Here is a 71772-nt window from a genome sequence, read left to right as displayed (position 1 = left end):
TGGAGGGGAGCAAGAGCCTACTTCTCCATGCTGCCACTTCTCTGTGGATACAGTTGGTCTTCCAGACTGCAAGCACACACTGCTGGTTCATGTCCATCTTTTTGTCCACCAGAACCTCCAAATCGTTCTCCACATTTCTTCCATGAGGAACAGCTCCATGATCTTCCCAGGCACAGAGGTAAGGCTCACTGGCCTGTAGTTTCCCATGTGATTTCCTTCCTGCCTTTCTAAAAACTGGGAGTGATGTTTCCCTTTTCCAGACCCCAGGGACTTCTCCTGCCTTCTTCTGACAGCCATGACTTTTCAAATACGGTGGAGAATGGCTGGGTGAGCGTATCAACCAGCTCCCTCATGACTCTGGGAAGCACGTCATCCTGCCCCATGGACTTGGACATATCCAGCCTTATGAGGAGGTCTTGGACTTGCTCGTCTCTTACAGTAGGAAGGATTTTGCTCCCCTGGTGTCCACCTAAATGTTCAGAGACATGAGTGTCATTCACTTTCTAGGCTCTTCTTGTGGCTCCTTAAAGTCCAAGAAGTCTCATTTTCAGCTCTCCTTACGCTTTTACCACACAAAGTAACCTGTTCCAGTTGCTTTCTCTTGTGGAAGGACAAAGGAGATTGACAGTGCACCATAAGTCAGAATATAAACTGCTGCTATACAGAAAATATTTCTGATTTCTTCAGTATTTGTCTGGAAGACAAAGCTCATAGAAAAATGTTCTAAAGTGTGAAGAACGAGCCCCTTTCAGGACTGAAAATGACTTCTGCTTTAGATGAATAACATGAATGTCTTACAGGCAAAAAATACTAATCTGGAAAATATGAAATAGGAGTCAGAAAAGTTCCTGATGAGCTGCACATGAAGAGTATGGCAGAGTTTCCTTAGGGTAACCATCTTCTTTATTACCCTACAGGAATGGGTAACAAGGGCAGGAGTATGGTTCATCATTCCCTTCTTAGTTTGATGGCAGCTCCCTCTTTGTGCTGGGAAGGTAAATAATGATGGGAGAGACCCCTGGGTTTTGGTGGGACATGAAATATCTGTGGTCACAGCAGGTATGTGTCAGCTGTCACAAGGCAGACATACACAGGTAATGCAGGGTAAATTAAACGAGAGCCTGTACAATGAATATGATTAAAAACTGTGTAATAACAGCTCAACAAGAAAACCACTTGAAAGAAAGCAGGGGATCTGGCAGTGTGAATATATGCTAATTATAGAATGGATATTTGGCTGACGTTAGTAAGAATGTGCAATGTGTAATTTTTATGTGTCAGATAAGTACAATAGGCTGTTTTCTATGTTTAAGAAACCCTGACACTTGGGTCTCCAGGCTGTCTCCCCAAGTTATTCCCTAGTGTGCTTCACAACACTAAGAATGTGGAACTGGATCATTCTCTTAGCCCTCTTGCGTTGCTAAGTGTGAGATCCTCTGTTCAGAATTGGATTAGCTATCAATGAGTGATGCACAGATGCTATGGCAGACCCACAGTCCTTCCACTTCTGCCCTCCTACTGCTGACCTGTGAGCGCAGATGTACTGTTCTATAAGATGCTTTAGAGAGCTCAGGCTTAGCCAGTTGCTGCACCCACAGAAAGGCAGAGGGAAGGGCTGAAAGTCTGTGGTGACAAAGCTGGGCTGCTGAGGGGCTGATTTTCAGTTCTGTCACAGAAATCCCAGGGCCATTTGCAGTCCTTCAGGCAACTGCCCATTTGTAATAGGCTGACCAACTTGTCTTGTGCGTCACATCTGTTCAGGCTGCAGAATTCTTTGAGCAGGGTTCATTTCCTATGGAGAAAACCTCACTCTGTTTGGGTCTCTCCCTTTCTACAAAGAAAGGAAAATGACAGCAATCAAAATGATAAACACAAACATAGGACATTGCTTAGTTAGGATGTGTTTAACAGTCAACAGCGGTGTAACACTTATTCCTCAGGCAAAGAAAATAAGAAAACGAGCCATCTGGGCTTGTCTCTTCCCAGTTTTGAATGAGGCAACAGCATTAATCTTTTATTCCCTCCATTTTGGGCCTGGTAAACTTGGAGTTCTGAGAGATGTGGTTTTTGGTGAATAGATGTGGCCTTCAGTATTCTCCTTTTACTCCAAAGTCTGAATCTCTGCATTCCCCCATATCACATTAATGCTTTCTTTCCCCTCCCCACTCCCAATAAATAAATAAATAAATAAAAACAAAAATTAATAAAAATAAAAAAGCAAGCTCTCAGCTTATGAAGAAATAGCTGACAACAACCTTCTGGACAAAGCGTTTTTATGGAGTACAGTTCATATTTATAGGGAAAAAAGATCCAGAACTTTGTGCTCTGTAGTCTCCCAGTACCATATCCCACACATGCTAACACACCCTTAGGACAAAGATTACAACTGGAAATAATGATGTGGCAGTTATCCTCCACCCTGATAAAACTTCATCCATTGATGAAAAAGGTGTGTTCCACAACCTAGTGCTCATGCCATGTGGTTCCTATCAGTGGGAGAAAGTAAGGGGGAAAGCTAGAAGGTACTGTTCACATTAAGGAAATACAAGAGAAGATTTTTTTTGTTTTCCTGCACAGAGGTTGCCTTGCTTAAGCTTTATTCTGCTATGGAGGAAATGCATACACTTTTCTTCCTCATTTTCCCTTGCTAACAGAGGGAAAAGTCTGACAAGAAGAGTTATTGTCACCTTCCTCATCCTTACTACTTGCTGACACTGGAGAAGAAAATCCTCTGGGGACTACATGGCTTTGTTTCTTGGCTGTCTACTGTGCAGTTGTCCCTTCTCTTCACTTTCTCATTTCCTTAAGGTAACATCAAGCTGATGTGTGCAGCCCACCAATAAAAGTCTGTGGAAGTAAGCCTTTCTCAGGAGGTGCTGTGCTACTGTCCTCACTCATTTGCAAAGTTCCCTCTCCATTCTTTAGCATAATCTCCATGTGGGAATGGCAGGGGGCAGTTACAGAAGGAACTGCCAGACCCCAAAGCAGAGCTGGTGCAGGAGGGTACCACACAGCCATGACTTCAGGTTGGGAACTCAGAAGACCATCATACTTGAGCAAGGAAGAGTCCCTTTAAATAATGAGATGTGCAGAAACACCAATGAGTAGAGAAATAAAAATTCTGGCCTTTTCAGTTTATCATATTGGCTTATAAGTTGTGAGAAATCTATGCTAGTTCTTTGAGAGGGACAGATTTTGTTTCTCTACTATTCAGCTTACATTTGCACCACTGAGTTACTGATGGAAAAGGAATGTTACCTATAACAAAGATAAGCTTTATCTACTGATTGCTTTAAATAAACCCTCATTCCTTTCAGCTTTCACAGCTTGTAGTCTGTTAATCCCGTCAATCATTGACTTTAAATGTAGGAAATATGTAGTAAATGATTCTCAGCGTGTGTCAGAGAATCCAGCCACGAGCCTAAGAACAAGTAGGGGCCCTAGCCTTAAAAGAAACTGGGGGTGGGGAGTCAAACCACATTTGGGCCACCACCACAATAAATAAAATCCAGGCAAAATATGGGTGAACCATGGGCTGACAGATCAGCCTCAAAGGGTTAAAGTAAAGGGGTCAGCCAGGTTGGATGGCCCTGTTCTAACCTGACCTGCTGGGTAGCAGCGCTCCCATGGCAGGGGTTGGGTGGGCCCTGAGGTCCCTTCCAACCCAACTATTCTGTGGTTCTATGATCCTTGAGAGCCCCTTCCAAATCGGGATATTCCGTGATTCAATCTCGTGTGCTGAGCGCTCCCTCTGCTGGCACACACACATAGCTGGATTTTTCCCTACTCAGGCTGGGAAAAAAACACGCCAGTGGAGCTGATGAAATGAAAGAGGTCATCGAAACAGAGCCCGTGGGGACTTGAAGGCTGAGCTTACCTTTTCTTCTTGGTACAGTTAGCGATCAGCGTCGTTCATTACCTTCAGCACCATGCAGATAGCGCCTGTATTTTACACAGGCCTTAGAGCTGGTTTTCTTTCACTTATTAACTGGAACGGCCAGTAAAAGAATCTGAAGTTTTTCTTCAGTTTCTGATAACAGGGCAACAAGTTTGTTTAGTCACTTCTTTTTTACAAAAGCTGTGACCTGAGGAACGGATTTATAAGCAGAGCATTTCTACACTCATGTAAAAATCCTGTGGAATGCAAATGTCCAGAAGAATTTTAGCACCCACTGTGGGGTTTGTCCTTCCAGTGCAGAGCAGACTGGCACATTGTTCAGCCTTGTCTGTTTAGAGCATAAAGTCCAAGAATGGCACCACATGAAAGTTTGTCATGCAAGGATCAAGTACCCCTCATAGTCAGCACCATCAGCTCCCACAATATCCCACAGCACAGCACTGAGGACCTGAGTGGAAGGTGGTGGGATACCTGTCTATGTTCCCATGATGCTGCCTCTAGGACACATGCTCATCCCTGGATAAGCAGTATAGCAAAAACACAACATCAGAAAACAAAGATTCCATCTTTCTGTTTTTCCTTGTCTATTGCTACAGAATTTCTTGTTCCATTGGGCTCGAATCCATAATGGCTTATATATGGATATGACAGTCCTGTCCTCTTTCCCCTCTAAACATGTGTACAACCACACAAGCAGCCAGACACAGCCCTGACACAGTTGCCATTCACAATCACTATCCCCCAGGGCAGCACAGTAAGCTTTCATCCCACAGGATGAACTACTGCTTTAATGGAGAGGGGAAAACACAGGGGGCAGCCAGAGACAGCTTTGTTCTGCTCTGGATGCATCTCCAGCAAAATCACGTTCAGTTAGGTGGCATACATCTCACAGTAACAGAGGGCAGTTTGCTATCTGCAGAAAAGGTGAAAACCAAAAGAAGTATTATTCACAAAACATAAAGAAATACTGTTATATGTCTTCTCTTTGAGTCACTATACACAGTCATTACAGAAAAAATGTTCTCCTTGCTGGGCACTGCAGCAGGATTTAGTTACGTCTTCTCTTACAGATCCACATCTTATTCATGCTTACACCATGTCAAGTCAAAATGAGGACGGGCATTTTGTAGATGCGTGGTATGAGAGGCCAATATTCTGTTAGTAATGCTTTCCTCCCAAGGTTTGAAGGCAGCACCTTTTCCAGCCTCATTTCAAATACTGCATCACATTTAAATCCCAGCTTTCCTAACACAGATGCAATGTTAGGAAGCCATGTGAGGAAAGACAGGGATGGCTTTAAGTCTCTAAATAAGAAGAAAGAGAATCATCATCAAGGAGGCTGACTGACTGAAAAAGAATGTGCTTTTCCAGGCCATTTCTGAAGGTACAGCTGAGGGCTAACCCATAACAGTTACTTTACTTGTTGAATAACATTTTTATGTATGTGTTTTATGTTTTGCTTTTTGTCACTTTGCCTCATGTTTAATTGCTCTGTTCCAAAGTTTTGCTGAAGGGAACTGAGGAATGATTTGAATGGCAGTAAATGTGGATATCACAGATCCAAAACATGGCCAGAACTCAACATTGTAAAAGCTGCGATTTGACCCTCGCTCAACAAATACTTTGTACATTTAAACAGGCAAAAAAAGAACCAGCTTTCAACTGAGATGAAACCACAGATCAGAGATGAACATTTCATTAAATACTGGACAAAGCAGTAGAAACTCTTGCTCTCTTCTTGTTTGCAGATCATGAGAGTTCAGAAAAGCCCATGGAATTATATCTGATTTATAATCTGATTTATAAGCAGCACTGCATTGAGACAAGATGGGGATGAAAGGACAGAGCACAGCTCTGGTGAAAAGGGCTGGGCATCACCTTGGGGTGATCATTGTGACTCCATGTTGGGAGTGGCCGAAGCCCCCATCACAAACACGTGCCATCACAATGACACCCCATCAGAACCCCCAGGGTGTTCAGAAGGATTTCACTTGCCGAGTGGCACAGCGAAAACCGCTTTGTCGCAGAAATGTCTGCAAGGACAAACTTCAATTGGACTGAGCAAAGACGCTCCCACCCTGCAAGAGGTGGTCAAGGATCGGCTCGTGATGCTGCTCACTCCCATGTCCGTCTTTAGCAATTGAAAATCTCCTGTACCTTGCTGTCTTTCAAGCGCAAGGTGATAACAACTGACTCTTCTCCTTTGCCTTTTGCAGCCTCTCGTCAACTGGAACCCAGACTTCGGAGGAGAGAGCTCTCGGCTCCTCGAGCAGTGCAGGCCGAGATCTGCCCGGAGAAGGAGAGCCGAGACGGGCCCCTGCTGCTGCTCCTGCTGCTGCTGCTGCTCCTGCTCCCGCAGGGGCTGCCTGCAGGCAGCGGGTCCGGCAGCCGGCACCCAGGCGGCTGCAGCCAGGGGACCCCGGCCTCCCAAGCGCCAAAGGAGAAACCGCAGCCGACGCCGAGCTCGAGCCTCTCACAGCCGGCCAATGCGTGCTGCAGCAGCTTGGGGAATGAACCAGCCTCTGGACCCGTCCCTGCTGCCACCAAACAGCGGCTGGAGCCCTGGAGACATTTGTACTTCCTTGTCGTTCACCGCTTCATCTTACATGGGAGACAGCTTGCCACGCAACCCAGCACTGCAGGAACTTCCCTGGCGCCAAGGAGACCAAGAGCAGCGTGCTCCTGAGGCCGGCCTGCTTTTCCACTCCTTATCGCTCACGGTGAACATACAGCATGAAGTCACGGTGATGCCAGAGGAGTGGGAGCCTTGGGAGGACCCGCAGCGCCCACCTTTCACCAGCTCTGTCTGGGTAGAGGAAGGCTGCTGGCTGCGCACCGATGAAGATGACAGTGATGAAGATGACGAGTGAGCGCCCTGCAGTGGGGTCATGTCGGCGCCCGCATAGTGGCCCGAGGTGGTAGTGGATAGACCGATAGTTATAAGGACAGGTTGTTTCAATAATAAATCGTTTCAGTTGTCACTTCAGTTTGGTCATTCAGTCCTTTCCTTGAGGGCGAGATCTCAGATGCGATTTTAATTTTGTCAGTGAAAACGTGCAAGGCTTTGGCTTGGTTGAACGAGGTGTACTCCCGCAGGGAACTCATCCCGATACTTCCATCACCCGCCCCTCATCCCGCCCCGCTCGGCCCTGGCTCCGCCCGGCTCCCCGGGCCGCGGCTGCGCGGAGGGCGGTGTGAGCGGGGAGCGCGTCCCGTGCCGAGCCGACAGCCGCCCCATGGCCGTGCCGCCATGCTGCCCAACACTGGGTAAGGCGACCTGGGCTTTCCTCCTTCCTTCGGCGGGGCCGTGAGCTCCGAGCCACAGGAGCTGCCGGGGCAGAGCTGGGGCCGGGGCCGGGCGGAGGGACAGACGCGTGCTCCGCAGCCCCTTGAGGGCGATGGGACGCGGGGTGGAGGCCGCGGCCGGGCACGGTGGCCCCGGAGCGGCTGGGTCGGACCCGGAGTCCCGCTCGGTGCTGTTTGCTCACGGGCCGAGCTGTGTGCACGTCCGGAGGGCAAAGTGCGGCTGTGGGTGTGCTGTGGAATCTGAATTGAGTGACTGCTGCGGCGTTATTTCTGCGCTGCTAATGAACGGGGACATACGTTGACCTTATTCGTTCCCGTATGTTGCAAGCAGTAGTCATGAGATCCTGTACGAGTGCAGAAAGCGCCCACGGTGCAGCCTGTGGGCTGCCCTGGTTGCGGCCGTGCCTGCTGCAAAAGGAGCCCACCTGCATGATTCTAACTCCCTGAACCTGTCCAGTTAACATTTCTCTTACCCCTTAGGCTGTTCAACCATCCAGACTATTATGTATTTACTTGGATACAAAAGTATTTTGAGAGATGGTAATGAAAGCCTTGCTAATGTGAATGGTGTCAGCTGTTATCACTTTGGCCTCAAATCCTTTCATTCTATCACAGAAGTCAATCAGGTTCACCAGGCTTGATTTTACCTACTGAGATTGATGATGCATTGGAACATGCTGCCCAGGGAAGTGGTGAAGTCACCATCCCTGGTGATGTTCAGGAAGGGTTTAGATGTGGCACTGAAGGACATGGTTTAGTGGCCATAGTGGGGATGGGTTGAAGGTTGGACTATATTGTCTTTTCCAACCTTCCAAGTTCTAAGATTACCTCTCATCTATGGCTAGTTTCTCATGTCCTGGTAAACCATGTTCCTAAGCAAGGCACTACCAGTGTCTGCTCTCACTGAATCACCCATGCCACTCAGCAACGCCTTTCCCTTGTTCATGCTCTTCCTACCCACATTATAGCAGATAAACAAGTTGCCACTGGCTTCCCTTGGAAGTCTCAGCTGCAGGTGAACTTTGGTTCTCCTCACACTGTGCTGAAATGCTCATGCAATATTCCCAGTTCCTTTTTATCTCACTGGTGCTTCCACTCTGTGTGACACCTTTGTACACAGGGGCTCAGTCACAAGTCGTTTGCACAGCTGTGTCAGCCTGCTGGTTGGTTGGACAGACTTGTGGGGATTTATTGGGTTAAATGCAGTTACTTGCAAACTGAGTTTTACTGTGAAAGCCTTAAGGAAAATCATGGTCATTTTTGAAAATCTGATTTTTGGCTCTTGTCTTTGGCACCCTGCATTGGGATTGTGATCCTGGACTTTGCCTTTACAGCGTGTTGAGCTACTGGTCCTCTGTGTTCAGAGGGCCAAAAGAATTAAATTACAGAGAGCTGCACTGAGTATCAAAACGTTAGATTTGGTTGGTTTTGTTGTTTTTAGAAGTCACTCCTTTTCTGCTTTTGGAGAATGCAGTAGTTCTGTTGTGGGCAGCCTTGGATTATTGTACAAAAAGTCTTCAGTGGTGGTGAAAGGCTTATATTTCCAAGAAGGTTCTGCAGGTAAGAGTTAAGAGTTTTTCATAGGATTTCTTAATACTACACCATGTTTTCTATTCCCAATAGAGATAGGAAGGCAAAATCTTTTTTTCTCTATGCTTCCACATTTGATTTGGTAGTGATAAAGCTCATTGCTGTCTTTTTAAATAGAAATTATCTTTGAGGAGTGAAGGAGGCCCCAATTGCGTCTTTGGGCTAGAACATATGTTGCTCATCTTAAACCTGTGGATTATCTTTTAAACTTCAACACTTGGAACATGGTTAAACTCCTCTTGCAGGTCCATGTTCCTTCTCTGCAACACCCCCTTCTCAGAGTATACAAAAAGGATTTACAACGTGCTTTTTTCCTTTTTTTTTTCCCTCCCCAATTCAATACTCATGTAAAAGGGTCAGTTTGTATCTGAAGGGGGTGGTAGGAGCTGGGAGAGTTTCTGTACTCTAGGAAGATGATGCTTTGACCCCAGAAAGTTGATTTTTCCGTGACTTACATCCTTCAAAAGTAAAATTCTATGTGTAGACTAAATATGTATCCTACTAAATATGGGATTTTTGTGTGCTTTTTGTAGCCTACACAATTTGTAAATATGGCATGTCCATGTGTGTCTTGGGAATGGCAGAAGAATTTAAAGGAGAAGTTGCTGTCAATGCTTTATGGCCTAAAACAGGTGATTATTTTGAATTGTTGTGTTTTGTCCTATACAGGTGGTCTTCTTTAGGACTGATTCAGAACACCGAGCACTTCTGTGTATTTTTTTGTGATCAAAGATGTTGTGTGGGTATTGGCTTTCTTTCCTAGTTCTCACTGTTGCCTTCCTATTTTCACTTAAACTTGCCTTCAGCCTGAGCACATTCTGCTTTTTCTCCTGTCTTGTCACTGCTCCTTTCAACATGACTCAAACTTTGGTTTGCACACCATCCCTGAGTAGTATTGGACATTTATGTCAATATTTAGAATCCCCAGCTAGTTAGATTGCCAGGAAATAGATGAAGCTGACAAGATATGTACCTCTGTAGATGTAAAAAAAAAAAAGTTTTGGCTGAGTGGGAAATCAATTGCTTTTTCACACAACCATCCAACACTTCTTGCAAGTCACAGCACACTGAAGGGCCGCATAGCAGAAAAATAACTTGGTGTGCCCATCTTATACTAGCTCCAGTTTATTGTCCATGGGTCAGTGAGGACCAGGGCTGCTGTTGAAGGTTTGGTAGCTGCTGAACAAAGAGACCAGTGTCTTGAAAGCATTAGAAGCAGCAAGTGAGCTTTCAAAATTTGTATGTATCAGTGTTTCCTTGATGAAAACTGTTCATGTTCTGAAGTATAAAAGTTTGTAATGTTCAGTCTAGGAAGAAAAATGTTGTTTTGAAAGGTTTATCTGCCAAAACAAAAGTTAACTACTTTAGAGAGTGAGAGAGGTGACTTCTGTAGTATCTACATTACAATTACAAAGTTTTTAATTTAAAGAACATCATATATATGTGATCAGCTTCAATGCTGGAGATTAACACTGTGCTAGGATGGTTCTATTGGTTCATCCAGCTCCTTGAAACAAGAGAATATGCTGATAGTGAGATGTTATGAGCTCTCGATTTAACTAAAAGTGAAAGAGGTAGCCTGCCAAAAGGATGTAAGAGTGTGAATGAGTAGTAGAGGTACTGCAGGGTCAAAGTGGAAGATGCTGTATGTATGAATTAATGGAAAACCAGCAGCACTTTGTATGAAATAGATGGAAGGATGTGCAGATTGCAGGACAGTAGATGGTTTTTCATATCAGTCTTTGCCCATAGTTTTGCTATATTTAGAACAATAATAATTGGCTGTAATGTGAAAGTAGAGGAGCATAAGCCAGGAAAAGTTTGAGTTTGTGCTATTGGGTTTCTCATCTTTAACTTAGAGTCACTTTGTTATCTCACAAGTTATTGTGGGGCTAAAATTGAGATTTTCAGTATGGTAATGGCTGCAGAAAATGTTAATTGCTGATGCACATTCACTTTGAGAAAGATAGTTGTCCTGTTAGTTTTTCATGTCCTGAATAAAGCCAGAGGAAGTCTTTGTGTGGAAAGTATTGATAGAAGCATTGCATAATATGAATATTACAAGGAGTTCTTCCCTTTATTCCTCTTTTGGTTCCTTTAATACTTTTCAAGTAAGGGAATCTTTACACTTTGAGGATTGTTTGCTGGTTGACCATTCTTCGCTGGTTGATGGTATTTCACAGTTTAGTCTTCTCATGATTTACTTTCATGTGAGAGGAGAATAAAGTTTATGCATTTGCCAAAGAGATGAGTATGTGATGTCATTAGTGTTAAACTTGTAATTTCCTGTCCTCTGAATTTTCCAGCCATACATACAGCTGCTATGGATATGCTGGGAGGATCCGGAATAGAGAAGCAGTGCAGAAAAACTGACATAATTGCAGATGCTGCATATTGCATTTTAACAAAGCCGAAAACTTTCACTGGAAACTTCATTATTGATGAAGTTCTACTGAGAGAAGAAGGCGTTAAGGATTTTGATGTCTATGCAATTGCACCAGGCAAAAGAGATCTTTAAAATGAGAAGTTTGCGAAGGAAGGAAGGCCATATGGGGAATATGGATATATTCCTTTGACTCAGTCAAAAGATGCTTTGCCTCACGTTTGAGAATGTGGATTCTGGGAAAGCACATAATAGTCCACTGAGGCTCTAATAATCAATGCCTATATAAATATATATATATATATATATATTTTAAACCCATTAGCAAAAAGAAAATAGACCTGCACCACAAGCGCATGTATTACTATTTACCAAATAGTGAGATAGTGTTTCTTCATCTTCAGATGTTTCTGACTGAATTTGTAAGAGGCTTCTGGGTCTGATTTTAAATGTACCAGAACCTAAACATGTCACCTTGTCTTTTTTCAACCTGTAGTTCATTTACTGGTAAATTGAGGTGCTGTTGCCTTCAGAATGGATTCCTGTTTGTGCTGTTCACCCTTACTTGGGCTTACTGTTATTGTTCAACTCCCCTTTAGGTCACCCCCTGATGCCTGACTTCTTCTTGGATGCTGAAACTGACATGACAGCCACATAATCAGAAGGCCGTGGAAGGGCAACCTCTGCATGTACATGTCGATTATTTGTGATGATAATGAATGCCTCCTCTATTTCAAGTTACTTTTGGACTACATTCAAGCTATGTGGCAAAATCTCTTGTATTTGGGCTGTTTGATTTATGGAAGTGACTTTAGTGTCTGCAACTTTCACAGTTCATAATCAGCACCTTGTTTTGAACAACCTTTTTGCTTTTTACCACCAGAGTTAAGTGGTATGAAGATTATGAGTAAATATTGCTGTAAAAAAATCACAAGCAATCAGCATATTTTGCAGGAGTGTTACATCTTTCTTGCAGTGTGAGAACTTGAGAAGCTTCTATTCCTACATGAAGTTCTCACAGTCGTACATGATGTGAATGTCTACAAGATGAAATAGAGAAGTTGTTTTTTTACAAAAGCATCAGGTTCACTTTTCAGAATAGTGATGTTTCTATTGGAGGGCAAATAGGAATACTGAATATGTTTTATAGGAGTGCCAAAACAAATATAGGAAAGAAAGAGGCTAAGTTTGAAAAGAGCCCAGTTCCCTTGAAAATACTATTTGTGAGTGCGCACTTAGACTTTTCTGCCAGGAACTGATACTGCCAACTGCCCAGATCTCCAACACAGTAGCAATTCACTGAGTAGAATAATTATTTCCTGATACACTGACCTTCTGCATGGCTTTTAGGGGCTGCTAAGCATTACATGCCTTATAAATTGCAAATGCTCTTTCTTAATGTTAAATGAGCACATTCACTGCAGTGTAGAAAGTTGCTGATTAAAGTAGTGAATTGATTCACACCTTAGAAGCTTTTGCAGAAGAACTGCTGAAAACATATATATTCTTAGAAAGATAAGTGAGATAGTGCGTTCCAGCATTTTACAGAGAATCCATCTGTTTCTTTTAGGTGCTTCACAGGCATCAGGTGGAGCCAAGCTTAATAAAGAATCAGCTTCAGCGGGGCCTGTTGCAGAAACATTCAGAGTTATTCAGGGAGAACTCAATAAAGAAATAGTGAAATCCACGCAGGGCGTCTTTCAGTTTGAATTGTCAGGTAAGACCATCACTTGTAAAATTCTCAAATGCTCACTTTTCTAGCAAGAGTCAGTCTGTATTTTCACATGTAAATACTTGTCTTTTATAACTGGTCTAGGAACAGGGACATCTTTGGGTGTGCTCTATAAGATGCTGCCTTTCAGAGCCAACTTCAGCACATGTGGGATTTACCCTGCTGCTGTTGTCACAGGGAGATGCTTTCTGCATCAGCAGCATGTGCCGCTCTTTTGGGGACTGTGGTGTGTTTTCATGGTGTTTCATTTCTGCTGTGTCACCCTGCTGGCCGTGCTGCACAGGGTCAGCATGGTAGTTCTGTTCCAAACCCCTGCTGCCTCCAGCTCCACCAGCAGCCACTGCCTTGTCCCCTGACACTGTGGCACTGTGGGGCATCTGCTGGGGCTGACCTTGTCTGCACAGAGAGCGCGGGGCAGCTTCTGGCACAGCACCTCCAGCACGTCTAGCACGAAGATGGGAGAGAAAAGCAGGCGGGGGTAGCAAAGGGCAGGGCACATCAGTCCTTGTGGTGCTGCCACAGGTTCTCCCTGTTCCACTCAGGTGATGAAGGAGGCACTTGGTACCTTGACCTGAAAACCAGCAGTGGGAGTGCTGGGTTTGGGAAGCCTCCTGCAGCAGCTGATGTTGTGATGAGCATGTCGAGTGGCGACTTTGTGAAGATGTTCACTGGTGAGTAACAAACGGGTTTGGCAGAACTGAGGCAGCTACTGGTGGCAGGAAACATCTTGCTGATGGATGAGCTGACAGGCTCACCTCTCTTTGTGGTCTTGGAATTGGATGAGCTGTAGCTGGAAGTGCATGGCCTTTAAATTCCCTTCCAACGTAAGTCACTCTGTGAGTCCATGATTTTATAATAAAAATATCTACTGCTTTGTTCAGTAGCTATTGAACTTCTCAGAGCGTAGCTTCAGAAAGCATCCAGTCAATCTGTTGAACCTCTTTTCTGATGCTTTTACAGTAGAACTTGGTAGCAAAGTAACTACTATATGATATCGCAATCTCCAGTTCCTTTCCTTTTCCTGATGATTCTGTGTCTTCTTTTTAGGTAAACTAAAGCCAACCATGGCCTTCATGTCAGGAAAATTAAGGATTAAAGGTAACATGGCACTAGCATTGAAGCTAGAGAAGATGCTGACACAGTTTAATGCTAAACTGTGAGGGAGAAGCTGTACCAGCAGAACATCCAGCCTTTCTTTTATAATAGCAATGCTACATTTTAAAACGATAATCTACTTTTTTCTCTTTTTTTGTGTGTATAACAACTGTGGATAAAATGCTGATCTGTTAGAGAAGATCTAATTTAGTTTTATTAAGACTGAAAGGTGTTTGTGATTAAACAATTCCTTCTTGAGAATACTTCTATTATGTAACTGGTGTTTTCCTTTCTTACACTCCTTTGGAGCAATGCAACACACCTGAAGTGGGTTTTCTTTTACATATTTGCTTGCATGCGTGCATGTCCCATAAGAAGTCTGGGAGGAGCAAATATCACCTTGCAGATCTTCACACAAACACACCCCCAGCCCAGACTGCCACAAACAAGGTAATCCCTCCCACGGCACCTGCGTGCAGCACCAGAAGGTTTAAACTACAACATGTTTACAGGCACATCACCTTCCCTCTTTAGCATGGAAAGAATGGAAACTCATGAGAAAAAGCACAAATGCTCTCTAAGGGGACAAGAGCACAGATCCTCCTCCTGGTTCAAGAGCACGTGCAAAGCCAGAGGTAGCAACCTCACAGTGTTGCCAACAGAACTGCTCAAAACGTAGGGCATTTTACTCCTAAGTATGTAGAGAATATTTCAAGACTTAGAATTTATTTTCTAACTCGTGCAATGGTCAAATAGTTTATAGTCTTCAAAGCCTGTGCTCAAACAAAATTATTTGTGCTGTAAAGGTTCCATCCCTGTTGAATTCTGGTAATAATACAGAGAATGTTGAATTCACTTATGCACTCTGCAGTCCCAGCGCCATGAAAAACATGAACGAACTTTCCTTTTGAGGTGACAGCTTGCCTGTGGCTGTGTGGTTGTTCCCACACTTGGCTACATTATGCAATACTGTATGTGTAATGCTGGTTGCAGCAGTGCAATCAGGAAGTATGCCTTAGGATTGCCAGGGCTGTTACATCTGGAAGGAGATGTAAGCAGATGTGGCTTGTTCTCATCTAGATAACATGAAGAGTATTGAGGGGATAGTGCAAGAAAAAGAATCTTTCAAAAGCAGTCAAACAAGTGCTTTGCTGCATGACCTGAAAGGGTGATGGTACCAGATTGTCTTGGTGTGAGCACATGGTAAGATTTTTGTGTTAATAACTAAAGACCGTTAGATACGCTGCTGTTCTCTGAGCTGAATAAACATCAGCTGGCGGTACCTCATGTATGAGCAGAGGATGGGTGAGAAGGTGGTGTGTTTGGAAACTGGGGGTGGCTGGGATCTAGAAGATGCAGAGTGAGCTGACAAAAGGTAAAGGTTGAAAACAAAATGGGAAAAGAGTTTTGCCAGTTCCTCAGCCGGTGACCCTCCTGAGAACTGAGAGTGGGGAAAAATTAATCAGATGAAATTCCAGCTCCCTCCCTTGAAGACTGACAACGATTTTAGAGGCACATGTTCATGTTGGACTACACCTCTTTTCCCCTATGAATAAAAAACCTTGCTGCCTCAAAAAACATGGCACCTTACCCTTCTTTGATCCAGTCTTGCTCAGATCTGGAGGAGCTGGAGAGAGCTGCAGCATAAGTATTCACATATAGTAGTACTTTTAAGCACAACCTGTAGGTGACAGCAGGGCAGCAGCACCTCCAGTGCTGTGGGCTGCTCATGGGTGTGTTGCTCAATTCTATGCAGCTGGGAGCTGCTTGCAAAATGCTGAATGTGCTGTGACCAGCACAGTGCAGAGCTTTTACTCTATCTCACTTTCTGCCTTCCCTCGGAATAATGCACCTACTCTATCACAACTGCATTTGTGTAAAAATGAATATTTGAAACCCTGTTCTTTTGGTTACTCAGCTGATCTCCATTCCCTTGTTAGTAGTCCTGTGTTTTTTTATGGCTTGCACCATCATTAGTCATCTGCCTGTGCTATAAGATTCTCCTTTATCTCTCGTTTGCCTACGCCATATTCAAGCATTTCCAGGAAAAGCTCAGGGTATTGAAATATCCTTGAGTGGTCTAAGTATTCTTTCAGAATATAGGAGGAAGGAATGTGCTTTAAGCACCCGCATCTAAGTAGCTTCTGCTACACTCATAAATTAGATCTAATCCAAGACCTGTGAATAACAGCTCCCCTCTGCTTTATAGTTTAGCTGTTCTTTTGGAAACCTTAATTGTGAGTATTGTGTGAGAAACAATTGATGCAATTACATTTGCTGGAAAGAATAACGACTGTCACTTCCTTTGGAACAAGAGGAAGTACACCATTTTGTGCTTTTTCTGTCTAATACAACAGCACATGTGAGATAACTAGTGACTAGATCTAAGGGAAGACATGTAATATGTTCTCTCCACAAGTAATTCAGCTTCAGCAGATCCACTGCAGTTACATTTTCTAAGGTACCTCAAACGAGATCAAGGCTTGGCTTTTCAAAAGATGCGTTTGCATGTGGGAGGGAACCTCTGAATGTTGTGCAATGAGCTGCAGCCTCTCTTCAGCCCCTAAATTAATGAAGATCCATGTAAGTATGTTCAGCACACAATCAAAGTGCTGCCAAAACAGTCCCATTTAATGCAATTATCAGCTACTTTGCACTGTCCGTGCTTTCCCTTTGTTGGCACCTACAACACAATGCTGTCACAGGGGAGCACGCAGGCACACAGCCCTTGGCAGCCCTTCTACATGATGCTGGGCAGAGGTGAAAATACAAAGAGGCTCAGTGAGGCAGGCACAGAGTGCCAGTGTCAGGTGCTCAGGTGGGGCTATGGGCATTCTGGGGACCTTCCCTGCCCAGAAAGTGTCTTTTTTGGCTCAGTGAGAGTGTTTTGAAGGCCCTCCAGGAAAGCATGATTTGGGAGTGGAAGATTGGTATGTCATGCTGGTCACACATCCATCCTAGTGCAGAACAGAGAGCATTCATTCACACTCCTACTACTGCTCCTTTAAGCTCTCCTACAGTCTGCAGTTCTGATTTACCAGCAGTCAGCAAAGAAATCATAGCTTCTTCCTACTCATTTGTCTCTAGCAGTCAAATAAAACCATTTGTGTCAAACCTTTCTCTCTGTAGCACCTGCTTTGGCCTGGAGGCGTCTCCCTCAGACTCACAGATAAGCATGCTGGCCCTGAAGGATTCCAAACCATGGCTCTCACCACAGCTCCCCTCTCCCCAAGTTGAAACATACCTTTTTACAGTTATAAACTGCATGTAAAGATCATCATACTCGAATAGAATGCACATGTTTTGACTTAGCCAAATGGAACTGTGTGGTAATAGTTACTTGCAAAGAGTTTGCTCTGCTCTCCAAGCCATTTTGAAAGCTGTGTGCCTTGAAGGCCAACTGCTCTGATTTTAATGCCTCTTTTATCCATATTTCTGTGCCTAATTCAGTCATACTGCAAAAGTGAAGGTAGTTACATGGATTTACAGCACCTTTGGGTCTCAGCAGCAGCCTGGAGACGCGAAGCACATGTGCTTGGAGACTCATACTGCCCAAGTGCTCTTTTCTTCACCAAAGGTCCTCTTCCTCAGTTAGAAGGTGCCATGGTGGAGCTGCAGGATCCTTCTTCGGGGAGATTTGATCACCAGAGTGAGGAGATGATTATACAGAATTTGTCCACATGGGTGTGTGTGCATGATGACACTAAGCTGAGTGGTGCAGTTGAAGGAATGCCATTCAGAGGGACCTTGACAGGCTTGAAAGGTGGGCCTGAGTGAACCTAATGAGGTTCAACACGGCAAAGTGCAAGGTTTTGCACTTAGGTTGGAAGAACCCCAGGCACCTGTACAGGCTGGGAGGAGTGGTCCTTGAGAGCAGCTCGGCAGAGAAGGACCTGGGGGTCCTGATGGATGAGAAACTTAACATGAGCCAGCAGTGCGCTCTGGCAGCCCGGAAAGCAAATGGGATCCTGGGCTCCATCAGGAGAGGGGTGGTCAGCAGGGATAGGGAGGTGATCGTCCCTCTCTACTCTGCTCTTGTGAGGCCCCATCTGTTGTACCGTGTCCAGGTGTGGAGCCCTCAGTACAAAAAAGACATGGAGCTGTTGGAAGGGGCCCAGAGGAGGGTCACGAAGATGATCAGGGGGCTGGAGCACCTCCCCTATGAGGACAGGCTGAGGGAGTTGGGTTTGTTCAGCCTGGAGAAGAGAAGGTTGCGGGGTGACCTCATTGCAGCCTTTCAGTACCTGAAGGGAACTTACTGCCAGGAGGGGAGTAAACTCTTGGAAAGGGCTGATAATAGCAGGACTAGGGGAAACTGATTTATGTTGAAAGAGGGAAGATTTAGGTTGGATGTTAGGGGGAAAGTTGTTTACTAGGAGAGTGGTTAGGCCCTGGAACGGGCTGCCCAGGGAGGTTGTGGATGCCCCGTCCTTGGGGGTGTTCAGGGCCAGGTTGGACAGGGCCCTGGGCAACCTGATCTAGTAAAGGCGTATGTTTGGTGGCCCTGCCAGGCAGAGGGGGGTTTGTTCTTCATGATCCATGAGGTCCCTTCCAACCTGGGTCATTCTGTGATTCTGCGATTCTGTGATTCTGTGATCTAATCCCCATCAGCCACACAGCAGCTCCAGCCCCATAGATCTGACCCATATCAGCACCACAGCAGCTCCAGCCCCATAGATCCGACCCATATCTACCCCAGAGCAGCTCCTGTCCCACAGATCTGCCCCACAGCAGCTCCAGCCCCATAGATCTGACCCATATCAGCACCACAGCTGTTCCTGCCCCATAGATCTGACCCACATCTGACACACAGCAGCTCCAGCCAAATTGATCTGACCCTCATCAGCCACACAACAGCTCCTGCCCCATAGATCTGACCAACGACTGCCCCACAGCAGCAACTGCCCCATAGATCTGACCCATATCTGCCCCACAGCAGCTCCTGTCTCATAGATCTTAAACACATCAGCACCACAGCAGCTCCAGCCCAATAGATCTGACCCTCATCAGCCACACAACAGCTCCTGCCCCATAGATCTGGCCCACATCAGCCCCACAGCATCTCCTGCCACATAGATCTGACCCACATCTGCCCCAGAACAGCTCCCGCCCCATAGATCTGACCCACATCGGACCCACAACAGCTCCTGCCCCATAGATCAGACCCACATCTACCCCACAGCAGCTCCTGCCCCATATATTTTACCAACATCAGCGCCATAGCATCACCTGCCCCATAGATCTGACCCACATCAGCAACACAGCAGCTCCTGCCCCATAGATCTAGCCCCCATCAGACACACAGCAGCTCCATTCCCATAGATCTGACCCACATCTACCCCACAGCAGCTCCTGCCCCATAGATCTAACCAACATCAGCTCCACAGCAGCTCCTTCCCTATAGATCTGACCCACATAAGACCCACAGCAGCACCTGTTCCGTAGTTCTGACACACATCATCCCCACAACTGCTCCTGCCCCAAAGATCTGATATACATGTGCCCCACAGGAGCTCCTGCCCCATAGATCTGACCCACATCTGACCCACAGCAGCTCCTGCCCCATAGATCTGACCAACATGTTCCCCAGAGCAGGTCCTGCCCCATAGACCTTACCCACATCAGCCGCACAGCAGCTCCTGGTCTATAGATCTGACCCACATGTGCACCACAGCACCTCCTGTCCCATAGATCTGCCCCACAGCAGCTCCTGCCCCATAGATCTGACGCACATCTGCACTACAGCAGCTCCTGCCCCATAGATCTCACTCACATGTGCCCCAGAGCAGATACTGCCCGATAGATCTGACCCACAACTACCCCACAGCAGCTCCTGCCCCATAGTTCTGACCCACATCTGCACTACAGCAGCTCCTGCCCCATACATCTGACTCACATATGCCCCACAGCTACTCCTACGCCATAGATCTGACCAACATCTGCCCCACAGCAGCTCCTGCCCCATAGATCTCATTCACATGTGCCCCAGAGCAGATCCTGCCCCATAGATCTGACCCACAACTACCCCACAGCAGTTCCTGCCCCATAGATCTGACCCAAATCAGCCCCACACCAGCTCCTGCCCCATAGATCTGACCCACATCAGCCCCACACCAGCACCTGCCCCATTGATCTGACCCACACCAGCCCCACAGCAGCTCCTGCCCCATAGATATGACACACACCTGCCCCACAGCTGCTCCTTCCCTATAGATCCGACCCACATAAGCCCCACAGCAGCACCTGTTCCGTAGATCTGACCCACATAAGCCCCACAGCAGCACCTGTTCCGTAGATCTGACCCACATCAGCCCCACAGCAGCTCCTGCCCCATAGATATGACCCACCTCAGCCCCTGCCTCAGAGATCAGACCCACATGTGCCCCTTAGCAGCTCCTGCCCCATAGATCTGACCCACAGCAGCTCCTAACTCATAGATCTGACCCACATATGACCCACAGCAGATCCTGCCCCATAGATCTGACCCACAGCAGCTCCTGCCCCATAGATCTGACCAACATCAGCTCCACAGCAGCACCTACCCCAAAAATCTGACCCACATCTGCCCCACAGCAGCTCCTGCCACATAGATCTACCGACATGTGCCCCACAACAGCTCCTGCCCCAAAGATCTGATACCCATGTGCCCCACAACAGCTCCTGCCCAACAGATCTGACCCACATCTGCCCCACAGCATCTCATGTCTCATAGATCTTAACCACATCAGCACCACAGCAGCTCCTGCCCCATAGATCTGACCCTCATCAGAACCACAGTAGCTCCTTTCCATAGATCTGACCCACATCTGCCCCACATGAGCTCCTGCCCTATAGATCTGACCCACTGAAGCCCCACAGCAGCTCCTGTTAAAAATCTCTCACCCACATCTGTCACATAGCAGTTCCTGACCCATAGTTCTGAACCAAATCATCTCCACAGCAGCTCCTGCCCCATAGATCTGAACCACATCTGCCCCACACCAGCACCTGCCCCATTGATCTGACCCACACCAGCCCCACAGCAGCTCCTGCCCCATAGATATGACACACACCTGCCCCACAGCTGCTCCTTCCCTATAGATCCGACCCACATAAGCCCCACAGCAGCACCTGTTCCGTAGATCTGACCCACATCAGCCCCACAGCAGCTCCTGCCCCATAGATATGACCCACCTCAGCCCCTGCCTCAGAGATCTGACCCACATGTGCCCCTTAGCAGCTCCTGCCCCATAGATCTGACCCACAGCAGCTCCTAACTCATAGATCTGACCCACATATGACCCACAGCAGATCCTGCCCCATAGATCTGACCCACAGCTGCTCCTGCCCCATAGATCTGACCAACATCAGCTCCACAGCAGCACCTACCCCAAAAATCTGACCCACATCAGCCCCACAGCAGCTCCTGCCCAGTATATCTGACCCACAGCAGCTCCTGCCCCATAGATCTGACCAACATGTTCCCCAGAGCAGGTCCTGCCCCATAGACCTTACCCACATCAGCCGCACAGCAGCTCCTGGTCTATAGATCTGACCCACATGTGCACCACAGCACCTCCTGTCCCATAGATCTGCCCCACAGCAGCTCCTGCCCCATAGATCTGACGCACATCTGCACTACAGCAGCTCCTGCCCCATAGATCTCACTCACATGTGCCCCAGAGCAGATACTGCCCGATAGATCTGACCCACAACTACCCCACAGCAGCTCCTGCCCCATAGTTCTGACCCACATCTGCACTACAGCAGCTCCTGCCCCATACATCTGACTCACATATGCCCCACAGCTACTCCTACGCCATAGATCTGACCAACATCTGCCCCACAGCAGCTCCTGCCCCATAGATCTCATTCACATGTGCCCCAGAGCAGATCCTGCCCCATAGATCTGACCCACAACTACCCCACAGCAGTTCCTGCCCCATAGATCTGACCCAAATCAGCCCCACACCAGCTCCTGCCCCATAGATCTGACCCACATCAGCCCCACACCAGCACCTGCCCCATTGATCTGACCCACACCAGCCCCACAGCAGCTCCTGCCCCATAGATATGACACACACCTGCCCCACAGCTGCTCCTTCCCTATAGATCCGACCCACATAAGCCCCACAGCAGCACCTGTTCCGTAGATCTGACCCACATAAGCCCCACAGCAGCACCTGTTCCGTAGATCTGACCCACATCAGCCCCACAGCAGCTCCTGCCCCATAGATATGACCCACCTCAGCCCCTGCCTCAGAGATCTGACCCACATGTGCCCCTTAGCAGCTCCTGCCCCATAGATCTGACCCACAGCAGCTCCTAACTCATAGATCTGACCCACATATGACCCACAGCAGATCCTGCCCCATAGATCTGACCCACAGCAGCTCCTGCCCCATAGATCTGACCAACATCAGCTCCACAGCAGCACCTACCCCAAAAATCTGACCCACATCTGCCCCACAGCAGCTCCTGCCACATAGATCTACCGACATGTGCCCCACAACAGCTCCTGCCCCAAAGATCTGATACCCATGTGCCCCACAACAGCTCCTGCCCAACAGATCTGACCCACATCTGCCCCACAGCATCTCATGTCTCATAGATCTTAACCACATCAGCACCACAGCAGCTCCTGCCCCATAGATCTGACCCTCATCAGAACCACAGTAGCTCCTTTCCATAGATCTGACCCACATCTGCCCCACATGAGCTCCTGCCCTATAGATCTGACCCACTGAAGCCCCACAGCAGCTCCTGTTAAAAATCTCTCACCCACATCTGTCACATAGCAGTTCCTGACCCATAGTTCTGAACCAAATCATCTCCACAGCAGCTCCTGCCCCATAGATCTGAACCACATCTGCCCCACAGCAGCTCCTGGCCCATAGATCTGACCCACATCTGCCCCACAGCAGCTCCTGACCCATAGATCTGACACACATCAGCGCCACAGCAGCTCCTGCTTCATAGATCTGACCCACATCAGCCACACAGCAGCTCCTGCCCCATAGATCAGACCCACATCTACCCCACAGTAGCTCCTGCCCCATAGATCTGACCCACATCAGCCACACAGCAGCTCCTGCCCCATTGATCTGACTCACTTGTGCCCCACAGCAGCTCCAGTCCCATTGATCTGCCCCACAGCAGCTCCTGCCCCATAGATCTGATGCACATCAGCTCCACAGCAGCTCCTGTCCTATAGATCTGACGCACAGCCGCTCCTGCCCCATAGATCTGACCCACATCTGCCCCACAGCAGCTCCTTCCCCATAGATCTGACCCATATCAGCCCCACATCAGCTCCTGTCCCATAGATCTGTCCCACAGCAGCTCCTGCCCCATAGATCAGATTCACATCTCCCCATAGCAGCTCCTGCCCCATGCATCTGACTCAAATATACCCGACAGCAGCTTCTGCCCCATAGATCTGCCCCACAGCATCTCCTGCTCCATTGATATGAGCCATATCTACCCCACAGCAATTCCTGGCCCATAGATGTGACCCTCATCAGCCTCACAGCAGCTCCTGCCCCATAGATCTGACCCACATAAGCCCCTCTGTAGCTCCTGCCCCAGAGATCTCACCCAAATCATCTCTACAGCAGCTCCTGCCCCATAGATCTGACATACATGTGCCCCACAGCAGCTGCTGCTTCATAGATCTGTCCCACATCTGCCCCACAGAAGCTCCTGCCCTATAGATCTGACCCAAATCATCCCCACAGCAGCTCCTGCCCCATATATCTGACCAACCTGTGATCCAGAGCTCATGTTCTCACCAGCTACTGAAAGAGGCAGCACCAGGTTTAGAAAGTTCGCTTCAATTTTATTGCGTACAAGAACATTTGGCTTCTATTTATTACCCCGCCCACACCCCAAAATGAAGCCCCAGTGCCCAGGATTGCCGCTTAGCAATCAGTCACTCAGCCTCCAGTCAGACCCAAGGAGAAGCCAAACCCCAGGGCTACGTCACCTCCTCCCTCTCCAGTCCCAGCCAGCCCTATTTCAACCTAACCCTACACCAGGCCTGGACCTCAAGAGACACACCCTGAAGGAACGCAGCGTCTCCAGCTCTTGCCGTGCACCAAGTCCTGCACAGGTGAAGCCCTCTTTGCTTCTAACGCAGCACAAGTCCTTCCTGTCCAGTTCACTTCCATCATCTCCACCGTCCATGACAGGGAAAGCACGGCTGTGCCGGTAAACTGGACCGTTGAGTCAGCAGCTTTTGGTGCCACCTCCGAGGAAGCGCTGCAGGTGGTTCTGCTGTCCTTTGTAGCTTCTTGCTCAGGCCATCATCGTTGCTTTCTGCTTTCCTTCTCGGCTTTCTTCCTCAGCTGAGCAGCGCTTGCCTTGCCTCAGCTTTCTTCACTCTCTCCCAAGTCTCAGTCCCCAAACTCTCCGTGTCATACAAGAATCAATTCGGAAACGCTCAGGGAACCTTCTCAGCTAACAACTGGTTGGCGGCTCGCTTTGGGAGCTCAAGTCACCCTGCTGGGCACGTTGGGCTGCCAGAACTGGGAACCGCCTTCCTGACAGTCGGGCACACAAGAAACTCCACCCCTGTCTCGTTCCCCAAATCCCACACAAACCAGAGCCTAAAGCCCTTTCCTGCAAGGCGGTCCCTGCACGGGCGGGAGGACCCTGTGCCTGGCAGCTCATAGGGAGCAGCAGTAGCCACAGGATAAGACTGAGCTGGCACCTCCAGGCTGCTGGCAACAGTTACAGATGGTTCCCTCCCACCCAGTTGCCCGTGCCTTTCTCCTATCCCATGAGAGCACCACTTACTGCCTTTGGGAACTTGGAAACTGGCAGCATGATGGCCAGCACAGAGAAGCTGCAAAACGGCTCCGTAGAAGAGTCTGTGGCGCAGCATGTTCTTCATTAGCATGGGCTCAGGGATCTCAGGTGGCCAGAAATGCAGTTCAGCAGCCATAGCACAGACAGCCTGCTGCTCTACTGCTCTCACGGAGGCTGCCTGCTGTGAGGGGGGAAAAAGAGGCATCTTTTTGTGTGCCCCCGTGGCGCAGGTGGTAGGAATGCTGCATTGCAACACCGGGGCCCGGGTGTTCGAATCCCCCTGTGGTGCAAGTGGTAGAAGTGCCACCCTGTAGCACAGAGGCTGGAATCCCGGGGGTTGGACTCGATGATCTCTAAGGTCCCTTCCAACCCGCACGAGACTATTACTATTACTATTACTATTATTACTCTCAGGCACTGTGATGGAGTTACTTCCTGCTAGAAACATTTCCAGGCTGACTTAGAGAAGTGCTCTGAAGCTTGGTCACCTTGGGCTACCGACCCAAGAACAAAGAGGGACAACAAACTTGCATTTCAATTGCCCTTTAGCGCCTGCCTCGGAGAAGAGCCCTCAGCCTTCAGTATTGCTGCACTTACAGGTGAGGGGAAGAGAAGCAAGAGGACGGGTGGGTGTCAAAGAAGGGAAAATTTACCAGGCAAGAATAAACCTATCCCTGAGCTCCATCACACACATGTGAATACTGCCTTACTAATATGAACAATAACATCATTCACACAGCTAAATTTACTCACATTCACGTACCTGGCTGTGGACATGTTCGAGGCCTCGCTGCTGCTGTGCTGTTCAACGCCGGCCACAGCAATAAAGCGCGCAGAAAGCCCATCTGTTGCAGACAGAGGAGTGAGCCGTGCTTAACCAACACTGCTTCAGCGCACGCTTACAGTAAGGCACACCTACCTTGCGCTGGCCATGCAGGAAGCTCGTGACGCAGCTCCAGACTGCTCTCCTGAGGCCCAGCTTCATTTCACGGCCTCTCACGCTCTGCTGCTGGACATTCTGCAACGGAAAAGCCACCGGATGCAAATCCCATCCCTCGCAGATGGCATCAGACCTCCGCTCTCATGGCAGTCGCACTCACGGCTCCGGGGGAGAAAGCAGACGTGTGCTTACCGAGCGAGCGCTGTTTGCTGCCAGCTGCTGGTAGGAACCCACGCCTAACCCTACAGTACCAACAGTAACCTATGCCTAACTCTACTATGGGAACAACAATCTACTCCTAACACTAAAGAATGAACAATAAGCAATGCCTAACTCGAAAACACAAACAATAACCTATGCCTAACTCAAAAACACTAACAACAACCTACACCTAACTCTAAAACTAAACTAAACCCAAAAACCAACTATAGAAACAGGGACTGGAACAAACAGGGTAAAGATGGGACTGGGGGCCCACAGAATGTGGCTGCAGAATAGGCCCAGAGGAGGAACAGATGTTACAAAAATGCCACCCAGCTAATGCAGGGGGCGGGGGCCGTGCAGCGGGTAAGGAGCTCAGCGCCTGGACCAGCCACAGGTGGAGCTGTGACCATGCCAGCGCGGGGCCTGGCACGGTGGTGTGGTGCCAGGCCAGCTATGCCGCGGGCGGATCCACCTCCATGGGCTCCTCTGCAGGTGGATCCACCTCCATGGGCTCCTCTGCAGGTGGATCCACCTCCATTCGCTCATCTGGAGGTGGATCCACCTCCATAGGCTCCACATGGGTGGTGGTCACGGGGCTGGTCCAGGCATGATGGAATATGGCTCTCTTACCCATCCTCTGCCTGGTGGTCATGGCGGGCCCCCTCCTCCTTCTCACTCCTAGGGCCCCCAGCTCCATCCTCCCGCCTGAAACAGGGAAAACTTCTACCCTAGCCCTCTTAGCTGCCGACATGGCTGCTAACTGCCACAGCTGTCAGAGGCGAGTGCGTTGCGCGCGGCAGCGGTGACCAAGGTGACGTGGAGAGGGTTCTAAAATGGCGGCCGCACTGCTGGCACTGGTGTTCCACATAGGATGAGGAGGGGGCTGGTAATAGCAGGACAAGGGGAAACTGATTTAAGTTGAAAGAGGGAAGATTTAGGTTGGATGTTAGGGGGAAAGTTGTTTACTAGCAGAGTGGTTAGGCCCTGGAACGGGCTGCCCAGGGAGGTTGTGGATGCCCCGTCCTTGGGGGTGTTCAGGGCCAGGTTGGACAGGGCCCTGGGCAACCTGATCTAGTAAAGGTGTATGTTTGGTGGCCCTGCCAGGCAGGGGGGTTTGTTCTTCATGATCCATGAGGTCCCTTCCAACCTGGGTCATTCTGTGACTCTGTGATACTGGTGTGTGGCTGTTTGTCCCAGCACGCTGACCTTTTGTCTTCAGGTTCACCAACAAGACTGTAACTTATTTATGGAGGAGGCAAGTGATGGGTGCTACCGTGTGACAATCAACATCACTTTGTGGACATTTGAAAGCACCTTCCTCCAGAGCTGTTCACCTCCAGAAGGGCTCCAGCTTTCCCGGGAGCACAGCTCCATTACTCTCACCTGTGCTCCCGCAGCTGACCCCACACTTGCCTCAGCTGATTAATCAGAGGTTCAGGCTGTGATTACCAATCTCCCATACAGCCCCTATGGGTCCCAGTGTTTCCCTATGGGTCTCTAGCTGTCCCTATAGGTCTCTATGGGGTTACTATGCCTCTAAATGGGTCCCTATGTGTCTCTGTGTCTCTCTATGGGGTCCCTATGTGTCCCAATGTCCCCCTATGGATCTCTATGTATCCATATGGGTCCCAGTGACTCCCTTTGGGTCACTAATGAGTCACTATGTGTCCCAACGTCTCCCCTATGGGTTGCTATGTGCCTCTGTGGGGTCTCTTATGGGTATCTCTGGACCCAAATGTATTCCTATGGGTACCTATGGGTTTCAATGTGGTCCCTAGGTGCCTCTATGGGGTCTTTCATGGGTCTCAGCGGGGTCCCTATGTGTCACTATGGGTCTCACTGTCCCCCACTGTAATCCATGGGATCCCTATGTGTCCCAATGTCCCCCTATGGGTCACTATGTGTCCCTATGTGTCCCAATATCCCCCCTATGGGTAACTATGTGCCTCTATGGGGTCTCTTATTTGTATCTATGGGCTTAAATGTCCTCCTATGGGTATCTATGGGTTTCAGTGTGGTCCCTATGTGCCTCTATGGGGTCTCTTATGGGTCTCAGCAGAGTCTCTATGTGTCTCTACGGGTATCACTGTCCCCCACTGTAATCCATGGTGTCCCTATGTGTCCCAATGTCACCCTATGGGTCCCAGTGTCTCCCTATGGGTCACTATGTGTCCCAGTGTCCCCCCTATGGGTTGCTATGTGCCTCTATGGGGTGCCTATGGAGCTCTATGGGGTTCTATGGAGCGTTCTGAGGTTTCTATGGGGTGTCTATGGAACGCTATGGTGTGTCTATGTGGCAAAATGAGTTTCTATGGGTGGCTATGGGAGCTCTATGGGGCACAATGGGTTGCCTACGGGGCTCTATGGGATGTCTATGGGGCTCTATGGCGCGGCTATAGGTCCTTATGTGGTGTCTATGTGGCACTATGTTGTGCTATGGGGTGCTGTGAGGCACTATGGGGTGCTATGGGGCTCTATGGAGCAGTATAGGGTGTCTATGGGTCCCTATGGGGTGCAATGGGGCGCTGTGGGGCACAAGGGAGTGTCTATGAGGCTCCAAGGGCTGCTATGGGGCACTGTGGAGTAGCTATGGGATGATTTGGGGTCTCTTTGTGCCCCTATGGGGCGCTATGGGTCACTATGTGGTGTCTATGGGGCAGCTATGCAGTGCTGTAGGGTGGCTATGGGGTGCTTTGGGGTATCCTTGGGTTCCTATGGGGCGCTATGGGTGACTATGGGGTGCTATGGTTTGCTATGGGGCACTATGCGGAAGAATGGGGTCTCTATGGGGCACTATGAGGTCCCTATGGGGCTCTATGGGGAGTCGATGGGGTGTCTTTGGGGATCTATGGGTTGTCTGTGGGGCTCTATGGGGTCTGCATGGGGTCTGTATGGGGTTCAGTGGGTCTCTATGGGGCTCTATGGGGTGTCTACAGGCACTATGGGGCGATATGGGGTGTCTATGTGGTTCAATTGGGCTCTATGGTGTGGCTGTAGGGCCTTATGTGGTGTCTATGGGGCACTATGGGGTGCTATGGGGTACTGTGGGGAACTATGGGGTGTCTATGGGGCTCTATGGAGCAGTATGCTGTGTCTATGGGTCCCTATGGGGTGCAATGGGGTGCCGTGGGGCACAATGGAGTGTCTATGAGGCTCCATGGGCTGCTATGGGGCACTATGGAGTAGCTGTGGGGTGCTATGGGGTCTCTTTGGGCCCCTATGGGTCACTATGGGGCGTCTATGGGGCTCTATGGGGTATCTTTGTGTTCCTATGGGGCGCTATGGGTGACTATGGGGTCGCTATGGGTTTCTTTGAGGCACTATGGGTCTCAATGGGGTCTCTACGTGTCTCAATTTATCCTTATGGCTCCCAATGACTGTCTATGGGTCTCTATTTTTCCCTATGGGTCCCAGTGGGTCTCTATGTGTTCCTATGTGTCTATATGGAGTCTCTATCTGGTTTCTATGGGTCTTGGTGTCCCTCTATGTGTCACCTTGTGCCTCTATGGGGTCTTCATGGGTTTCTATGGGGTCTCTATGTCTCTCTATGGGTCCCTATTGGTCCCAATGGGTCCCTATGAGTCTCTATGATGTCTCCCTTTGTCCCCATATGGGTCCCAGTGTCTTTCTATGGGTCTCTATGGTACTCAGTGTGTCACTATGAGGTTTCAGTGGGTCTCTATGGAATTTCTATGGGTCCCAGTGTTCCCCTATGGGGTCTCTATTGGTCTCTATGGGGTCCATATGTCTGTCTATGGGTCTCTTTGGGTCCCAGTGTCCCCCTAAGTGTCCCAATGTCTCCCTATAGGTGTCTATGTCTAAGGGGTCTCTATGGGGTGTCTATGAGGTGCTATGTGTCTTTATGGGTCCCTATGGGTTTCTATGGGATGCTGTGGGTGTCTATGGTGCTCTATGGGGTAGTATGGTGTGCTGTGGACTGGCTATGGGGCACTGTAGGGTGCCTATGGGGCTCTATGGAGTAGTATGGGGTGTCTATGGGGCTCTATGAGGTCTGTATGGGGTTCAGTTGGGCACTGTGTGTCGATGTGGGGCACTATGGGGGTCTATGTGATGTCTGTGGGGCACTATGGGGTGGCTATTAGGTGCCTATTGGGCTCTGTGGTGTTCTGTCGGTAGCTATTGGGGTCTATGGGGTGCCTATTGAGTTCTATGGGGTTCTATGGGGCATTCTGAGGTTTCTATGGGGTGTCTATGGGGCACTATGGTGTGTCTATGGGGCTCTAAGGGGCACTATGCATGGCTATTGTGTGTCTATTGGGCAAAATGAGTTTCTATGGGTGGCTATGGGATCTCTATGGGGCACTGTAGGGTTGCCTATGGGGCTTTATGGGATGTCTATGGGGTTCTATGGGGTGTCTATGGGGCTCTATGGCGTTCTATGGGGTCTCTATGGGGCGGCTATAGGTCCTTATGTGGTGTCTATGTGGCACTATGGTGTGCTATGGGGTGCTGTGAGGCACTATGGGGTGCTATGGGGCTCTATGGAGCAGTATAGGGTGTCTGTGGGACCCTATGGGGTGCAATGGGGTGCTGTGGGGCACAAGGGTGTGTCTATGAGGCTCCTTGGGCTGCTATGGGGCACTGTGGAGTAGCTATGGGATGATTTGGGGTCTCTTTGTGCCCCTATGGGGAGCTATGGGTCACTATGTGGTGTCTATGGGGCTCTATGGGGTGGCTATGGGGTGCTGTAGGGTGGCTATGCGGTGCTTTGAGGTATCCTTGGGTTCCTATGCTGCGCTTTGGGACTCTATGCGGAAGAATGGGGTCTCTATGAAGCACTATGGTGTGTCTATGGCGTGCTAGAGGGTGTCTATTGTGTGTTATGTGGTGCCTATTGGGCTCTATGGTGTTCTGTGGGTGGCTATGGGTTCTCTATGGGGATCTATGGGGTGCGTATGGAGCGCTATTGGGTCTCTATGAGGCTCTATTCGGCACTATGGGGTGTCTATTGGGATCTATGGGTTGTCTGTCGGGCTCTATGAGTTCTGCATAGGGTCTGTATGGGGTTCAGTGGGTCTCTATGGGGCTCTATGGGGTGTCTACAGGCACTATGGAGCGATATGGGGTGTCTACGTGGATCAATTGGGCTCTATGGTGTGGCTGTAGGGCCTTATGTGGTGTCTATGGGGCACTATGGGGTGCTATGGGGTACTGTGGGGAACTATGGGGTGTCTATGGGGCTCTATGGAGCAGTATGCTGTGTCTATGGGTCCCTATGGGGTGCAATGGGGTGCCGTGGGGCACAATGGAGTGTCTATGAGGCTCCATGGGCTGCTATGGGGCACTATGGAGTAGCTATGGGGTGCTATGGGGTCTCTTTGGGCCCCTATGGGTCACTATGGGGCGTCTATGGGGTATCTTTGTGTTCCTATGGGGCGCTATGGGTGACTATGGGGTCGCTATGGGTTTCTTTGAGGCGCTATGGGCCTCAATGGGGTCTCTATGGGTCTCAATTTATCCTTATGGCTCCCAATGACTGTCTATGGGTCTCTATTTTTCCCTATGGGTCCCAGTGTCTCTCTACGGGTCCCAATGTCTTCCTCTGGATCTCTATGGGTCCCTATGGGTCCCAGTGTCTCTCTATGTCCCCCTGTCTAGGTGGTAACTATACAGATGGTAACAAAGATGGTAACAAATGTACAGAGGTTCTAAGCGAGAGAGAAACTCACCAGTGGTGATGCCTTCGCTGAGGAAGCTGGGGCGGTCTTCACTGCAGAGCGATGTCCAAGAGATGCTGCCTCACAGAATCACAGAATTCTCAAGGTTGGAAAAGGGCTGCCAGCTTTTGTAGGAGAATAGCATGGGAGACAGTTGTGAAGGCTTTGCTGAAGTCCAAGTAGAGCACATCAACAGCCTTTCTTTCTTTCCTTCATCCATCAGATGGGTCACAGGATCGTAGAAGGAGATCAGATTGGTCAAGCAGGAGCTGCCCTTCACGAACCCATGCTGGCTAGGTCTGATCTCCTGCTCATCCCACACCTGCCGCATCTGTCATCTCCCTCAAGACAATTCGTTCCATTCCCTTCCCAGGTCAGGCTAACAGGCCTGGAGTTGCCCGGATCCTCCTGACAACCTTGCTTGGAAATGGGAGTCACGTTGGCAAGCCTCCAGTCTCCTGGGACCTCACCCGGTAACAGGGAGCTCGGAAAGATAATGGAAAGCGGCTCGAGTGAGGGTCAGCCCTTAAATGAGGTCTCAGAGGAGGTGGAGTCGAGCTCCAGCCCTCCCGGGAGCACAGCTCCATTACTCTCACCTGTGCTCCCGCAGCTGACCCCACACTTGCCTCAGCTGATTAATCAGAGGTTCAGGCTGTGATTACCAATCTCCCACACAGCCCCTATGGGTCCCAATGCTTCCCTATAGGTCTCTATGGGGTTATTATGCCTCTAAATGGGTCCCTATGTGTCTCTATGTCTCTCTATGGGGTCCCTATGTGTCCCAATGTCCCCCTATGGATCTCTATGTATCCATATGGGTCCCAGTGACTCCCTTTGGGTCACTAATGAGTCACTATGTGTCCCAACGTCTCCCCTATGGGTTGCTATGTGCCTCTGTGGGGTCTCTTATGGGTATCTCTGGACCCAAATGTATTCCTATGGGTACCTATGGGTTTCAATGTGGTCCCTAGGTGCCTCTATGGGGTCTCTTATGGGTCTCAGCAGTGTCCCTATGTGTCTCTATGGGTCTCACTGTCCCCCACTGCAATCCATGGGATCCCTATGTGTCCCAATGTCCCCCCTATGGGTTGCTATGTGCCACTATGGGGTCTCTATGGGGTCTCTATGGGGTCTCATGGATATCTCTGGGCCCAAATGTCTTCCTATGGGTATCTATGGGTTTCAATGCAGTCCCTATGTGCCTCTATGGGGTCTCTTATGGGTCTCAGCGAGGTCCCTATGTGTCTCTATGGGTCTCACTGTCCCCCACGGTAATCCATGGGGTCCCTATGTGTCCCAATGTCCCCCTATTGGTCCCAGTGTCAGCCTATGGGTCACAATGTGTCCCTATATGTCCCAGTGTCTCTCCTATGTGTTGCTAAGTGTCTCCATGGGGTCTCTTATGAGGATCTCTGGGCCAAAATATCTACCAATTTTTATCCATAGGTTACATTAGGTCCCTATGTGCCTCCATGGGGTTTCTTAAGGGTTACAGCGGAGTCCCTATGTGTCTCTATGGGTCTCACTGTCCCCCACTATGTTCCATGGGGTCCCTATGTGTCCCAATATACCCCTATGGGTCCCAGTGTCTCCCTATGGGTCACTATGTGTTCCTAAGTGCCGAATGTCCCCGCTATGTGTCCCAATGGCCCCCTTTGGGGTTTCTATGGGGACTCTTATTGGTATCTCTGGGCCCAAATGTCTTCCTATGGGTATCTATGGGTTTCAATGAGGTCCCTATGTGCCTCTATGGGGTCTCTTATGGGTATCAGTGGAGCCCCTATGTGTCTCTACGGGTCTCACTGTTCCCCACTGTAATCCATGGGGTCCCTCTGTGTCCCAATGTCCACACTATGGGTTCCTATGTACCTCTATGGGTTCTCTATGTGGTCTCTTATGGGTATCTCTGGGCTCAAATGTCTTCCTAAGGGTATCTATGGGTTTCAATGTGGTCCCTATGTGCCTCTATGGGTCTCACTGTCCCCCACCTTAATCCATGGGGTCTCTATGTGTCCCAATGTCCCCCTATGGTTACCAGTGTCTCCCTATGGGTCACTATGTGTCCCTATGTGTCCCAATATCCCCCCTATGGGTTGCTATGTGCCTCTATGGGTTCTCTATGGGGCTCTATGGGGTGCCTATGGAGCTCTATGGTGTTCTATGGAGCGTTCTGAGGTTTCTATGGGGTGTCTATGGAACGCTATGGTGTGTCTATGTGGCAAAATGTGTTTCTATGGGTGGCTATGGGAGCTCTATGGGGCACAATGGGTTGCCTACGGGGCTCTATGGGATGTCTATGGGGCTCTATGGCGCGGCTATATGTCCTTATGTGGTGTCTATGTGGCACTATGTTGTGCTATGGGGTGCTGTGAGGCACTATGGGGTGCTATGGGGCTCTATGGAGCAGTATAGGGTGTCTATGGGTCCCTATGGGGTGCAATGGGGCGCTGTGGGGCACAAGGGAGTGTCTATGAGGCTCCATGGGCTGCTATGGGGCACTGTGGAGTAGCTATGGGATGATTTGGGGTCTCTTTGTGCCCCTATGGGGCGCTATGGGTCACTATGTGGTGTCTATGGGGCTCTATGGGGTGGCTATGCGGTGCTGTAGGGTGGCTATGGGGTGCTTTGGGGTATCCTTGGGTTCCTATGGGGCGCTATGGGTGACTATGGGGTGCTATGGTTTGCTATGGGGCTCTATGCGGAAGAATGGGGTCTCTATGGGGCGCTATGAGGTCCCTATGGGGCTCTATGGGGAGTCTATGGGGTGTCTTTGGGGCTCTATGTGGTCTGCTTGGGGTCTGTATGGGGTTCAGTGGGTCTCTATGGGGCTCTATGGGGTGTCTACAGGCACTATGGGGCGATATGGGGTGTCTATGTGGTTCAATTGGGCTCTATGGTGTGGCTGTAGGGCCTTATGTGGTGTCTATGGGGTACTGTGGGCTGCTATGGGGTGCTGTGGGGAACTATGGGGTGTCTATGGGGCTCTATGGAGCAGTATGCTGTGTCTATGGGTCCCTATGGGGTGCAATGGGGTGCTGTGGGGCACAATGGAGTGTCTATGAGGCTCCATGGGCTGCTATGGGGCACTATGGAGTAGCTATGGGGTGCTATGGGGTCTCTTTGGGCCCCTATGGGTCACTATGGGGTGTCTATGGGGCTCTGTGGGGTATCTTTGTGTTCCTATGGGGCGCTATGGGTGACTATGGGGTCGCTATGGGTTTCTTTGAGGCACTATGGGTCTCAATGGGGTCTCTACGTGTCTCAATTTATCCTTTTGCTCCCAATGACTGTCTATTGGTCTCTATGTGTCCCTATGGGTCCCAGTCTCTCTCTATGTGTCCCTATGGGTCCCAGTGTCTCTCTATGGGTCCCAATGTCTTCCTCTGGATCTCTATGGGTCCCTATGGGTCCCAGTGTCTCTCTATGTCCCCCTGTCTAGGTGGTAACTATACAGATGGTAACAAAGATGGTAACAAATGTACAGAGGTTCTAAGCGAGAGAGAAACTCACCAGTGGTGATGCCTTCGCTGAGGAAGCTGGGGCGGTCTTCACTGCAGAGCGATGTCCAAGAGATGCTGCCTCACAGAATCACAGAATTCTCAAGGTTGGAAAAGGGCTGCCAGCTTTTGTAGGAGAATAGCATGGGAGACAGTTGTGAAGGCTTTGCTGAAGTCCAAGTAGAGCACATCAACAGCCTTTCTTTCCTTCATCCATCAGATGGGTCACAGGATCGTAGAAGGAAATCAGATTGGTCAAGCAGGAGCTGCCCTTCACGAACCCATGCTGGCTAGGTCTGATCTCCTGCTCATCCCACACCTGCCGCATCTGTCATCTCCCTCAAGACAATTCGTTCCATTCCCTTCCCTGGCACCGAGGTCAGGCTAACAGGCCTGGAGTTGCCCGGATCCTCCTGACAACCTTGCTTGGAAATGGGAGTCACGTTGGCAAGCCTCCAGTCTTCTGGGACCTCACCCGGTAACAGGGAGCTCGGAAAGATAATGGAAAGCGGCTCGAGTGAGGGTCAGCCCTTAAATGAGGTCTCAGAGGAGGTGGAGTCGAGCTCCAGCCCTCCCGGGAGCACAGCTCCATGACTCTCACCTGTGCTCCCGCAGCTGACCCCACACTTGCCTCAGCTGATTAATCAGAGGTTCAGGCTGTGATTACCAATCTCCCACACAGCCCCTATGGGTCCCAATGCTTCCCTATGGGTCTCTGGGTGTCCCTATAGGACTCAGTGGGGTTTTATATGCCTCCCAGTTGGTCCCTATGTGTCTCTATGTCTCTCTATGGGGTCTCAACGTGTCCCACTGCCCCCCTATGTATCTCTATGTCCCCCTATGGGTCCCAGTGTCTCCCTATTGGCCACTTTGTGTCCCTATGTGTCCCAATGTCCCCCTATGTGTCCCAGTGTCTCCCTATGGGTCACTATGTGTCCATATATGTCCCAATGTCCACCCTGTGGGTTGCTATGTCCTTCTATGTGGTCACTTATGGGTCTCAGTGGGGTCCATCCGTATGTGTCTCTATGGGTCTCACTGTCCCCCACTTTAATCCATGGGGTCCTTAAGTGTCCCAATGTCCCCCTATGGGTCCCAATATCTCCCTATGGGTCACTATGTGTCCCTATGTGTCACGAAGTCTTTCCTACGGGTTGCTATGTGCCTCTGTGGGGTTTCTATGGGGTCTCTTATTGGTATCTATGGGCCCAAATGTCTTCCTATGGGTATCTATGGGTTCCAATGTGGTCCCCATGTGTTTCTATTGGTTCTCTTTTGGGGCTCATCGTGGTCCGTATGTGTCTCCATAAGTCTCACTGTCCCCCACTCTAATCCATGCAGTCCCTATGTGTCCCAATGTCCCCCTTTGGGTCCCAGTATCTCCCTATGGGTCACTATTTTTCCCTATGTGTCCCAATGTCCCACCTATGGGTTGCTAAGTGCCTCTATGGAGTCTCTATGTGGTCTCTTATGGGTATCTCTGGGCCCAAATGTCTTCCTATGGGAATCTATGGGTTACAATGTGGTCCCTATGTGCCACTATGGGGTCTCTTATGGGTCTCAGTGGGGTCCCTATGTGTCTCTATGGGTCTCAATGTCCCTAACTGTAATCGATGTGGACCCTATGTGTCCCAGTGTCCCCTTATTATTCCCTGTGTCTCCCTGATGGGTCACTATGTGTCCTTAAGTGTCCCAATGTCCCCCCTGTGGGTTGCTATGTGCCTCTATGGGGTCTCTATTGGGTCTCTTATGGGTATCTCTGGGCCCAAATTTCTTCCTATGGTTATCTATGGGTTTCAATGTGGTCCCTATGTGCCTCTATGGGGTCTCTTATGCGTCTCAGCAGGGTCCCTATGTGTCTCTATGGGTCTCACTGTCCTTCACTGTAATCCATGGGGTCCCTATGTGTCCCAATGTCCCCCAATGGGTCCCTGTGTCTCCCTATGGGTCTCTATGTGTGGAGAATGATTATGCAGAATGGCTTCATGAGAAAGGACATGAAGAGATTCCACTAGTTAAATTGTAAAAGAATGAACGTGACTGAAGACAACGACGGTCTATCCTAGGGCCGATCACGGGCTAGGCAGCTGAGAAGAAATCAGGATGTGAAAAGACAGGGTATGTAGCTAAAGACGAAATATGTATCTAGAGGCAAGGACGGCCTGAGGGAAAAGCAAGATGTGTAGCAAGGTGTAGACAGAGCTGCAAAGAAAAAGTATCCATAAGACTAACCACAAAGGTCAGATGAAGTAATGTGTAACCCACCAATCCTGAGCTTTACTTTTGCAATATGCATGAACTTATTACTGATTGTATAAATGAGATGCTGTAACACCTAATAAACGAGACTTGTTGACCATGATAGCATGAGACTTGGCTCCCGCGGTTACTTCCAACAAAGCTGTGTTACAGAAAGGCAGAATTTCTATACGTCCTTATCAAACTAGTTTTTTCTTCTTTTAGTTTGACTCCTGACTTTAACTTTGAAATCAGACAAAGACCTTACAGTAGCAGACATATCTGATGAAGAATTCACCATTTGTTTACTGTTACAGCATGAAATGATTTGTAAAATGAGTACAGAGCAGGTAAAGAACATCTACCATGTGAAATCAAGGATCATCCATTCCTGCCCTAAACACACAGTTATTCACCGAAAAAATTCTCCCTCTACATATCCAAAAGCTGATTTTAACAGAAATCAGAGCATAGACAGAAACACACAATCAAAATTAAAATGTTTCTTTGTGAGTCATTATGAAGTTAATAAAACATTTAATAAACACAGTGAGTCCGAGCTTCAGAGATGCTTTGTGTTTTTATTTATTTATCTAGCCGGAAGAATGTACACACACATTTCCTTGGACTGTGGTATTGAGAGATACACTTAAAGCAATCAAGCTGAAGTATAACAGAAGTATATCTAAAGCACCTTTCTTGAAGGACGGCAGGATCACTGAGGATAAGATAATACAGAGCCATAAATGAGAAGGATCAGAAGGACCAACCAACCTGTATAGCATTTCAGAGTGTAGCTGGTTCTTAGAAGAACGAATGACTCTATGGTTCTATGATTCTGTGACTTAAGGTTGGAAAAGACCACTGAAGGTCATCTAGTTCAACCATCAACCCACTCCCAGCATGCCCACTATGTCCCTCAGAGCCACATCTACACGTTTCTTGGACGTCTGCAGGGATGGTGATTCCACCATCACCCTGGGCAAACCTTTCCAATACCTAATGACTATTTTTGAGAAGTTGTTTCTCCGAACATCCAGTAGAACCTCTCCTGGCACAACTCTAAGCCACTCCCTCTTGTCCTGTCACTAGTTACACACAAAAAGAGGTTGAACCTCACCTCACCACAACCCCCCTTCAGGAAGTTGTAGAGAGCAATGAGGTCTCCCCCCAAGCCTCCTCTTCGCCGGACTAAATGCCCCCAGCTTCCTCAGCTGCTCCTCACAAGACTTATGCTCCAGACCCCACATCAGCCTCATTACCATTCTATGAACATGTGCCAGGGTCTTTCTTGTAGTGAGGGGGCCCAAAAATGAACACAGTGCTCAAGTCACAGCTTCACCAGTGCCAAGTACTGAGAGATTATCACCTCCCTGGTCCTGCTGGCAACACTATTTCTGATACAAGCCAGGCCTTCTAGGCTACCAGGCACACTGCTGGCTCACATTCATCTGGCTGTCAACGAACACCACCAGAATCTAGATTCTAGCCACAAGCCTGCAAAATGGAGTGGCATGATATTGTGATCAAAGTGCAGTAGCTGGCACTTGACTTTGTTGAAGCTTATACAATTGCCTTCAGCTCATTGATCCAGCCAATTCAGATCCCTCTGTAAGGCCTTCCTACTCTCAGGCAAATCAACACTTCCTTCCAGCGAGGAGTCATCTGCAAACTCACTGAGGATACACTCAATCCCCCCATCCAGATCATCAATAAAGATATTAAACAGGACCTACCCCTATACTGACGCCTGGGGAAAAAAAAAAAAAAAAAGTCAATTAATGAAGCTGGGAAACAGCACAACATTAGGCACCTCTTTGTATTCTAAGTGAGACAAGAAAGAATATTTTCCACTTTAAATTCACAGTATGTAATTAGCAACAGGATAATAGTTATCTATAAATACCTACAAAATCCTTTTACTGAAGGCTTGTTTTGTTCTGGAGACAAACCATCTGTGCATTCCACTCAGAATCTGTATTTACAAATGCTCTGACTTATGTCATTGATATCAGATCAAAAGAACCACAAGCTAAAAACTGCTAACAAAGATAACAACCAGCTTAAGTCGATCTGCATATACTAAAAGTTTAACTCTCACTGGGTTAGTAGAAAAAAACTACAGTACTGGAATGTAGAGGATTTTACAGACACTTTACACCTGTGTTTTTAACTGTGTATCTGAAGCCCAGGCTGCCCAGCAAAGCCACCAGGTGGCACGAACACATAGTACCAGAGGTGCTTTCTCTCACCATCCCTCAGCAAAGGCACTGCCCCAAAACAAACTGTGCGATCAACCTACCAAATGACAGAAGCACAAAATCATTTATCTGAAATGAATCTGAAAATATCTGGCAAACCAATACCCTTCATAAAAAGAGGAAGAGATGATTAACAAAAAAAATACATCCTATTTCCTAACATTTATTGGGTTCAACTTCAGGCATCTTTTTATTCACTCAACATATCCTTTAAAAATCAGGTCACAGTAGCAGCCCCTGTTTTGTTACACAAGATGAAGAGCAGTCATGCCCTGCCCGGCATTAGAGTTCTCATCACCTGTTAACTCATCTGTGAGCTCATATGCAGCAATAATGTATAGATCAATCAGGAAATTAAAAAACAAATAAAAAACCAGCAGGATGCCATAAATGTTGCACTGATTCAGCAACAGGAGATAGTATTTACCTATTTGTGGCATTCAACTCTCTAAGACAAGATCAAACCATTTCAGAAACAATAAATGTCAAAAACCCTCTCAAATCTGTATCAAAGAGCATCAAGACCTCCAAAACATTGTACCCTAGAGCTTAAACTCTCAGGAAAGAAGATGACACATACATACAAGAAAATACTTTAAGGCTGTCAGAGAGAAGGCACCTACTACATTAAAGCATTGCAACTCGATCCTTGCAACACTGCAGTACTTGCAGTCTGTACAGTTAGCTGAATTCCATTTCTAGACCATCAGAAGAGCAGTAGAACAGGTGCCATTTGTAAACAGTTAGCTCTTCAGGAGTACAAGATGGATATTAACACTACCCAGCAAATGCATGCCTTGGGCAACAAATACATGAGCTCTACTTCACAGCGTCAATTGATGTGTTATCTAAAGTATTCATAAATAATATCCACATATACTATTGGCTCCATTTAAATCTAATCAGAACTTGGTACAGTGTAGATTAACAGTAATTGCAAAAAAGGCTTTCAAGTTAAATTTTTCAATACATGGTCCTTCTACAAGGAATATAATGATTGCACCGAAAAATTCAAAGAGCATATCCATGCAACACTTAGATTGCTCAGAGGGATTAATAATTCTTTTGACAAATGAAATGGATGCGACAAAAGACAGAAAGTACTGATCACACAAGAACATTACGTGCGTGAAAACAGAGGACACTCAAAGTCCATGACGGGTCAGATCTATGGGTCAGGAGGTGCTGTGAAGTTGATGTGGGTAAGATCTATGGGGCAGGAGCTGCTGTTGCTCAGATCTATGGGGCAAGAGATGCAGTGCAGCTCATGTGGATCCGATCTATGGAGCAGGAGCTGCTGTGTGGCTGATGTGGTTCAGGTCTATGGGGCAGGAGCTGATGTGGGGCAGATGTGGGTCTGATCTATGGGGCAGTAGCTGCTGTGGGTCAGATCTATGGGGCAGGAGCTACTGTGGATATGATGTGGGTCATAACTATGTGGTAGGAGATTATGTGAGACAATGTGGGTCAGATCTATGGGCAGGAGCTGCTGTGGGGCACATGTGAGTCAGATCTCTGGGGCAGGAGTTGCTGTGGGGAAGATGTGGGTCTGATCAATGGGGAAGGATCTGCTGTGGGGATGATGTGGGTCAGATCTATGGGGCAGGAGCTGCTGTGGGTCAGATGTGGGTCAGATCTATGGGGCAGGTGCTGCTGTGTGTCAGATCTATGGGGAAGGAGCTGCTGTGGGACAGATCTATGGGACAGGAGAGTCTCTGGGGCTGATGTGGGTCACATCTATGGGGCAGGAGCTGCTGTGGGGTAGATGTGGGTCAGATCTATGAGGCAGGAGCCGCTTTGGAGCTTATGGGGGTTAGATCATTTCGGTAGGAGCTGCTGTGGGTCAGTTATATGGGGCAGGAGATGCAGTGGGGCAGTAGTGGGTCAGATCTATGGGGCAGGAGATGTTTTGGGTCAGATCTATGGGGCAGAAGCTGCTCTGGGGCTGATTTGGGTCAGTTTTTTGGGAAAGGTGCTGCTTTGGGGCTGATGTGGGTCAGATCTATGGGTCAGGTGTGCTGTTGGTCTCATTGGTGTAAGATCTATGGGGCAGGAGCTGCTGTGGGACTGATGTGGGTCAGATCTATTTGTGAGGAGCTTCTCTGTGGCACATGTGGGTCAGATCTATGGGGAGGGAGCAGCTGTGGGACTGATGGTGTTTAGATCAATTGAGCAGGAGCTGCTGCCGGTCAGAACTATGGGGCAGGAGCTGCTGTGAGGCAGAGGTGGGTCAGATCTATGGGGCACGAGCTGCTGTGGGTCAAATCTATGGGGCAGGAGCTGCTGTGGGACACATGTGGTTCAGATTTATGGGTAGGTGTAGCTGTGGGGCTCATGTGGGTCAGATCTATGGGGCAGGAGCTGCTGTGTGGCTGATATGGTTCAGATCAATGGGGCAGGAGCTGGTGTGGGGCTGATGTGGGTCAGATCTATGGGGCAGGAGCTGGTGTGGGGCTGATTTGGGTCAGATCTATGGGGCGGGAGCTGCTGTGGGGCAGATCTATGGGACAGGCTCTGCTCTGGGGCACATCTGGGTAAGATCTATTGGGCAGGAGCTGCTGTGGGGTAGATGTGGGTCAGATCTATGGGGCAGGAGCTGCTGTGGGGCAGATGTAGGTCAGATCTATGGGGCAGGAGCTCTTGTGGGACTGATGAGGGTCAGACCTCTAAGGCTGGAGCTGATCTGGGTCAGATCTATGTGTCAGGAGCTGATGTGGGTCAGATCTATGGGGCAGAAGCTGTTGTGTTGCAGATGAGGGTCAGATCTATGTGGCAGGAGCTGCTGTGGGGCTGATGTGGGTCAGATCTGTAGGGCAGGAGCTGCTGTGGGGTAGACGTGGGTAAGATCTATGGGGCAGGAGCTGCTGTCGGGCTGATGTGGGTCAGATCTATGGGGCAGGAGCTGCTGTGGGGCAGATGTGGGTCTGATCTATGGGGCAGGAGCTGCTGTGTGTCAGATATATGGGGCAGGAGAAGCTGTGGGTCAGATCTATGGGGCAGGAGCTGCTGTGGGGCACATGTGGTTCATATCTATTGGGAAGGAGCTGCTGTGGGGCAGATGTGGGTCATATCAATGGGGTAGCTGTTGCTGTGGGTTAGATCTATGGGGCAGAAGCTCCTTTCGGGCATATGTGAGTCAGATGTATAGCAATACCTGGCCCATAGATGTGACCCTCATCAGCCTCACAGCAGCTCCTGCCCCATAGATCTGACCAACATCAGCCCCACAGCAACTCCTGCCCCATAGATCTGAACCACATCTGACCAACAGCAGCTCCTGCCCCATAGATCTGACTCACATATGCCCGACAGCAGCTTCTGCCCCATAGATCTAACCCACAGCATCTCCTTCCCCATTGATATGACCCTCATCAGACCCACAGCTGCTCCAGCCCAATAGATATGACCCACATATACCCCTCAGCAGGTTATGCCCCATAGATCTGACCCACATGTGCCCCACAGCAACTCCTGCCCCATAGATGTGACCCACAGCAGCTCCTGCCCCATAGATCAGACCCACATCTGCCCCACAGCAACTCCTGCCCCATAGATCTGACCCACAAGAGCCCCAAAGAAGCTCCTGCCCCATAGATCTGACTCACGCCTGCCCCACAGCTGATTTGCCTCTTAGATCTGACCCACATCAGCCCCAGAGAAGCTACTGCCCCATAGATCTGACCCCCCACAGCCTTACAGCTGATCCTGACCCAAAGATCTAACCCACAGCATCTCCTGCCCCATTGATATGACCCTCATCAGACACACAGCATCTCCTGCCCCATATATATGACCAACATCTGCCCCATAGCAGATCCTGCCCCATAGATCTGAACCACATCATCCCCAGAGCACCTTCTGCCCAATAGATCTGACCCCAATCAGCCCTACAGCACCTCCTGCCCCATAGATCTGAACCACATCTGCTTCACAGCAGCTCCTGCCCTACAGATCTGACCCACATGTGCCCCACAGCAGCTCCTGCCTCAATAGATCATACCCCAATTAGCCCCACAGCAGAACCTGTCCCATAGACCTGACCCACATGTGCCCCACAGCTGCTCCTGCTCCATAGATCTGACCCTCAAGAGCCCCACAGCAGCTCCTGCCCAATAGATCAGTCCCACCTCTACCCCACAGCAGATCCTTCCCAATAGATCTGACCTACATCTGCCTCACAGCAGCTCCTGCCCTATAGATCTTACCGCAATCAGCCCCACAGCATTTCCTGCCCCATAGATCTGACCCACATCTACCCCACAGCAACTCTGGCCCCATAGATCTGACCCACATGTGCCCCACAGCAGCTCCTGCCCCATAGATCTGACACACATATACCCCAGATCTGGTCCTGCACAATAGATCTGACCCCAGTCAGCCCTACAGCAGCTCCTACCCCATATATCTTAACCACAGCAGCTCCACAGCAACTCCTGCCCCATAGATCTGATCCACATGTGCCTCACAGCAGCTCATGCCCCATAGATCTGACCCACATCTGCCCCACAGCTGCTCATGCCCCATAGATCAGACCCACATCTGCCCCACAGAAGCTCCTGCCCCATAGATCTGACTCACATGTGCACCAGAGCAGCTCCTGCCCCAAAGATCTGATCCACATGTGCCCCACTGCATCTCCTGCCCCATACATCTGACCCACAACAGATCCTGCCCCATAGATCAGACCGACATCTGCCCCACAGCAGATCCTGCCCAATTGATCTATCCCCCATCAGCCCCACAACAGCTCCAGCACCATAGATCTGACCCACATCTGCCCCACAGCAGCTCCTGCCCCATAGATCTGACCCCCCTCAGCACCACAGCACCTCCTGCCCCATAGATCTGATCCACATCTACCCACCTTTGAAGTACTTTGGTCCTTCTCTGCCAGTCGATCGCTGCAGCATCTGGTTGTCTCCTGCTCAACACTCTGTCCTACATCCCTCCTACACAGGCCAGAAACCAAGGCACAGAAAGTATAAGGGATCCCCAAGGGTCTGAGGCATCTTCCCTGCTGGAACAGCAATGGAGGACACAAGACCACAAGAAGCCAGATTCAGGCAGAGAAGCTTGAGGGTGCAGCCATCTGCATTAAGGTTGCTATGGTTTGGCGTTGCAAATACTACTCTGCCTGACTGGGGCAGGGCAGGCTTACGCAAGTGTTTAAGCAGACGTCTTTCTGGTCCTGTAGGAAGCAGCAGGTCTGAATTAAAAGGAGCAATGAGGCAAGGAGTGCCCTGAGCTTGTTTCCTAAATAGAAGGCAGTGTGGGACAATTTGAGGAACAGGAATTCAACTACTGTAATGCAGAGCACTATTTTTGTCGCCTTCCAGCAGTCACCGATTAATGGAAGATTCTTGTCCTTCCCAGACTCCACTGTTGGTAACTCACATCTACAGCCTCTCTGGGCAGCCTGTGCCATTGCCTCACCACCCTCTGTCTGAAAAAGTTTCCCCCTAGTATCTAACCTAACATGTAGCCTAATTCTCCTCTCTTTATTCACAGGAGATGTCCTCTAGACCTCTAATTATCATTCTGACCTTCCTCTGGAGCTAATCCAGAAGCTCTGCACCTTTCTTGTGCTGTGGGCTCCAGATCTGGACACAGTACTGCAGATGGGGACTCATGAAGGCAGAGTGGAGGGGAGCAAGAGCCTACTTCTCCATGCTGCCACTTCTCTGTGGATACAGTTGGTCTTCCAGACTGCAAGCACACACTGCTGGTTCATGTCCATCTTTTTGTCCACCAGAACCTCCAAATCGTTCTCCACATTTCTTCCATGAGGAACAGCTCCATGATCTTCCCAGGCACAGAGGTAAGGCTCACTGGCCTGTAGTTTCCCATGTGATTTCCTTCCTGCCTTTCTAAAAACTGGGAGTGATGTTTCCCTTTTCCAGACCCCAGGGACTTCTCCTGCCTTCTTCTGACAGCCATGACTTTTCAAATACGGTGGAGAATGGCTGGGTGAGCGTATCAACCATCTCCCTCATGACTCTGGGAAGCACGTCATCCTGCCCCATGGACTTGGACATATCCAGTCTTATGAGGAGGTCTTGGACTTGCTCGTCTCTTACAGTAGGAAGGATTTTGCTCCCCTGGTGTCCACCTAAATGTTCAGAGACATGAGTGTCATTCACTTTCTAGGCTCTTCTTGTGGCTCCTTAAAGTCCAAGAAGTCTCATTTTCAGCTCTCCTTACGCTTTTACCACACAAAGTAACCTGTTCCAGTTGCTTTCTCTTGTGGAAGGACAAAGGAGATTGACAGTGCACCATAAGTCAGAATATAAACTGCTGCTATACAGAAAATATTTCTGATTTCTTCAGTATTTGTCTGGAAGACAAAGCTCATAGAAAAATGTTCTAAAGTGTGAAGAACGAGCCCCTTTCAGGACTGAAAATGACTTCTGCTTTAGATGAATAACATGAATGTCTTACACGAAAAAAATACTAATCTGGAAAATATGAAATAGGAGTCAGAAAAGTTCCTGATGAGCTGCACATGATGAGTATGGCAGAGTTTCCTTAGGGTAACCATCTTCTTTATTACCCTACAGGAATGGGTAACAAGGGCAGGAGTATGGTTCATCATTCCCTTCTTAGTTTGATGGCAGCTCCCTCTTTGTGCTGGGAAGGTAAATAATGATGGGAGAGACCCCTGGGTTTTGGTGGGACATGAAATATCTGTGGTCACAGCAGGTATGTGTCAGCTGTCACAAGGCAGACATACACAGGTAATGCAGGGTAAATTAAACGAGAGCCTGTACAATGAATATGATTAAAAACTGTGTAATAACAGCTCAACAAGAAAACCACTTGAAAGAAAGCAGGGGATCTGGCAGTGTGAATATATGCTAATTATAGAATGGATATTTGGCTGACGTCAGTAAGAATGTGCAATGTGTAATTTTTATGTGTCAGATAAGTACAATAGGCTGTTTTCTATGTTTAAGAAACCCTGACACTTGGGTCTCCAGGCTGTCTCCCCAAGTTATTCCCTAGTGTGCTTCACAACACTAAGAATGTGGAACTGGATCATTCTCTTAGCCCTCTTGCGTTGCTAAGTGTGAGATCCTCTGTTCAGAATTGGATTAGCTATCAATGAGTGATGCACAGATGCTATGGCAGACCCACAGTCCTTCCACTTCTGCCCTCCTACTGCTGACCTGTGAGCGCAGATGTACTGTTCTATAAGATGCTTTAGAGAGCTCAGGCTTAGCCAGTTGCTGCACCCACAGAAAGGCAGAGGGAAGGGCTGAAAGTCTGTGGTGACAAAGCTGGGCTGCTGAGGGGCTGATTTTCAGTTCTGTCACAGAAATCCCAGGGCCATTTGCAGTCCTTCAGGCAACTGCCCATTTGTAATAGGCTGACCAACTTGTCTTGTGCGTCACATCTGTTCAGGCTGCAGAATTCTTGGAGCAGGGTTCATTTCCTATGGAGAAAACCTCACTCTGTTTGGGTCTCTCCCTTTCTACAAAGAAAGGAAAATGACAGCAATCAAAATGATAAACACAAACATAGGACATTGCTTAGTTAGGATGTGTTTAACAGTCAACAGCAGTGTAACACTTATTCCTCAGGCAAAGAAAATAAGAAAACGAGCCATCTGGGCTTGTCTCTTCCCAGTTTTGAATGAGGCAACAGCATTAATCTTTTATTCCCTCCATTTTGGGCCTGGTAAACTTGGAGTTCTGAGAGATGTGGTTTTTGGTGAATAGATGTGGCCTTCAGTATTCTCCTTTTACTCCAAAGTCTGAATCTCTGCATTCCCCCATATCACATTAATGCTTTCTTTCCCCTCCCCACTCCCAATAAATAAATAAATAAATAAATAAAAACAAAAATTAATAATAATAAAAAAGCAAGCTCTCAGCTTATGAAGAAATAGCTGACAACAACCTTCTGGACAAAGCGTTTTTACGGAGTACAGTTCATATTTATAGGGAAAAAAGATCCAGAACTTTGTGCTCTGTAGTCTCCCAGTACCATATCCCACACATGCTAACACACCCTTAGGACAAAGATTACAACTGGAAATAATGATGTGGCAGTTATCCTCCACCCTGATAAAACTTCATCCATTGATGAAAAAGGTGTGTTCCACAACCTAGTGCTCATGCCATGTGGTTCCTATCAGTGGGAGAAAGTAAGGGGGAAAGCTAGAAGGTACTGTTCACATTAAGGAAATACAAGAGAAGATTTTTTTGTTTTTCTGCACAGAGGTTGCCTTGCTTAAGCTTTATTCTGCTATGGAGGAAATGCATACACTTTTCTTCCTCATTTTCCCTTGCTAACAGAGGGAAAAGTCTGACAAGAAGAGTTATTGTCACCTTCCTCATCCTTACTACTTGCTGACACTGGAGAAGAAAATCCTCTGGGGACTACATGGCTTTGTTTCTTGGCTGTCTACTGTGCAGTTGTCCCTTCTCTTCACTTTCTCATTTCCTTAAGGTAACATCAAGCTGATGTGTGCAGCCCACCAATAAAAGTCTGTGGAAGTAAGCCTTTCTCAGGAGGTGCTGTGCTACTGTCCTCACTCATTTGCAAAGTTCCCTCTCCATTCTTTAGCATAATCTCCAGGTGGGAATGGCAGGAGGCAGTTACAGAAGGAACTGCCAGACCCCAAAGCAGAGCTGGTGCAGGAGGGTACCACACAGCCATGACTTCAGGTTGGGAACTCAGAAGACCATCATACTTGAGCAATGAAGAGTCCCTTTAAATAATGAGATGTGCAGAAACACCAATGAGTAGAGAAATAAAAATTCTGGCCTTTTCAGTTTATCATATTGGCTTATAAGTTGTGAGAAATCTATGCTAGTTCTTTGAGAGGGACAGATTTTGTTTCTCTACTTTTCAGCTTACATTTGCACCACTGAGTTACTGATGAAAAAGGAATGTTACCTATAACAAAGATAAGCTTTATCTACTGATTGCTTTAAATAAACCCTCATTCCTTTCAGCTTTCACAGCTTGTAGTCTGTTAATCCCGTCAATCATTGACTTTAAATGTAGGAAATATGTAGTAAATGATTCTCAGCGTGTGTCAGAGAATCCAGCCACGAGCCTAAGAACAAGTAGGGGCCCTAGCCTTAAAAGAAACTGGGGGTGGGGAGTCAAACCACATTTGGGCCACCACCACAATAAATAAAATCCAGGCAAAATATGGGTGAACCATGGGCTGACAGATCAGCCTCAAGGGTTAAAGTAAAGGGGTCAGCCAGGTTGGATGGCCCTGTTCTAACCTGACCTGCTGGGTAGCAGCGCTCCCATGGCAGGGGTTGGGTGGGCCCTGAGGTCCCTTCCAACCCAACTATTCTGTGGTTCTATGATCCTTGAGAGCCCCTTCCAAATCGGGATATTCCGTGATTCAATCTTGTGTGCTGAGCGCTCCCTCTGCTGGCACACACACATAGCTGGATTTTTCCCTACTCAGGCTGGGAAAAAAACGTGCCAGTGGAGCTGATGAAATGAAAGAGGTCATCGAAACAGAGCCCGTGGGGACTTGAAGGCTGAGCTTACCTTTTCTTCTTGGTACAGTTAGCGATCAGCGTCGTTCATTACCTTCAGCACCATGCAGATAGCGCCTGTATTTTACACAGGCCTTAGAGCTGGTTTTCTTATTAACTGGAACGGCCAGTAAAAGAATCTGAAGTTTTTCTTCAGTTTCTGATAACAGGGCAACAAGTTTGTTTAGTCACTTCTTTTTTACAAAAGCTGTGACCTGAGGAACGGATTTATAAGCAGAGCATTTCTACACTCATGTAAAAATCCTGTGGAATGCAAATGTCCAGAAGAATTTTAGCACCCACTGTGGGGTTTGTCCTTCCAGTGCAGAGCAGACTGGCACACTGTTCAGCCTTGTCTGTTTAGAGCATAAAGTCCAAGAATGGCACCACATGAAAGTTTGTAATGCAAGGATCAAGTACCCCTCATAGTCAGCACCATCAGCTCCCACAATATCCCACAGCACAGCACTGAGGACCTGAGTGGAAGGTGGTGGGATACCTGTCTATGTTCCCATGATGCTGCCTCTAGGACACATGCTCATCCCTGGATAAGCAGTATAGCATAAACACATCATCAGAAAACAAAGATTCCATCTTTCTGTTTTTCCTTGTCTATTGCTACAGAATTTCTTGTTCCATTGGGCTCGAATCCATAATGGCTTATATATGGATATGACAGTCCTGTCCTCTTTCCCCTCTAAACATGTGTACAACCACACAAGCAGCCAGACACAGCCCTGACACAGTTGCCATTCACAATCACTATCCCCCAGGGCAGCACAGTAAGCTTTCATCCCACAGGATGAACTACTGCTTTAATGGAGAGGGGAAAACACAGGGGGCAGCCAGAGACAGCTTTGTTCTGCTCTGGATGCATCTCCAGCAAAATCACGTTCAGTTAGGTGGCATACATCTCACAGTAACAGAGGGCAGTTTGCTATCTGCAGAAAAGGTGAAAACCAAAAGAAGTATTATTCACAAAACATAAAGAAATACTGTTATATGTCTTCTCTTTGAGTCATTATACACAGTCATTACAGAAAAAATGTTCTCCTTGCTGGGCACTGCAGCAGGATTTAGTTACGTCTTCTCTTAGAGATCCACATCTTATTCATGCTTACACCATGTCAAGTCAAAATGAGGACGGGCATTTTGTAGATGCGTGGTATGAGAGGCCAATATTCTGTTAGTAATGCTTTCCTCCCAAGGTTTGAAGGCAGCACCTTTTCCAGCCTCATTTCAAATACTGCATCACATTTAAATCCCAGCTTTCCTAACACAGATGCAATGTTAGGAAGCCATGTGAGGAAAGACAGGGATGGCTTTAAGTCTCTAAATAAGAAGAAAGAGAATCATCATCAAGGAGGCTGACTGACTGAAAAAGAATGTGCTTTTCCAGGCCATTTCTGAAGGTACAGCTGAGGGCTAACCCATAACAGTTACTTTACTTGTTGAAAAACATTTTTATGTATGTGTTTTATGTTTTGCTTTTTGTCACTTTGCCTCATGTTTAATTGCTCTGTTCCAAAGTTTTGCTGAAGGGAACTGAGGAATGATTTGAATGGCAGTAAATGTGGATATCACAGATCCAAAACATGGCCAGAACTCAACATTGTAAAAGCTGCGATTTGACCCTCGCTCAACAAATGCTTTGTACATTTAAACAGGCAAAAAAAGAACCAGCTTTCAACTGAGATGAAACCACAGATCAGAGATGAACATTTCATTAAATACTGGACAAAGCAGTAGAAACTCTTGCTCTCTTCTTGTTTGCAGATCATGAGAGTTCAGAAAAGCCCATGGAATTATATCTGATTTATAATCTGATTTATAAGCAGCACTGCATTGAGACAAGATGGGGATGAAAGGACAGAGCACAGCTCTGGTGAAAAGGGCTGGGCATCACCTTGGGGTGATCATTGTGACTCCATGTTGGGAGTGGCCGAAGCCCCCATCACAAACACGTGCCATCACAATGACACCCCATCAGAACCCCCAGGGTGTTCAGAAGGATTTCACTTGCCGAGTGGCACAGCGAAAACCGCTTTGTTGCAGAAATGTCTGCAAGGACAAACTTCAATTGGACTGAGCAAAGACGCTCCCACCCTGCAAGAGGTGGTCAAGGATCGGCTCGTGATGCTGCTCACTCCCATGTCCGTCTTTAGCAATTGAAAATCTCCTGTACCTTGCTGTCTTTCAAGCGCAAGGTGATAACAACTGACTCTTCTCCTTTGCCTTTTGCAGCCTCTCGTCAACTGGAACCCAGACTTCGGAGGAGAGAGCTCTCGGCTCCTCGAGCAGCGCAGGCCGAGATCTGCCCGGAGAAGGAGAGCCGAGACGGGCCCCTGCTGCTGCTCCTGTTGCTGCTGCTGCTCCTGCTCCCGCAGGGGCTGCCTGCAGGCAGCGGGTCCGGCAGCCGGCACCCAGGCGGCTGCAGCCAGGGGACCCCGGCCTCCCAAGCACCGAAGGAGAAACCGCAGCCGACGCCGAGCTCGAGCCTCTCACAGCCGGCCAATGCGTGCTGCAGCAGCTTGGGGAATGAACCAGCCTCTGGACCCGTCCCTGCTGCCACCAAACAGCGGCTGGAGCCCTGGAGACATTTGTACTTCCTTGTCGTTCACCGCTTCATCTTACATGGGAGACAGCTTGCCACGCAACCCAGCGCTGCAGGAACTTCCCTGGCGCCCAAGAGAGCAAGAGCAGCGTGCTCCTGAGGCCGGCCTGCTTTTCCACTCCTTATCGCTCACGGTGAACATACAGCATGAAGTCACGGTGATGCCAGAGGAGTGGGAGCCTTGGGAGGACCCGCAGCGCCCACCTTTCACCAGCTCTGTCTGGGTAGAGGAAGGCTGCTGGCTGCGCACCGATGAAGATGACAGTGATGAAGATGACGAGTGAGCGCCCTGCAGTGGGGTCATGTCGGCGCCCGCATAGTGGCCCGAGGTGGTAGTGGATAGACCGATAGTTATAAGGACAGGTTGTTTCAATAATAAATCGTTTCAGTTGTCACTTCAGTTTGGTCATTCAGTCCTTTCCTTGAGGGCGAGATCTCAGATGCGATTTTAATTTTGTCAGTGAAAACGTGCAAGGCTTTGGCTTGGTTGAACGAGGTGTACTCCCGCAGGGAACTCATCCCGATACTTCCATCACCCGCCCCTCATCCCGCCCCGCTCGGCCCTGGCTCCGCCCGGCTCCCCGGGCCGCGGCTGCGCGGAGGGCGGTGTGAGCGGGGAGCGCGTCCCGTGCCGAGCCGACAGCCGCCCAATGGCCGTGCCGCCATGCTGCCCAACACTGGGTAAGGTGACTTGGGCTTTCCTCCTTCCTTCGGCGGGGCCGCGAGCTCCGAGCCACAGGAGCTGCCGGGGCCGAGCCGGGGCCGGGGCCGGGGCCGGGGCCGGGGCCGGGGCCGGGCGGAGGGACAGACGCGTGCTCCGCAGCCCCTTGAGGGCGATGGGACGCGGGGTGGAGGCCGCGGCCGGGCACGGTGGCCCCGGAGCGGCTGGGTCGGACCCGGAGTCCCGCTCGGTGCTGTTTGCTCACGGGCCGAGCTGTGTGCACGTCCGGAGGGCAAAGTGCGGCTGTGGGTGTGCTGTGGAATCTGAATTGAGTGACTGCTGCGGTGTTATTTCTGCGCTGCTAATGAACGGGGACATACGTTGACCTTATTCGTTCCCGTGTGTTGCAAGCAGTAGTCATGAGATCCTGTACGAGTGCAGAAAGCGCCCACGGTGCAGCCTGTGGGCTGCCCTGGTTGCGGCCGTGCCTGCTGCAAAAGGAGCCCACCTGCATGATTCTAACTCCCTGAACCTGTCCAGTTAACATTTCTCTTACCCCTTAGGCTGTTCAACCATCCAGACTATTATGTATTTACTTGGATACAAAAGTATTTTGAGAGATGGTAATGAAAGCCTTGCTAATGTGAATGGTGTCAGCTGTTATCACTTTGGCCTCAAATCCTTTCATTCTATCACAGAAGTCAATCAGGTTCACCAGGCTTGATTTTACCTACTGAGATTGATGATGCATTGGAACATGCTGCCCAGGGAAGTGGTGAAGTCACCATCCCTGGTGATGTTCAGGAAGGGTTTAGATGTGGCACTGAAGGACATGGTTTAGTGGCCATAGTGGGGATGGGTTGAAGGTTGGACTATATTGTCTTTTCCAACCTTCCAAGTTCTAAGATTACCTCTCATCTATGGCTAGTTTCTCATGTCCTGGTAAACCATGTTCCTAAGCAAGGCACTACCAGTGTCTGCTCTCACTGAATCACCCATGCCACTCAGCAACGCCTTTCCCTTGTTCATGCTCTTCCTACCCACATTATAGCAGATAAACAAGTTGCCACTGGCTTCCCTTGCAAGTCTCAGCTGCAGGTGAACTTTGGTTCTCCTCACACTGTGCTGAAATGCTCATGCAATATTCCCAGTTCCTTTTTATCTCACTGGTGCTTCCACTCTGTGTGACACCTTTGTACACAGGGGCTCAGTCACAAGTCGTTTGCACAGCTGTGTCAGCCTGCTGGTTGGTTGGACAGACTTGTGGGGATTTATTGGGTTAAATGCAGTTACTTGCAAACTGAGTTTTACTGTGAAAGCCTTAAGGAAAATCATGGTCATTTTTGAAAATCTGATTTTTGTCTCTTGTCTTTGGCACCCTGCATTGGGATTGTGATCCTGGACTTTGCCTTTACAGCGTGTTGAGCTACTGGTCCTCTGTGTTCAGAGGGCCAAAAGAATTAAATTACAGAGAGCTGCACTGAGTATCAAAACGTTAGAATTGGTTGGTTTTGTTGTTTTTAGAAGTCACTCCTTTTCTGCTTTTGGAGAATGCAGCAGTTCTGTTGTGGGCAGCCTTGGATTATTGTACAAAAAGTCTTCAGTGGTGGTGAAAGGCTTATATTTCCAAGAAGGTTCTGCAGGTAAGAGTTAAGAGTTTTTCATAGGATTTCTTAATACTACACCATGTTTTCTATTCCCAATAGAGATAGGAAGGCAAAATCTTTTTTTCTCTATGCTTCCACATTTGATTTGATAGCGATAAAGCTCATTGCTGTCTTTTTAAATAGAAATTATCTTTGAGGAGTGAAGGAGGCCCCAATTGCGTCTTTGGGCTAGAACATATGTTGCTCATCTTAAACCTGTGGATTATCTTTTAAACTTCAACACTTGGAACATGGTTAAACTCCTCTTGCAGGTCCATGTTCCTTCTCTGCAACATCCCCTTCTCAGAGTATACAAAAAGGATTTACAACGTGCTTTTTTCCTTTTTTTTTTCCCTCCCCAATTCAATACTCATGTAAAAGGGTCAGTTTGTATCTGAAGGGGGTGGTAGGAGCTGGGAGAGTTTCTGTACTCTAGGAAGATGATGCTTTGACCCCAGAAAGTTGATTTTTCCGCGACTTACATCCTTCAAAAGTAAAATTCTATGTGTAGACTAAATATGTATCCTACTAAATATGGGATTTTTGTGTGCTTTTTGTAGCCTACACAATTTGTAAATATGGCATGTCCATGTGTGTCTTGGGAATGGCAGAAGAATTTAAAGGAGAAGTTGCTGTCAATGCTTTATGGCCTAAAACAGGTGATTATTTTGAATTGTTGTGTTTTGTCCTATACAGGTGGTCTTATTTAGGACTGATTCAGAACACTGAGCACTTCTGTGTATTTTTTTGTGATCAAAGATGTTGTGTGGGTATTGGCTTTCTTTCCTAGTTCTCACTGTTGCCTTCCTGTTTTCACTTAAACTTGCCTTCAGCCTGAGCACATTCTGCTTTTTATCCTGTCTTGTCACTGCTCCTTTCAACATGACTCAAACTTTGGTTTGCACACCATCCCTGAGTAGTATTGGACATTTATGTCAATATTTAGAATCCCCAGCTAGTTAGATTGCCAGGAAATAGATGAAGCTGACAAGATATGTACCTCTGTAGATGTAAAAAAAAAAAAGTTTTGGCTGAGTGGGAAATCAATTGCTTTTTCACACAACCATCCAACACTTCTTGCAAGTCACAGCACACTGAAGGGCCGCATAGCAGAAAAATAACTTGGTGTGCCCATCTTATACTAGCTCCAGTTTATTGTCCATGGGTCAGTGAGGACCAGGGCTGCTGTTGAAGGTTTGGTAGCTGCTGAACAAAGAGACCAGTGTCTTGAAAGCATTAGAAGCAGCAAGTGAGCTTTCAAAATTTGTATGTATCAGTGTTTCCTTGATGAAAACTGTTCATGTTCTGAAGTATAAAAGTTTGTAATGTTCAGTCTAGGAAGAAAAATGTTGTTTTGCAAGGTTTATCTGCCAAAACAAAAGTTAACTACTTTAGAGAGTGAGAGAGGTGACTTCTGTAGTATCTACATTACAATTACAAAGTTTTTAATTTAAAGAACATCATATATATGTGATCAGCTTCAATGCTGGAGATTAACACTGTGCTAGGATGGTTCTATTGGTTCATCCAGCTCCTTGAAACAAGAGAATATGCTGATAGTGAGATGTTATGAGCTCTCGATTTAACTAAAAGTGAAAGAGGTAGCCTGCCAAAAGGATGTAAGAGTGTGAATGAGTAGTAGAGGTACTGCAGGGTCAAAGTGGAAGATGCTGAATGTATGAATTAATGGAAAACCAGCAGCACTTTGTATGAAATAGATGGAAGGATGTGCAGATTGCAGGACAGTAGATTGTTTTTCATATCAGTCTTTGCCCATAGTTTTGCTATATTTAGAACAATAATAATTGGCTGTAATGTGAAAGTAGAGGAGCATAAGCCAGGAAAAGTTTGAGTTTGTGCTATTGGGTTTCTCATCTTTAACTTAGAGTCACTTTGTTATCTCACAAGTTATTGTGGGGCTAAAATTGAGATTTTCAGTATGGTAATGGCTGCAGAAAATGTTAATTGCTGATGCACATTCACTTTGAGAAAGATAGTTGTCCTGTTAGTTTTTCATGTCCTAAATAAAGCCAGAGGAAGTCTTTGTGTGGAAAGTATTGATAGAAGCATTGAATAATATGAATATTACAAGGAGTTCTTCCCTTTATTCCTCTTTTGGTTCCTTTAATACTTTTCAAGTAAGGGAATCTTTACACTTTGAGGATTGTTTGCTGGTTGACCATTCTTCGCTGGTTGATGGTATTTCACAGTTTAGTCTTCTCATGATTTACTTTCATGTGAGAGGAGAATAAAGTTTATGCATTTGCCAAAGAGATGAGTATGTGATGTCATTAGTGTTAAACTTGTAATTTCCTGTCCTCTGAATTTTCCAGCCATACATACAGCTGCTATGGATATGCTGGGAGGATCCGGAATAGAGAAGCAGTGCAGAAAAACTGACATAATTGCAGATGCTGCATATTGCATTTTAACAAAGCCGAAAACTTTCACTGGAAACTTCATTATTGATGAAGTTCTACTGAGAGAAGAAGGCGTTAAGGATTTTGATGTCTATGCAATTGCACCAGGCAAAAGAGATCTTTAAAATGAGAAGTTTGCGAAGGAAGGAAGGCCATATGGGGAATATGGATATATTCCTTTGACTCAGTCAAAAGATGCTTTGCCTCACGTTTGAGAATGTGGATTCTGGGAAAGCACATAATAGTCCACTGAGGCTCTAATAATCAATGCCTATATAAATATATATATATATATATATATATTTTAAACCCATTAGCAAAAAGAAAATAGACCTGCACCACAAGCGCATGTATTACTATTTACCAAATAGTGAGATAGTGTTTCTTCATCTTCAGATGTTTCTGACTGAATTTGTAAGAGGCTTCTGGGTCTGATTTTAAATGTACCAGAACCTAAACATGTCACCTCGTCTTCTTTCAACCTGTAGTTCATTTACTGGTAAATTGAGGTGCTGTTGCCTTCAGAATGGATTCCTGTTTGTGCTGTTCACCCTTACTTGGGCTTACTGTTATTGTTCAACTCCCCTTTAGGTCACCCCCTGATGCCTGACTTCTTCTTGGATGCTGAAACTGACATGACAGCCACATAATCAGAAGGCCGTGGAAGGGCAACCTCTGCATGTACATGTCGATTATTTGTGATGATAATGAATGCCTCCTCTATTTCAAGTTACTTTTGGACTACATTCAAGCTATGTGGCAAAATCTCTTGTATTTGGGCTGTTTGATTTATGGAAGTGACTTTAGTGTCTGCAACTTTCACAGTTCATAATCAGCACCTTGTTTTGAACAATCTTTTTGCTTTTTACCACCAGAGTTAAGTGGTATGAAGATTATGAGTAAATATTGCTGTAAAAAAATCACAAGCAATCAGCATATTTTGCAGGAGTGTTACATCTTTCTTGCAGTGTGAGAACTTGAGAAGCTTCTATTCCTACATGAAGTTCTCACAGTCGTACATGATGTGAATGTCTACAAGATGAAATAGAGAAGTTGTTTTTTTACAAAAGCATCAGGTTCACTTTTTCAGAATAGTGATGTTTCTATTGGAGGGCAAATAGGAATACTGGATATGTTTTATAGGAGTGCCAAAACAAATATAGGAAAGAAAGAGGCTAAGTTTGAAAAGAGCCCAGTTCCCTTGAAAATACTATTTGTGAGTGCGCACTTAGACTTTTCTGCCAGGAACTGATACTGCCAACTGCCCAGATCTCCAACACAGTAGCAATTCACTGAGTAGAATAATTATTTCCTGATACACTGACCTTCTGCATGGCTTTTAGGGGCTGCTAAGCATTACATGCCTTATAAATTGCAAATGCTCTTTCTTAATGTTAAATGAGCACATTCACTGCAGTGTAGAAAGTTGCTGATTAAAGTAGTGAATTGATTCACACCTTAGAAGCTTTTGCAGAAGAACTGCTGAAAACATATATATTCTTAGAAAGATAAGTGAGATAGAGCGTTCCAGCATTTTACAGAGAATCCATCTATTTCTTTTAGGTGCTTCACAGGCATCAGGTGGAGCCAAGCTTAATAAAGAATCAGCTTCAGCGGGGCCTGTTGCAGAAACATTCAGAGTTATTCAGGGAGAACTCAATAAAGAAATAGTGAAATCCACGCAGGGCGTCTTTCAGTTTGAATTGTCAGGTAAGACCATCACTTGTAAAATTCTCAAATGCTCACTTTTCTAGCAAGAGTCAGTCTGTATTTTCACATGTAAATACTTGTCTTTTATAACTGGTCTAGGAACAGGGACATGTTTGGGTGTGCTCTATAAGATGCTGCCTTTCAGAGCCAACTTCAGCACATGTGGGATTTACCCTGCTGCTGTTGTCACAGGGAGATGCTTTCTGCATCAGCAGCATGTGCTGCTCTTTTGGGGACTGTGGTGTGTTTTCCTGGTGTTTCATTTCTGCTGTGTCACCCCGCTGGCCGTGCTGCACAGGGTCAGCATGGTAGTTCTGTTCCAAACCCCTGCTGCCTCCAGCTCCACCAGCAGCCACTGCCTTGTCCCCTGACACTGTGGCACTGTGGGGCATCTGCTGGGGCTGACCTTGTCTGCACAGAGAGCGCGGGGCAGCTTCTGGCACAGCACCTCCAGCACGTCTAGCACGAAGATGGGAGAGAAAAGCAGGCGGGGGTAGCAAAGGGCAGGGCACATCAGTCCTTGTGGTGCTGCCACAGGTTCTCCCTGTTCCACTCAGGTGATGAAGGAGGCACTTGGTACCTTGACCTGAAAACCAGCAGTGGGAGTGCTGGGTTTGGGAAGCCTCCTGCAGCAGCTGATGTTGTGATGAGCATGTCGAGTGGCGACTTTGTGAAGATGTTCACTGGTGAGTAACAAACGGGTTTGGCAGAACTGAGGCAGCTACTGGTGGCAGGAAACATCTTGCTGATGGATGAGCTGACAGGCTCACCTCTCTTTGTGGTCTTGGAATTGGATGAGCTGTAGCTGGAAGTGCATGGCCTTTAAATTCCCTTCCAACGTAAGTCACTCTGTGAGTCCATGATTTTATAATAAAAATATCTACTGCTTTGTTCAGTAGCTATTGAACTTCTCAGAGCGTAGCTTCAGAAAGCATCCAGTCAATCTGTTGAACCTCTTTTCTGATGCTTTTACAGTAGAACTTGGTAGCAAAGTAACTACTATATGATATCGCAATCTCCAGTTCCTTTCCTTTTCCTGATGATTCTGTGTCTTCTTTTTAGGTAAACTAAAGCCAACCATGGCCTTCATGTCAGGAAAATTAAGGATTAAAGGTAACATGGCACTAGCATTGAAGCTAGAGAAGATGCTGACACAGTTTAATGCTAAACTGTGAGGGAGAAGCTGTACCAGCAGAACATCCAGCCTTTCTTTTATAATAGCAATGCTACATTTTAAAACGATAATCTACTTTTTTCTCTTTTTTTGTGTGTATAACAACTGTGGATAAAATGCTGATCTGTTAGAGAAGATCTAATTTAGTTTTATTAAGACTGAAAGGTGTTTGTGATTAAACAATTCCTTCTTGAGAATACTTCTATTATGTAACTGGTGTTTTCCTTTCTTACACTCCTTTGGAGCAATGCAACACACCTGAAGTGGGTTTTCTTTTACATATTTGCTTGCATGCGTGCATGTCCCATAAGAAGTCTGGGAGGAGCAAATATCACCTTGCAGATCTTCACACAAACACACCCCCAGCCCAGACTGCCACAAACAAGGTAATCCCTCCCACAGCACCTGCGTGCAGCACCAGAAGGTTTAAACTACAACATGTTTACAGGCACATCACCTTCCCTCTTTAGCATGGAAAGAATGGAAACTCATGAGAAAAAGCACAAATGCTCTCTAAGGGGACAAGAGCACAGATCCTCCTCCTGGTTCAAGAGCACGTGCAAAGCCAGAGGTAGCAACCTCACAGTGTTGCCAAGAGAACTGCTCAAAATGTAGGGCATTTTACTCCTAAGTATGTAGAGAATATTTCAAGACTTAGAATTTATTTTCTAACTCGTGCAATGGTCAAATAGTTTATAGTCTTCAAAGCCTGTGCTCAAACAAAATTATTTGTGCTGTAAAGGTTCCATCCCTGTTGAATTCTGGTAATAATACAGAGAATGTTGAATTCACTTATGCACTCTGCAGTCCCAGCGCCATGAAAAACATGAACGAACTTTCCTTTTGAGGTGACAGCTTGCCTGTGGCTGTGTGGTTGTTCCCACACTTGGCTACATTATGCAATACTGTATGTGTAATGCTGGTTGCAGCAGTGCAATCAGGAAGTATGCCTTAGGATTGCCAGGGCTGTTACATCTGGAAGGAGATGTAAGCAGATGTGGCTTGTTCTCATCTAGATAACATGAAGAGTATTGAGGGGATAGTGCAAGAAAAAGAATCTTTCAAAAGCAGTCAAACAAGTGCTTTGCTGCATGACCTGAAAGGGTGATGGTACCAGATTGTCTTGGTGTGAGCACATGGTAAGATTTTTGTGTTAATAACTAAAGACCGTTAGATACGCTGCTGTTCTCTGAGCTGAATAAACATCAGCTGGCGGTACCTCATGTATGAGCAGAGGATGGGTGAGAAGGTGGTGTGTTTGGAAACTGGGGGTGGCTGGGATCTAGAAGATGCAGAGTGAGCTGACAAAAGGTAAAGGTTGAAAACAAAATGGGAAAAGAGTTTTGCCAGTTCCTCAGCCGGTGACCCTCCTGAGAACTGAGAGTGGGGAAAAATTAATCAGATGAAATTCCAGCTCCCTCCCTTGAAGACTGACAACGATTTTAGAGGCACATGTTCATGTTGGACTACACCTCTTTTCCCCTATGAATAAAAAACCTTGCTGCCTCAAAAAACAGGGCACCTTACCCTTCTTTGATCCAGTCTTGCTCAGATCTGGAGGAGCTGGAGAGAGCTGCAGCATAAGTATTCACATATAGTAGTACTTTTAAGCACAACCTGTAGGTGACAGCAGGGCAGCAGCACCTCCAGTGCTGTGGGCTGCTCATGGGTGTGTTGCTCAATTCTATGCAGCTGGGAGCTGCTTGCAAAATGCTGAATGTGCTGTGACCAGCACAGTGCAGAGCTTTTACTCTATCTCACTTTCTGCCTTCCCTCGGAATAATGCACCTACTCTATCACAATTGCATTTGTGTAAAAATGAATATTTGAAACCCTGTTCTTTTGGTTACTCAGCTGATCTCCATTCCCTTGTTAGCAGTCCTGTGTTTTTTTATGGCTTGCACCATCATTAGTCATCTGCCTGTGCTATAAGATTCTCCTTTATCTCTCGTTTGCCTACGCCATATTCAAGCATTTCCAGGAAAAGCTCAGGGTATTGAAATATCCTTGAGTGGTCTAAGTATTCTTTCAGAATATAGGAGGAAGGAATGTGCTTTAAGCACCCGCATCTAAGTAGCTTCTGCTACACTCATAAATTAGATCTAATCCAACACCTGTGAATAACAGCTCCCCTCTGCTTTATAGTTTAGCTGTTCTTTTGGAAACCTTAATTGTGAGTATTGTGTGAGAAACAATTGATGCAATTACATTTGCTGGAAAGAATAACGACTGTCACTTCCTTTGGAACAAGAGGAAGTACACCATTTTGTGCTTTTTCTGTCTAATACAACAGCACATGTGAGATAACTAGTGACTAGATCTAAGGGAAGACATGTAATATGTTCTCTCCACAAGTAATTCAGCTTCAGCAGATCCACTGCAGTTACATTTTCTAAGGTACCTCAAACGAGATCAAGGCTTGGCTTTTCAAAAGATGCGTTTGCATGTGGGAGGGAACCTCTGAATGTTGTGCAATGAGCTGCAGCCTCTCTTTAGCCCCTAAATTAATGAAGATCCATGTAAGTATGTTCAGCACACAATCAAAGTGCTGCCAAAACAGTCCCATTTAATGCAATTATCAGCTACTTTGCACTGTCCGTGCTTTCCCTTTGTTGGCACCTACAACACAATGCTGTCACAAGGGGAGCACGCAGGCACACAGCCCTTGGCAGCCCTTCTACATGATGCTGGGCAGAGGTGAAAATACAAAGAGGCTCAGTGAGGCAGGCACAGAGTGCCAGTGTCAGGTGCTCAGGTGGGGCTATGGGCATTCTGGGGACCTTCCCTGCCCAGAAAGTGTCTTTTTTGGCTCAGTGAGAGTGTTTTGAAGGCCCTCCAGGAAAGCATGATTTGGGAGTGGAAGATTGGTATGTCATGCTGGTCACACATCCATCCTAGTGCAGAACAGAGAGCATTCATTCACACTCCTACTACTGCTCCTTTAAGCTCTCCTACAGTCTGCAGTTCTGATTTACCAGCAGTCAGCAAAGAAATCATAGCTTCTTCCTACTCATTTGTCTCTAGCAGTCAAATAAAACCATTTGTGTCAAACCTTTCTCTCTGTAGCACCTGCTTTGGCCTGGAGGCGTCTCCCTCAGACTCACAGATAAGCATGCTGGCCCTGAAGGATTCCAAACCATGGCTCTCACCACAGCTCCCCTCTCCCCAAGTTGAAACATACCTTTTTACAGTTATAAACTGCATGTAAAGATCATCATACTCGAATAGAATGCACATGTTTTGACTTAGCCAAATGGAACTGTGTGGTAATAGTTACTTGCAAAGAGTTTGCTCTGCTCTCCAAGCCATTTTGAAAGCTGTGTGCCTTGAAGGCCAACTGCTCTGATTTTAATGCCTCTTTTATCCATATTTCTGTGCCTAATTCAGTCATACTGCAAAAGTGAAGGTAGTTACATGGATTTACAGCACCTTTGGGTCTCAGCAGCAGCCTGGAGACGCGAAGCACATGTGCTTGGAGACTCATACTGCCCAAGTGCTCTTTTCTTCACCAAAGGTCCTCTTCCTCAGTTAGAAGGTGCCATGGTGGAGCTGCAGGATCCTTCTTCGGGGAGATTTGATCACCAGAGTGAGGAGATGATTATACAGAATTTGTCCACATGGGTGTGTGTGCATGATGACACTAAGCTGAGTGGTGCAGTTGAAGGAATGCCATTCAGAGGGACCTTGACAGGCTTGAAAGGTGGGCCTGAGTGAACCTAATGAGGTTCAACACGGCAAAGTGCAAGGTTTTGCACTTAGGTTGGAAGAACCCCAGGCACCTGTACAGGCTGGGAGGAGTGGTCCTTGAGAGCAGCTCGGCAGAGAAGGACCTGGGGGTCCTGATGGATGAGAAACTTAACATGAGCCAGCAGTGCGCTCTGGCAGCCCGGAAAGCAAATGGGATCCTGGGCTCCATCAGGAGAGGGGTGGTCAGCAGGGATAGGGAGGTGATCGTCCCTCTCTACTCTGCTCTTGTGAGGCCCCATCTGTTGTACCGTGTCCAGGTGTGGAGCCCTCAGTACAAAAAAGACATGGAGCTGTTGGAAGGGGCCCAGAGGAGGGTCACGAAGATGATCAGGGGGCTGGAGCACCTCCCCTATGAGGACAGGCTGAGGGAGTTGGGTTTGTTCAGCCTGGAGAAGAGAAGGTTGCGGGGTGACCTCATTGCAGCCTTTCAGTACCTGAAGGGAACTTACTGCCAGGAGGGGAGTAAACTCTTGGAAAGGGCTGATAATAGCAGGACTAGGGGAAACTGATTTATGTTGAAAGAGGGAAGATTTAGGTTGGATGTTAGGGGGAAAGTTGTTTACTAGGAGAGTGGTTAGGCCCTGGAACGGGCTGCCCAGGGAGGTTGTGGATGCCCCATCCTTGGGGGTGTTCAGGGCCAGGTTGGACAGGGCCCTGGGCAACCTGATCTAGTAAAGGTGTATGTTTGGTGGCCCTGCCAGGCAGAGGGGGGTTTGTTCTTCATGATCCATGAGGTCCCTTCCAACCTGGGTCATTCTGTGATTCTGCGATTCTGTGATTCTGTGATCTAATCCCCATCAGCCACACAGCAGCTCCAGCCCCATAGATCTGACCCATATCAGCACCACAGCAGTTCCAGCCCCATAGATCCGACCCACATCTACCCCAGAGCAGCTCCTGTCCCACAGATCTGCTCCACAGCAGCTCCAGCCCCATAGATCTGACCCATATCAGCACCACAGCTGTTCCTGCCCCATAGATCTGACCCACATCTGACACACAGCAGCTCCTGCCAAATTGATCTGACCCACATCAGCACGACAGCAGCACCTCTCCCATAGATCTGACCAACGACTGCCCCACAGCAGCAACTGCCCCATAGATCTGACCCACATCTGCCCCACAGCAGCTCCTGTCTCATAGATCTTAAACACATCAGCACCACAGCAGCTCCTGCCCAATAGATCTGACCCTCATCAGCCACACAACAGCTCCTGCCCCATAGATCTGACCCACATCAGCCCCACAGCATCTCCTGCCCCATAGATCCGACCCACATCTGCCCCTTAGGAGCTCCAACCCCATAGATCTGACCGACAGCTGCTCCTGCCACATAGATCTGACCCACATCTGCCCCAGAACAGCTCCCGCCCATAGATCTGACCCACATCGGACCCACAACAGCTCCTGCCCCATAGATCAGACCCACATCTACCCCACAGCAGCTCCTGCCCCATATATCTTACCAACATCAGCGCCATAGCATCTCCTGACCCATAGATCTGACACACATCACCCCCACAGCAGCTCCTGCCCCATAGATCTAGCCCCCATCAGACCCACAGCAGCTCCTGCCCCATAGATCTGACCCACATCTACCCCACAGCAGCTCCTGCCCCATAGATCTCAACCACATGAGCCACACAGCAGCTCCTGTCCCACAGATCTGACCAACATCAGCTCCACAGCAGCTCCTTCCCTATAGATCTGACCCACATAAACCCACAGCAGCACCTGTTCCGTAGATCTGACACACATCATCCCCACAACTGCTCCTGCCCCAAAGATCTGATATACATGTGCCCCACAGGAGCTCCTGCCCCATAGATCTGACCCACATCTGCACTACAGCAGCTCCTGCCCCATAGATCTCACTCACATGTGCCCCAGAGCAGATACTGCCCGATAGATCTGACCCACAACTACCCCACAGCAGCTCCTGCCCCATAGTTCTGACCCACATCTGCACTACAGCAGCTCCTGCCCCATACATCTGACTCACATATGCCCCACAGCTACTCCTGCCCCATAGATCTGACCAACATCTACCCCACAGCAGCTCCTGCCCCATAGATCTCACTCACATGTGCCCCAGAGCAGATCCTGCCCCATAGATCTGACCCACAACTACCCCACAGCAGCTCCTGCCCCATAGATCTGACCCAAATCAGCCCCACACCAGCTCCTGCCCCATAGATCTGACCCACATCAGCCCCGCAGCAGCACCTGCCCCATTGATCTGACCCACACCAGCCCCACAGCAGCTCCTGCCCCATAGATATGACCCACACCTGCCCCACAGCAGCTCCTTCCCTATAGATATGACCCACATAAGCCCCACAGCAGCACCTGTTCCGTAGATCTGACCCACATAAGCCCCACAGCAGCACCTGCCCCATAGATATGACCCACCTCAGCCCCTGCCTCATAGATCTGACCCACATGTGCCCCTTAGCAGCTCCTGCCCCATAGATCTGACCCACAGCAGCTCCTAACTCATAGATCTGACCCACATATGACCCACAGCAGATCCTGCCCCATAGATCTGATTCACAGCAGCTCCTGCCCCATAGATCTGACCAACATCAGCTCCACAGCAGCACCTACCCCATAGATTTGACCCACATCTGCCCCACAGCAGCTCCTGCCACATAGATCTACCGACATGTGCCCCACAACAGCTCCTGCTCCAAAGATCTGATACCCATGTGCCCCACAACAGCTCCTGCCCAATAGATCTGACCCACATCTGCCCCACAGCAGCTCCTATCTCATAGATCTTAACCACATCAGCACCACAGCAGCTCCTGCCCCATAGATCTGACCCTCATCAGACCCACAGTAGCTCCTTTCCATAGATCTGACCCACATCTGCCGCACATGAGCTCCTGCCCTATAGATCTGATCCACTTAAGCCCCACAGCAGCTCCTGTTCAAAATCTCTCACCCACATCTGTCACATAGCAGTTCTGAACCAAATCATCTCCACAGCAGCTCCTGCCCCATAGATCTGAACCAAATCTGCCCCACAGCAGCTCCTGACCCATAGATCTGACCCACATCAGCACCACAGCAGCTCCTGAACCATAGATCTGACACACATCAGCGCCACAGCAGCTCCTGCCCCATAGATCTGACCCACATCAGCCACACAGCAGCTCCTGCCCCATAGATCAGACCCACATCTACCCCACAGTAGCTCCTGCCCCATAGATCTGACCCACTTCAGACCCACAGCAGCTCCTGCCCCATAGATCTGACCCACATCAGCCCCACAGCAGCTCCTGCCCCATTGATCTAACTCACTTGTGCCCCACAGCAGCTCCAGTCCCATAGATCTGCCCCACAGCAGCTCCTGCCCCATAGATCTGATGCACATCAGCCCCACAGCAGCTCCTGTCCTATAGATCTGACGCACAGCCGCTCCTGCCCCATAGATCTGACCCACATCTGCCCCACAGCAGCTCCTTCCCCATAGATCTGACCCATAGCAGCCCCACAGCAGCTCCTGTCCCATAGATCTGTCCCACAGCAGCTCCTGCCCCATAGATCAGATTCATATCTCCTCATAGCACCTCCTGCCCCATACATCTGACTCAAATATACCCGACAGCAGCTTCTGCCCCATAGATCTGCCCCACAGCATCTCCTGCTCCATTGATATGAGCCATATCTACCCCACAGCAATTCCTGGCCCATAGATGTGACCCTCATCAGCCTCACAGCAGCTCCTGCCCCATAGATCTGACCCACATAAGCCCCCCTGCAGCTCCTGCCCCAGAGATCTCACCCAAATCATCTCCACAGGAGATCCTGCCCCATAAATCTGACATACATGTGCCCCACAGCAGCTGCTGCTTCATAGATCTGACCCACATCTGCCCCACAGAAGCTCCTGCCCTATAGATCTGATCCACATAAGCCCCACAGCAGCTCCTGTTCAATATGTCTCACCCACATCTGCCCCATAGCAGCTCCTGCCTCATAGATCTGAGCCACATCATCCCCACAGCAGCTCCTGCCCCATAGATATGACCCACAGCAGCCCCACAGCAGCTTATGTCCCATAGATCTGACCCATATGTGCCCCTCAGCAACTCCTGCCCCATAGATCTGACCCTCAGCAGCTCCTGCCCCATAGATCAGACCCACATCTGCCCCACAGCAACTCCTGCCTCATAGATCTGACCCACATGTGCCCCACAGCAGCTCCTGCCTTATAGATCTGACCCACATGTGCCTCACAGCAGCTCCTGCCCCTTAGATCTGTCCCACAGCAGCTCTTGCCTCATAGATCTGACCCTCATCATCCCCACAACAGCTCCTGCCCCATAGATCTGACCCACATCTGCCCCACAGCAGCTCCTGCCTCATAGATCTGACCTACACACTACATCCGGATCTCACTACAGCCTCCCTTCAGGAAGTTAGAGAGAGCAATGAGGTCTCCCCTGAGCCTCCTCTTCTCCAGGCTGAACAATCCCAGCTCCCTCAGCCTCAACTCATACGGCCTGTGCTCCAGACCCCTCACCAGCTTTGTTGCCCTCCTCTGAACGCGTTCCGGGGCCTCCATGTCTTCCTTGCACTGAGGGGCCCAAAACTGAACACAGCACTCGAGCTGCGGCCTCATCAGTGCTGAGAACAGGGGGACAATCACCTCTCTGCTCCTGCTGGCAACACTGTTTCTGATGCAGGCCAGGATGCCCTTGGCCTTCTTAATATACATCAAAGGAATCTCCTGAAAAGGAAACCAGAATATCTGGCAACATGAAACAAAGTTCTGATTCATAAAAGACTGGCAGCAAGGCCTGAATCTCTTGTGTAATCTGCTCTTGATTTATCCCATTAGCACTAGGTGGAATGCAGAAGCTTCCTGAGACGTGATAATCAAAACCTAGTCCAATGCCTTTAAAAAAGCCTTTAAGAGATTACTCCTCCTTGGCTGTTTAAAATAAACTTAGGTAATACAAAATGTTGGAAAATTTTTGGACAGCTCCCCAGGGCCGGGCTTTGGAAGGCCGTATTGACGAGAGTCAATCAAGCTCCGGCTGCAGGCGTATATGTGTGTGCCAGTTCTTCAACACAGTAGAAATCACAACTTGCTGCGTGATCAAAATTCTGCATGTGCTACTCCTGAACCCCAATTACTTCCAATGGTGTTAAATTACCCCTTGATCTCAAAGCTGAACAAAACAACAAAATGCCACACCAATACTGAATACATAAAAACAAACAACTCCTTGGGCCTCAAGGGGAGGCTGATGCACAGGCCACGGCTGCCAGCGTGCAGCTGGGCTTCCCAGGGCAAACAGCAGCACACGGTGCATCAGAAGCTGAAAGAACCCTCAGGGAAGAGAGGCCAACTCAACGGGCTGAGCACGGGACACCCTTCTTCCTGCCGGGCTGCTTCCCCTCCTCTGGTTTCTTTCTGTCAGTCCTCAGAGAGCAAGGAGATGCTCACAGCCTGTCACCAGCACTTACGGGTTGGCTGAAAGGCCACAGGTTGGGAAGACCAACAAGGAAACGGGGGAAAACCTGCACCATGTCAAGGGAGAGACGTGAAGCCGACCGCTTCATCGCCCTGTGATTGCCAGCCTGAGCGAGGGACGTTCTGACCAGCTACTGAAAGAGGCAGCACCAGGTTTAGAAAGTTCGCTTCAATTTTATTGCGTACAAGATTTGGCTTCTATTTATTACCCCGCCCACACCCTAAAATGAAGCCCCAGTGCCCAGGATTGCCGCTTAGCAATCAGTCACTCAGCCTCCAGTCAGACCCAAGGAGAAGCCAAACCCCAGGGCTACGTCACCTCCTCCCTCTCCAGTCCCAGCCAGCCCTATTTCAACCTAACCCTACACTAGGCCTGGACCTCAAGAGACACACCCTGAAGGAACGCAGCGTCTCCAGCTCTTGCCGTACACCAAGTCCTGCACAGGTGAAGCCCTCTTTGCTTCTAACGCAGCACAAGTCCTTCCTGTCCAGTTCACTTCCATCATCTCCACCGTCCATGACAGGGAAAGCACGGCTGTGCCGGTAAACTGGACCGTTGAGTCAGCAGCTTTTGGTGCCACCTCCGAGAAAGCGCTGCAGGTGGTTCTGCTGTCCTTTGTAGCTTCTTGCTCAGGCCATCATCGTTGCTTTCTGCTTTCCTTCTCAGCTTTCTTCCTCAGCTGAGCAGCGCTTGCCTTGCCTCAGCTTTCTTCACTCTCTCCCAAGTCTCAGTCCCCAAACTCTCCGAGTCCTACAAGAATCAATTCGGAAACGCTCAGGGAACCTTCTCAGCTAACAACTGGTTGGCGGCTCGCTTTGGGAGCTCAAGTCACCCTGCTGGGCACGTTGGGCTGCCAGAACTGGGAACTGCCTTCCTGACAGTCGGGCACACAAGAAACTCCACCCCTGTCTCGTTCCCCAAATCCCACACAAACCAGAGCCTAAAGCCCTTTCCTGCAAGGCGGTCCCTGCACGGGCGGGAGGACCCTGTGCCTGGCAGCTCATAGGGAGCAGCAGTAGCCACAGGATAAGACTGAGCTGGCACCTCCAGGCTGCTGGCAACAGTTACAGATGGTTCCCTCCCACCCAGTTGCCCGTGCCTTTCTCCTATCCCATGAGAGCACCACTTACTGCCTTTGGGAACTTGGAAACTGGCAGCATGATGGCCAGCACAGAGAAGCTGCAAAACGGCTCCGTAGAAGAGTCTGTGGCGCAGCATGTTCTTCATTAGCATGGGCTCAGGGATCTCAGGTGGCCAGAAATGCAGTTCAGCAGCCATAGCACAGACAGCCTGCTGCTCTACTGCTCTCACGGAGGCTGCCTGCTGTGAGGGGGGAAAAAGAGGCATCTTTTTGTGTGCCCCCGTGGCGCAGGTGGTAGGAATGCTGCATTGCAACACCGGGGCCCAGGTGTTCGAATCCCCCTGTGGTGCAAGTGGTAGAAGTGCCACCCTGTAGCACAGAGGCTGGAATCCCGGGGGTTGGACTCGATGATCTCTAAGGTCCCTTCCAACCCGCACGAGACTATTACTATTACTATTACTATTATTACTCTCAGGCACTGTGATGGAGTTACTTCCTGCTAGAAACATTTCCAGGCTGACTTAGAGAAGTGCTCTGAAGCTTGGTCACCTTGGGCTACCGACCCAAGAACAAAGAGGGACAACAAACTTGCATTTCAATTGCCCTTTAGCGCCTGCCTCGGAGAAGAGCCCTCAGCCTTCAGTATTGCTGCACTTACAGGTGAGGGGAAGAGAAGCAAGAGGACGGGTGGGTGTCAAAGAAGGGAAAATTTACCAGGCAAGAATAAACCTATCCCTGAGCTCCATCACACACATGTGAATACTGCCTTACTAATATGAACAATAACATCATTCACACAGCTAAATTTACTCAAATTCACGTACCTGGTTGTGGACATGTTCGAGGCCTCGCTGCTGCTGTGCTGTTCAACGCCGGCCACAGCAATAAAGCGTGCAGAAAGCCCATCTGTTGCAGACAGAGGAGTGAGCCGTGCTTAACCAACACTGCTTCAGCGCACGCTTACAGTAAGGCACACCTACCTTGCGCTGGCCATGCAGGAAGCTCATGACACAGCTCCAGACTGCTCTCCTGAGGCCCAGCTTCATTTCACGGCCTCTCACGCTCTGCTGCTGGACATTCTGCAACGGAAAAGCCACCGGATGCAAATCCCATCCCTCGCAGATGGCATCAGACCTCCGCTCTCATGGCAGTCGCACTCACGGCTCCGGGGGAGAAAGCAGACGTGTGCTTACCGAGCGAGCGCTGTTTGCTGCCAGCTGCTGGTAGGAACCCACGCCCAACCCTACAGTACCAACAGTAACCTATGCCTAACTCTACTATGGGAACAACAATCTACTCCTAACACTAAAGAATGAAGAGGAACAAACTCCTAACAGGAAAACACCAACTACTAACACTAAACCTACTCCTAACCTACTCCTAACACTAAAAAATGAACAATAAGCAATGCCTAACTCAAAAACACAAACAATAACCTATGCCTAACTCAAAAACACTAACAACAACCTACACCTAACTCTAAAACTAAACTAAACCCAAAAACCAACTATAGAAACAGGGACTGGAACAAACAGGGTAAAGATGGGACTGGGGGCCCACAGAATGTGGCTGCAGAATAGGCCCAGAGGAGGAACAGATGTTACAAAAATGCCACCCAGCTAATGCAGGGGGCGGGGGCCGTGCAGCGGGTAAGGAGCTCAGCGCCTGGACCAGCCACAGGTGGAGCTGTGACCATGCCAGCGCGGGGCCTGGCACGGTGGCGTGGTGCCAGGCCAGCTATGCCGCGGGCGGATCCACCTCCATGGGCTCCTCTGCAGGTGGATCCACCTCCATGGGCTCATCTGGAGGTGGATCCAGCTCCATAGGCTCCACATGGGTGGTGGTCACGGGGCTGGTCCAGGCATGATGGAATATGGCTCTCTTACCCCTCCTCTGCCTGGTGGTCATGGCGGGCCCCCTCCTCCTTCTCACTCCTAGGGCCCCCAGCTCCATCCTCCCGCCTGAAACAGGGAAAACTTCTACCCTAGCCCTCTTAGCTGCCGACATGGCTGCTAACTGCCACAGCTGTCAGAGGCGAGTGCGTTGCGCGCGGCAGCGGTGACCAAGGTGACGTGGAAAGGGTTCTAAAATGGCGGCCGCACTGCTGGCACTGG

General features: G+C 48.5%; 2 protein-coding genes across 2 annotated transcripts; both read left to right on the top strand.

Annotated features, from left to right (window-relative positions):
• The first annotated feature begins 4994 nt into the window (after positions 1 to 4994).
• On the top strand, positions 4995 to 11455 carry LOC146756058 (uncharacterized). Its single transcript, XM_085524785.1, has 6 exons — positions 4995 to 5055; positions 6115 to 6211; positions 6258 to 6388; positions 6995 to 7165; positions 9328 to 9426; positions 11101 to 11455. The coding sequence occupies exons 1-6, from the start codon at positions 4995 to 4997 to the stop codon at positions 11310 to 11312; spliced, it is 771 nt and encodes a 256-aa protein (XP_085380911.1). The 3' UTR covers positions 11313 to 11455.
• Positions 11456 to 45569: 34114 nt separating this feature from the next.
• Positions 45570 to 56723, top strand: LOC146756057 (uncharacterized). The gene is made up of 6 exons (XM_085524784.1): positions 45570 to 45577; positions 47627 to 47776; positions 51504 to 51634; positions 52241 to 52411; positions 54598 to 54696; positions 56371 to 56723. Exons 1-6 carry the CDS (start codon positions 45570 to 45572, stop codon positions 56580 to 56582), a joined length of 771 nt encoding a protein of 256 aa, XP_085380910.1. The 3' UTR covers positions 56583 to 56723.
• The last annotated feature ends 15049 nt before the right edge of the window (positions 56724 to 71772 follow it).

Source organism: Coturnix japonica, chromosome 28 (genome assembly GCF_054131305.1).
Source record: "Coturnix japonica strain WE chromosome 28, WE-NBRP24, whole genome shotgun sequence".
Lineage (NCBI taxonomy): Eukaryota > Metazoa > Chordata > Aves > Galliformes > Phasianidae > Coturnix > Coturnix japonica.
The sequence above is the reverse complement of the archived record's forward strand: the minus strand, read 5'-3'. Positions and strand labels throughout refer to the sequence as shown.

Excerpts from the sequence above, each read along its gene's own strand:
- LOC146756058 (XM_085524785.1), top strand. The coding sequence starts at position 4,995 with ATGTCAAGTCAAAATGAGGACGGGCATTTTGTAGATGCGTGGTATGAG. Across the intron at positions 6,212-6,257 it reads GAGAAGGAGAGCCGAGACGG|GGGCTGCCTGCAGGCAGCGG; the intron begins GCCCCTGCTGCT and ends CTGCTCCCGCAG. Across the intron at positions 6,389-6,994 it reads CTCTCACAGCCGGCCAATGC|GGAACTCATCCCGATACTTC; the intron begins GTGCTGCAGCAG and ends GTACTCCCGCAG.
- LOC146756057 (XM_085524784.1), top strand. Across the intron at positions 47,777-51,503 it reads GTAAGGGGGAAAGCTAGAAG|GGGCTGCCTGCAGGCAGCGG; the intron begins GTACTGTTCACA and ends CTGCTCCCGCAG. Across the intron at positions 52,412-54,597 it reads GCCATGCTGCCCAACACTGG|CCTACACAATTTGTAAATAT; the intron begins GTAAGGTGACTT and ends TGCTTTTTGTAG.